The sequence below is a fragment of the Lagenorhynchus albirostris genome, chromosome 17 (assembly GCF_949774975.1).
Source record: "Lagenorhynchus albirostris chromosome 17, mLagAlb1.1, whole genome shotgun sequence".
Taxonomy (NCBI): Eukaryota; Metazoa; Chordata; class Mammalia; order Artiodactyla; family Delphinidae; genus Lagenorhynchus; species Lagenorhynchus albirostris.
The window spans coordinates 5863589-5935677 of NC_083111.1; the positions used below are offsets into that span (position 1 = coordinate 5863589).

A 72089-nucleotide genomic window follows, 5' to 3' on the forward strand; every position below is an offset into this window, starting at 1 on the left:
ATATACCCACAGAAAACCATAATTCAAAAAGAGACATGCACCCCAGTGTTCACTGCAGCACTATTTACAATAGCCAGGACATGGAAGCAACCTAAATGCCCATCGACAGATGAATGGATAAAGAAGATGTGGTACAGGGCTTCCCTGGTGGCGCAGTGGTTGAGAGTCCGCCTGCCGATGCAGGGGACACGGGTTCGTGCCCCGGTCCGGGAAGATCCCACATGCTGCGGAGCGTTTGGGCCCGTGAGCCATGGCCGCTGAGCCTGCGCGTCCAGAGCCTGTGCTCCGCAACGGGAGAGGCCACAACAGTGAGAGGCCCGCATACCGCAAAAAAAAAAAAAAAGACGACGTGGTACATATATACAATGGAATATTACTCAGCCATAAAAAGGAACGCTGTTGGGTCACTTGTAGAGACGTGGATGCATCTAGAGACTGTCATACAGAGTGAAGTAAGTCAGAAAGAGAAAAACAAATATCGTATATTAACGCATATATGTGGAACATAGAAAATGGTACAGATGAACCGGTTTGCAGGGCAGAAATTGAGATACAGATGTAGAGAACAAACATATGGACACCAAACGGTGAAGTGGCGGGGGTGGTAGTGGGATAAATTGGGAGATTGGGATTGACATGTATACACTGACGTGTATAAAATGGATGACTAATAAGAACCTGCTGTATAAAAAATAAATTTAAAAAAAGATAACTAAATTTTCTGTTTAAAGAAAAAGGGCCAGTTTTTGCATTATATGTGTACTATCATTCCACTTGTGTAAACATGTAGACTTTTATAAATGTTTACAATACAAAATATATTAACATATGGTTTTACATAAATATAATTTATAAATATATATGCTAAATGTATGTTATATATGTATACACATGAACAAATACATGCATTTGCTTATGCATAGAAAGTTCTCAAGCCGATGTGTTACATCTTTTTCAAGTTATGACTCACATAGCAAAAAAATTGTCCTATACTCTGAGACAAACTAGAGAGGATTTAGAAGCAGCTATGTGGAAGTTGGTAAAAAAAAAAATCATGATGTCTTCTTTATAGTACAAAATTATTATAAAATCTATACAGTATTTGGAATGACATTAAATGCTAAATTTAAGCTTCCAAAAGTATTTTCAAATATTTAATGTACTTCTAAGTTTTTTCCTGCTAATACAATTTTTTAATACAGGACTTCATACTTGAAATGTCTATATGCAATCCCTGATCAAGACCTTTAAAAATGGTTGAAGCTAATTCTTGATGACCACCATTGATAAAAAACATATTTGCACTAATATACAAAATTTGTATTGCTTTACAACTATGCACAGATTTTAACATAAATGAAAGTCTGTTTTCAATTTTAATGTCTTTTTCTTTTCTTTCATTGATAAGTGTAATGATAAAATTTCTTTGGTGACATGAATGGATTTCCAACTTAAACATTTCCATAACAAGTATTTCACAATCTAAATAATCTCAAATTTGCAAAAAAGTGCGGGCCTGTTAGAGCAATCATCCTCGAAGTGGTTTGGATGCCTCTAAGAGGGCATGTCAGCCCCAGGTAGGCAGAATTATATATGTGGTGTACTGGGTTGAATAATGTCCCCCCAAAATTCATGTCTACCCTGAACCTCAGAATGCGACTTTATTTGGAATAAGGTCTTTGCAGATGTAATTAATGTGAGGTTCAAGATAAGATCATCCTGGATTAGGTGGTCCCACAATCCAGTAAGAGTATCCTTAGAAGAGACAGAAAAGGAGAGGACACAGGGACACAGAGAAGAAGGTGATGTGAGTACAAAGGCAGGGACTGGAGTGATGCACCTACAAGGCAAGGGACAGAGAGGACGGAGGGCCACTGCCGGAGGCTGGGAGAGAGGCGGGGAGTGGATTCTCCCTCAGGGCCACCAGAAGGAACAACCCTGGGGACACCTTGATTTCTGGGCTCCAGAACCATGAGAATACATTTCTGTGATCGTAAGCCACTCAATTTGCAGTAATTTGTCATGGCAGCCCTGCGACACTGATGTACACGGGTGCCCACCGAGTGCCCCCCACTGGGATGGGACGGCGCCTGGCCAGGCTGCTCCCCAGCTCTCTGTGCTCCGGGGAAGATGGGATGCTGAGAAAAGCAGCCTGGATGACTTAGAGCTGGACTCCCCCTCCAGGAGCTGGGGCTGTGGAGAAGGAAGCTCCCTTCCCTCGAGGTGAACCAAGATTGCAGTTTCAAGATGGAAAGTCCATGGGACTCAGCACCGCCCAGGCCTTAGCCGATTGATCTACGCCCCCAGCAGCAGTTCAGAAAGTGCCCTGTCACAGCACTGTAAATCAGCTCTACTCCAATTTTTTAAATAAATAAATAAGAAAAAAAGGGGGAAAAAAGAAAGAAAGAAAACACCCTGCGAGTGAACCCTTGGAGGACCACCGAGGAAAACAAGGTCCTCCCTTCATACTCCTGTTACAGTGCAGTAAAACATCTTACACTCAAGAATGAAGAAAGCAATCAGACCTTTTCAGAGACACCAGCATCTTCAACAGAGAAAGGTGTGTGAATTTCAAGAAAATGTTAAACACACAGTGAATGTGAAGAAAGGATATATTTGAAAAATACCTTCAAGAGTATCAGTGCATGGCAATCTCAGTCACTTGAAACTGGTCAGACCGTGGGCTCCAAAATGATTTTGTGTGAGAATCTTCCCAAACAAGGAGTAATTAATGAAGAAGTAGAGCAGCTGGTACCTCAGGTGTTGCAGTCAGGTATTCTGAGGAAACAAGAGACTCAGCCTTACTCACTTGATAGACCCCTGTGGGTTAGATGATAAATGCTACATTATAACTGAAAGGAAGATGAAGTTATAGGTGTTTAATTCATAACTGTTTCTCCAGAAGATCTTTGAGAATGACAGTTTAATTAAAAGGTACTTACACATTTTAAAGGGAAGATATAAACCCAGGGCTTAGAGAAGGGTATCAATTTAGGGCACTCTGTAATATAAGTATAAACTAAGTTCTAAAATGAAATTTTGGTATCTGGGGTAAATTTGCCCTCTCCCCAAATTGACAGTTAAAGAAATGCGGGGGAAATTATGTGTTTAAAAAATAATTTGCACAATTCTGGAAGTCAGTTTTAATACACTGCTTTGTTCTTGTGGTAAAGTGTTTTATGTTAAATGTTAAAAAAATAGTCCAATCTGGTGAATGTCTAAACCTAAACTGGTCCACAAGTGTCTGCCTTGCTTCTAAGTTTACGACCCTTGTTTCCATTCCTTCACCGCGTTTTTCCATCTGGATGGTCTAGCAGGTAATTAAACTCCTCTGCCCAAAACTGTAGTAGTAGTAGTAGCAGTAATAATAATATACATGGAGACAAAATTGGGGCCACAGCATGAGCCAATAGCCTTCGCCTGCCCACGCACCCCTGCTCTGCACATCCTGCATCAGGCCCTTTGGAAACAACTGCTGCAAATTTCACATCAGCAATTCTCTCTCTTTCTTTTACTAAACTCAACTTTATGTTCTACATAAAAAATAACCACAGTAATGTATTTAACCTTCTCTTAATGTATACCTTATGTAACACTTGTATCCCTGAGAATTCCACCTTCTTTTGTCCGACAAAGATTGAGAGGAAGCTGGAGCCGGAATCTCAAGTTACAGCTCAAGTGTGTGGGCTGGTGCGCCCTCTGATGGACATTATTCACATTACACGTGCTTTTTTGTTTTGGGGTGTTTTTTGAGCTGTTGTGTTTTTTTAAGGCAGGAGCACTTCATTTGCAGGCCAAGAAACATCTCGTAAAGCCAAGAACAATCAGGAAGTCATCTCAAATGATCCCTGAATGATCCAAAACACACGAATCTTATTTAGCTGACTGGGTTCACCAGAGTTCTTGTCAGGGACCTTGTTTAACAGAGGTGGCTTGATAATAACTTGGAATGGCAGATAAACTGCAAGCGACTGATCAGCAAGAATTGTTTTTTAAAATGTTTGTTCTGATTGATAAAGGATGGGGAGTTTGCATTTGGGAATTGGAGAGGGAGAAATTGCACCCTCACCCTGGGGACAGGGGAGCACGGTAGAACAGAGGCCACAGAAAATACATGCGAAATAAGGAGAGTTCGCTTTGAGAGATCTAAGATGCTGAGCCCCGACCCGGACCCTCCAAATCTTCAGCAAAGAAGATTGGTCGGCCTCTTGCGGAAAACGGTAAAGAAGCTGAATTCTATGTCCTGGGTGATTAGGGGGGCTGAGGGGGGCAGGAGCCCGCGAGACACAGACCCAGAGTCTGAAGGCACAGCTGAATGTAGAAACCCAGTGTTCCAGGAGAAGCACCGCGGTCCTTCACTGGAGGGCTGCGTAAATTCATAAAACTCAAACGTCTCTGAGTCAACACTACAGCAGTGCTTGAAAAGAGACAAAAGCAGAGCTATAGGTCAGTGTTTCCCAGCAAGGTAAGCACAGCAAGTAGTGACATGTGCGTAGCTGGCTGACAGAGGTGCAGGGCCTCTGGCCACCCCAGAGCTTGTGCTGTTGCCCAAGAGTTCAGAGGTGTCAGTATCTCAACACCCGTGTGGCCTCCCGAGGGCCCACGGAGGAGGTTCTGCTGTAGGTAGGCTGCATATGGGCTGACGCAGTGCCCAAGACTGGTCAACAGGAGTGACGACCACCCCTAGACAAGGCCAAGGTCTCAGGCCTGCACCTTGTCCTCCTGGATGTGTCGTCAGGTCGTACTGGAATCTAGTCCTTTGCTGAACGCTCCCCGGCTAGCCTCCGCAGAGCTGCTAACTTCTGTGCATTTACTCCACTGCGCTATTTTTAGGCACAGGTGAACAGCACTTCACTGCTGCAATTTCGGTGGCTGTTACTCTCTAGTTTTATCCTTGCTCTACCTGGTGATGTTTCCCTGTCTAAATACTTCACTAACAAACAAAGACAGTAACGTATCGCAGAGCTGAGAACCAGGAAGGAAGCATGAAGGGGGAGATGCCTGTGAAGAGCAGAGCCCGTGCATGAGTGAGGCTGTTCACATAATTCTGAAGCCACTATCTGAGAACAGGTCTAAGTTCTCTCACTGCGATGACAGAGGGAAGACCTCGGTGGCTTTAGACATAAAAAGAACAGCTTTCGGGGAATCGTGTAGTGATTATTACACCACTGCATTTTCTTAGTTACACTTACTAGTCCACTGTACTGTATCTCTGTTACAATTTCAGAATGAGATGAAAGGGACTGTTTACTCCCAGGACCAGTGCTTTAGAACCAGTGCAGGAAAGCCTTGGGTGCTCCCCTGCTCTTAACTTGTGAATCACACTGAAATAGTCATTCGTGTGATCACAGCTCCAGCTCTCCTGCATCCCCCAAGTCCTGGACAGTCAGGCAGGGCCTCCGGATTCGCTTTGGCCAAGGACACAGGAATGGGAGCATCACGTGCCAGGTCCAGGCAAAAGCTTTAAGACCTGAGCATGATTTTCCAAATGTCCTTCCCCCTGTGTGACAGCAGAGACTGTCCCAGAGGGTGGAGGTGGCATCAGTCTGGGTCTCTGAGCGAAGCTATCATGAGACAGAGACCGTCCCCATTGACTCATTGTCACCCCGTGGTCTGTAAGCATCACTGAGACGTGTGGACACTTTGTCACCTGAGCAGTGCCTTTCCTGACTGATGCGTACACATATGCTAACTGTACGTATAGAAGAACCCCCATATCGATGGGTATTTTATCTTACATATAGTCATAAGAACTTAGATTATCTAATACTCAAGATTATAGTAAAATAAAAGGTTGTTACTTCTATAGGTAGATCTAATATTTGTCTTTAAAAGGAACAGCTGGGGGAAAAAAAGAAACAGTTGGTAGATAAAGAGAATACAGCTGACCGTTGAACAACACAGCTTGAACTGCCCAGGACTGAACTTGGACGTGCATTTTTTTCAGCAAATATGTACTACAGTACTACACAATCTACGGTTGGTGCTCAGATTCAGAACCACAGATACAGAGAGCTGACTGTAAACTTCTGGCAGGTTTTCGACTATGCGGAGGGTCGGCGCCCCTAGCCCCCATGTTGTTCAAGCATCAATTATACATATAAACATAAAAAGCAGAGGAGAAGCAATGATATGATCGGGAGTTATTATCAGCAGGCCACCAGCCCCATCTACCACAGTCGTCTCCAAGGTGATCAGTGATGTCATCACGCTGCTCCTGGACCATCTGAACCCAAAATCTCCCATCAGCAAAACCCGTAGAGGTGACTTTACTTCTGTATTCTCTTAGGTCAACCACAAACATTTAGATTCCAGAACATATAAATGTCCAGTCATGCTTTTTGGAGATACTTTTTAGAAGATGCTCAACTTTGGGAACAGAAAAGAGAAGCAAATCGAACGACAGAAAAATAGAGGCCTTTACAATAAACCAAAGGAAACACAACAGACATACACTTAGAGCTTCGATGTGCACCTTCCTGACATTCTTGAGGAGAGCGGAGGGTGAGGTTAAGTCAAAGAGGCTGGCAGCATCTGCTTTGCATAAAGTCATTGTGGCGTTTAGAAAAAATCTTTTTATGTTTCTACAGAGTTGAAGGCTTCCTGAATACATTTAGTTGAAAAGATTGGATCCTGGACTAAGAGTAAGTCCGGGAAGTGAATTCACAACTCTGTAGATGGTGAGAGATCCAGAGAGACAAGTCTGGAGGATCTCATGGTACCTGTCTACACGGGAAGGGAAACTGAGGCCCAGGACTGGGGAGACAGCTCTGTGATCCGTAATTTGAAAACTTTCCATAAAGAAAAGTCTAACCCCAAATGCCTTAACTAATAAGTTCTACTCAAATTTAGAGAAGAAAAAACCACCAACGTAAGAGAAACTCCTCCATGGAATTAAAAAAAGTGGGAATACTTCTCCATACACTCAGTGAGGTCAGAATAAATTTGATCCCCAAACTTAACAAGGACATTACAAGAAAGAAAAATTATAGGCTAATATCATTCATGAACATAAATGCAAACTTCCAAACAATATTAGCAAACTGAGGTTCCATTTCCAGCAGTGACAGAATAGGTTGTATCAGACTGATCTCCTCCTAATAATAGTTAGAATTTCTGGACACAAGCATGACCAAACACAGGCAGATGTCACAGGCGATCTCAGCCTTAAAAGAGGGGAAGCAGGCTGGGTTGATCTAAATTTACTGACTACTCATCTAACGGCTCCACTGACTGTGCTGCACACAGGAAATGGAGCTCAAGTAGAAAGGGACAGGTTCATCCGGCCAAGGATTCAGAGGTCAGAGTTCGGGGCTGGGAATTAAGAGGAGGAATCCTAGCAAAGAGGTAGCCAAAGGAAGGGGTCCCCAAATCTGTGCAAAACTCCTCTCAAATCCTTGACTAGCTCCTTAACTGTGCAGACCTCAGCTGAGAGTCCAAGAAACAGAGCAGAAAGCAACAGAAGGTAGAGCCTAAACGACCTGGGCAGAGATTTCAGCATCTTTCTCTTCTTGAGAGGCAGCGTTTGGAGTTCAAGTCATGCCAAATGAGAGGGAACTGGTAAATACTTTGGGTTTTCCATTGAGTACCAGAAGAGTCACCATACAATAAAGGGCCACATTTAAAACTAATGGCTATGTCTTAGGACTTACTGCCTACAACAAAAAAACAACACTTTTCAGAGAAAGATGAAAGAATTCAGAGCTCCTATAATGTATCCTTTACAATACTCAATATACAAATAAAAAATATTAGCTATGCAAAGAAGCAAGAAAATGTGACCCGCAATTTCTGAACAGTTAAAAAGCAGTTATTATGGGCTTCCCTGGTGGCGCAGTGGTTGAGAGTCCGCCTGCCGATGCAGGGGACACGGGTTCGTGCCCCGGTTCAGGAAGATCCCACATGCCGCGGAGCGGCTGGGCCCGTGAGCCATGGCCGCTGAGCCTGCGCGTCCGGAGCCTGTGCTCCACAACGGGAGAGGCCACAACAGTGAGAGGCCCGCGTACCGCAAAAAAAAAAAAAAAAAAAAAAAAGCAGTTATTATAAACAGGCCCTGCAATGACCAGATGTTAGAATCAGCAGTCAGGGATTCTTAAATAAATAAAAGAAATATGCTAAAGAATCTATAGGAAAAGAGGGATCTGATGGGTGAAGAGGTGAGGAATTTCAGAGAGAAAGGGAAATTCTACAAGTAAACCGACGGAGAGTTCCAGTCCAAGACGGCAACATAGGAGATTCCTGAATTCACCTCCTCCCATGGACACCTCAAATCTGCAGCTCCACACAGAACAATTCCCTCTGAAAGAAATGCAAAAACTAGCTGGACAACTCCTCCACATCAGGCAAATGAGAAAAAAATCCACATCAAAACGGGTAGGCAAGGTTGAAACTTTCATCAGAAACCCCACCTCCGGTGCAGTGACATACAGTCAGGAGGGAACTCACAACTCCCAGCTTCTCCCTGGGGAGCAAGGGGTTTCGACCCAACATCTAGTGCCCTAGCTTTTAAAACGTCCACCTAAGGGATGGGCCCCCAAAACACCTAGCTCTAAAAGCCAACAGGGCTTATGGTACAAAGCTAACGCAAAGAAAGAAGGAGTTGTTAATGGGCTTGTGAGGACACTTCATGGCTGCCCCCCAGTGCTAAGTGCGGAAGCAGCAGACAGAAATGCCCACCTCCTCGTTTTTACCTAAAAGAGGTCCCTTTGCATTCCTTAAAATCTGCAGCCTGAGGGTCAGGCCCCTAATTTAGCACATGCCTAGGGGCCACCTGCTGCCCCCCATGGAGACTGGGGAGTCTGGTAGGGGCATCTCCACCAACTCCCTAGGTCTGCCTCCAAGTCACAGTTTTCTACCCGGAAGGAGCCTGTACGCACATCTGACGCCTGGCTTTTGCAGATGCAACCCAGGAGATGCACCCCTGGATTGTCTGGCTCTGGGGACCAGTGGGGCTTGCATTTGTAGGACCTATCAGACCGTAGCAAACAAAGAAACAGCTCCTAACTGGCTGTCACCCCAGGGCTCAGTGCAGAGGGAGCATACAGAAATGCCCATCTCCCAGTCTTTTCCCGGAAAGAGGTCTACTTGCAGACTTTCAATTATAAGATAAGGTCTGAGGAGCTAATGTAAAATATGACGACTGTAGTTGACTGTGTTGCATAATTGAAATTTGAGACTTGAAGTTCTACTCTAAGAGAGTAGAAGTTAACTGTTCTCACCAGAATAAAAGGAAATATGTGAGGTGATGGGTATGTTAAGTAACCAGATGGGGGGAATCCTTTCACAAGATTTACATGTATCAAATCATCACACTGTACACTTTAAATCTATTACAATTTTATTTCAATTAAAAGAAAAAGAATTTGTACCATGTCAGTGCAATGAGGGTGAAGAAGAGATATTTTGGAGGAGAAATCAAAAGATTTGGTAAACAATAAACTGTGAGGTTAAAGGAAAGAGAGGAATTAAAAATGACTCTGGGGACTTCCCTGGCGGCACAGCGGTTAAGAATCCACCTGCCAATGCAGGGGACACGGGTTCGAGCCCTGGTCCGGGAAGATCCCACAAGCCACGGAGCAACTAAGCCCGTGCGCCACAACTACTGAGTCTGCGCTCTAGAGCCCGTGAGTCACAACTACTGAGCCCACGTGCCGCAACTACTGAAGCCTGTACTTCTAGAGCCCGTGCTCCACAGCAAGAGAAGCCACCGCAAAGAGAAGCCTACGCATCGCAACGAAGAGTAGCCCCCGCTCGCTGCAACTAGAGAAAGCCCGCGCGCGGCAACAAAGACCCAATGCAGCCAAAAATAAATAAATCAATAAATAAAAAAGACTGATTTGTAGCTTATGGTAAACGGTAAGAAACTTTAGAATGAATAAGATCCATGATTCTCGAACCCCCTCAATCACTTTGAGAATATAAAACAGTAAGAAATGGAGGGGAAGTGAGGTACTTGTGATCATTTCTTTGAAGAAGAATGGGAAGAGGTACTATAGCTTCCATCACAAGCTAAAAAGAGAGGGACTGTCTGTCATGAATGTCACCAATGTCGGTTGATACTTTCATTCAAGTTAAGATGTGAGTGAAACAACACAATATACATAGTAACTCAATGACATGACACAAGCAGCTACTTCCTTCCTGTATCAGTCAGTCATTTTCAAATACTGAAAGAATGCCCCTTTTTTACCCCTATTGCTATTCCCAGCATAGCAGCTACAGACACAGAACACTTTTAAGTCTTAACTGCCTTGTAAACATTTTCTCCACCACATTCTTAAATTCAGAGTAGACAATGAACAAAATAATAAATCAAGGTCTTAAGTGTGGCATTTGCCAATTTCTGAGTTGTGAATACTCCCACCATGGTGAATTCCAAGCTACCAACATGTTGTCACTGAATGTGGAGTTGGGAAGAGGTGTACCATAGCGTGCCATTACATGGTATTTCCACTATGTAGATACAATAGCTGTATAGATAATAATAAAATATATTTAGAATAGGTAATAGATAATAAAATGTATGGCATAGATAATTATAAAATGTATTTAAATAATTTGGAATTGATTTTTAGTATTTACTACATTGGTTTTTAATATGACTTCATTGTAAGTTTATGTAACTTAATTTTTTTCTTTACTTCTTTATTGAAGTATAGTGGATTTACAATATTGTGTTAGTTTCAGGTGTACAGCAAAGTGATTCGGTCATACATATACATATGTATATAGCTATATCCTTTTTTTTTAATTCTTTTCCATGGTAGGTTATTACAAGATAGTGAATATAGTTCCCTGTGCTATACAGTAAATTCCTGTTGTTTGTCTATGTATATGGTAGTGTGTATCTGTTAATCCCATACTCCTAATTTATCCTTCCCCCCTTCCCCTCCACTTTTAATAATGGCTGTGTTTAACATCTACCTGTAAAATGCCTGAAAATGTAACCACAGGCTCTCCCGAGCCAGGATGAGCCACGTCCTGCACACCTCTGACTTTAAGTACATCGAAAACACAGCTTTACTGTCCCAGCTGTCATTCTCAAACTGCTAAAATGTGGACTTTCCTCTCTATGAAATTCATAGTAAACTTGGTACAGCAGTCTCTGCTCTTAATCCAGTGGACGCATTCCAGTCCTAATTTTTTTTTTTTTTTTTTTTGCCATATGCGAGGCTTGTGGGATCTTAGTTCCCCAACCAGGGATTGAACCCAGGCCCACGGCAGTGAAAACGCTGAGTCCTAACCACTAGCCCACCAGAAAATCCTAATCTTGATTATCCATAGGAAACGACAGCATTGGTCTCCTGCTGGAAACCGCCATGTCGCTGGTTTGTCCAGTCTCTTGCCTTCACCCTCCCTCTCTGACTATTCCCTTAGGTCTAGTCTGAATGTTCTCCTTTCCCCACTGAGCCCTTCAGTGCTGGTTTTTCTAAGTATTCTTGGTGCTCACATCTTATCACATCTCACACTGTCCCAGGAAGCCTCATCTACCCTGCTATTGCTCATGGGCAGTCATCACCAAACCTATATCTCCAAACCAAGATTCTCTTACTTCCTAATATCTAGACCCACATTTGCAATTGCTCTGTGATGTATTTTCCCTCTAGTGTCCCACATAAATTTTGAATTCAAAATGTCATAACACTCTCTTCCCTTGTGATTTGATGACTATGTTTAGTGTTGTGTTTGGAGTCCTTTCTCTTTGTGTGTGTGTTTATCTATTGCAGAGTGTTGGTTCCCATGAGGTTTATATACAGCAACCTATAAATATACAGGATTATTTTAAGTTGATGATCTCCTAAATGATCTCTTTTATTATATTTTGTATCTATACCATTTGATGGATGTTCACTAAACCTACTGGGGTAAACATTTCATGATGTATGTAAGTCAAATCATTATGCTGTACCCCTTAAACTTATATAGTGCTGTATGTCAGTTATAGCTCAATAAAACTGGAAGGAAATAAGGCAAAACGAAACCACAAAATGTCCACAGCAAACTCGTTTCTGTCTTTTCAGGTCTGCTTCTCCCTTTCAACTCAATAATTTATAGGAGGCGCCATTTGCCAAACCACCTAACGAAAACCCTCAACGTCATCCTGGATTCCTCCTCCTTTCACATATTCCCCATGTAAGACTTCAGCGCCAGTTGGCTCTGGTCCTAATATCTCTACCAATTACTGCTTCTCTCTTTACCCACTGTCACTGGTAAAACTTTATTCCTGGGAATTCCCTGGCGGTCCACTGGTTAGGGCCTGGTGCTTTCACTGCCACGGGCCTAGGTTCAATCCCTGGCTGGGGAACTAAGATTCCGCAAGCTGCACAGCGAAGGCGGAAAAAAAAAAACCAAAAAAAACCTTAATCCTAATCACCCCACATTGTTGTAATAACCTTCTAATTTTGTAACTCTGATTCATCTTACACACTGATGCCTCTGTTATCTTTCTAAATCACAAATCACTTAATGGCTCCCGATTGCCTTAGACCAGCGGTTCTCAACCTTGGCTGCACAACAGAATTATCTGGGGAGGTTTTTTTCAACTAATTGTATAAATGTATGATTTACCTATAATAAAGTACACCCATTTTAAGTATATAGCTCAATGTGTTTTTAACACATACATACACACACACAAAGTGTGTAATTATCACCATCAATAACAATATAAAACATTTTCATCACTTCAAAAAGTTCCCGCATATCCTTTTTCAAATTCCCCAAGCTTATCCTTCCCCCAAAGAGTTGACCCTAGGCAACCCCTGTCAGGAAAGATAAGTTTTGCCTGCCCTAGAATCTCGTATAAACTGAATCGGACAATATTTACTCTTTGACATCCGGCTTCTTTTACCCAAGATAATGTCTTTGAGATTCAGCCATGGTGTGTGAATCAGTAATTTCTTCCTTTTTACTGTTGAGTAGTATTCTGTGGTATGAATTTCTCGAAATGTTATCCATTCATTTGTTGATGGACATTTGGATTGTTTCCAGTTTGGGGCTATCATGAATAAAGCTTCTATGAACATTCGGGTACAAATATTTTTGTAAACATATGTTTTCATTCCTCTTGGGTCAGTGTTTAGGAGTGTTATTGCTGGATCTTATGATAACTGAATATTTAACTTTAGAAGAAACTGTCTATTTTCCAAAGTAGCTATACCATTCTCCATTCCCACCAGCATTGTAGGAGAGTTCCAGGCAGAAAGCCAGGACAAACATAGCTCATTTTGCTTGTTTCCCTTCTCTGGCATAGCACAGATCTGTACTGCCTGTAGTTCAATGTCTGAAAATAATCGTTTCATATATTTCGTCTAGTTTTTTCATTGTTGGGAGTGGAAGGGCAAATCCAGTACCAGGTACACTGTCATAGCCAGAAGCAAAGTCCACTTGGGGAGCGGCTTATAAAAACATGATGCTTGAGTGCAGCCCCATACTAATTAAATCTGAGTTCCTGCAGTGAAAGGATGGCAGGGGAGTTCTAATGGGCATCAGCCTTAAGGATCACTGGCCTGGAGCGTAATATTCAATCTCTTCACTAAGGCAAGACCGTTCAGCATCTGCCCTAAGCCTACACCTCCAGTCTAGATCCAAACCCACACTCTCCAACCCCCAACCATCTTTTGTCATTTCTCCTAAGGTTGTGCCATGCAGTACTTTATCGGGATAAACATGGTATTTCAAACCCATGCCTCTCCCGGTGGTCCCTTTTGGTCCAAAGTTTACCAGGGGTACTTATCCTTCAAGATTCGACCAAATGCCTTTGGCTTTATGGGTTATAAAGAAAAGCCCGGGATTTCTAGGACAGAACGTTGTACTCAAAAGAGTATCTGGACAACCAACAAATGCGAGGCTTAGGATCTGGTACCACCATTTACAACAGGGTGAGTTTAGTCGTTATTTGTCATCTGCTTTCCTCAGGTATAACATGGTAATAACAATACTTACCTGGCAGAGGAACAGACGAGATTACACATACAATCGAACGCACCTAGCATGGTGCACATAGCAGGTGCCAACAGAATACTCCCCTTCACACCCCACATGCCACTCATAACGTTTCCTGCAAAGCTCTACTGCAAATGGCACTTCATTATCTGTTTATACCTCTCCCTCTCCCAACAGATTGTGAGTTTTATAACGACCAGGACTACTTCTTTTTACCTTTGCATCCGGGGTTATAAAAGTGCTTGGGATAAGACAGGAGTTTGAATAAATCTCAGATGAGTTTAGAAGTCTCTAGTTCTGATCGCAAAGAAAGTTTACAGGGTTCTTCCTCCTCAACGTCAATTCACGCTTTGGGGGCGACGTACCACCCAGTCCTTGGCAAGGAAATGAGAGAATGTGACCGAGACTGGAAAAGGACGGTGGCACTTTTCATCAGATGAAACATCCAGGGGACGTTTTCACTGTGGGGTTAAAAGAACACGAAAGTCCGTGCTGCCCTCCAGGGCAGCGCCCAGCAGCCTCCGCGTTTACGCAAAGGCTTCTTGGCGGGGAAATTCTGAGCCAACTTCCTTTAAGGAAAGAAGCGGGACCGCACAGGTGGGCGGACGCCGGAAGAAGGGCGCACGGGGGCCGGGGGAGGCGGGGACGCGCAAGGACCGCCCCGCCCCGCGGTTGCCAGGCAACCGGCCCCGGAAGTCGCGGGAGACGCTTCGGCGGCGGCGGCGGCGGCGGTGCCGGGAGCGAGTGAAAGATGGCGGAGGGCGGCGGCGGCGGCGAGGCGGGCGAGGAGGGGCCGAGGGCGGTGGGGCCGCGGCCCCCGAGCGCGCGGGACTTGCAGGTGCGGCGAACGGCAGGGCGGGGGCGCGGCGTCGGGGACGGCGCGGCCGGGGCGTGTGGAACCGCCCTGGCCGCGGCCGAGCTTCCCCAGACCGGCTCGGGGACCGAACTGCGATTCCGGCGCCGCGGGTCCGCCCCAGGCGGCGCGCCGGGCAGCGGCGTCGGTGAAAACAAGTGTCCGAGCCCGGCTGTCAGTGGTGCCCCTGCCTCGTTTCCCCTCCACCCCACTTGCAGTTTAAGAAGCAGCTGCTCATGGCGTTTGGGGGGTTAGGGGTCAGTTGAGTGCTTCACCGGTTGATGCTCCGGTCAGACTCACTGCAGAAGAAAGCTCTGCTGTGGCCGTGGGGAAATCGAGTCACAGCGTGGGCTGGTTTGATCTTGTTTGTCTTGGATGCTGTTTGTGGCTCGATTACTTACGTGTAAAAGGGTTCCTTTTTATCAGATAGCTTTTCCCTTTTAAAGGGGTGAACTAAAAAGTATTTCATCCTACGGCTGCGCAGCCTAGTTGTAACAGATTACAGTCTAGAAAACATTGCACATAAGAAACAGAGAAATAAAACTGCGTAATGTTACAGGACATTGACATTAGTTAGCTAAACACCAGCGCACCAAATCTTTCTCCACCAGATGCGTCACACTACTCATTTTAGAGGTTTTTTTTTTTAACTGTCTCTTTGTAAGATCATTGATAAAATTCAAAAAGTAAACATCTGTAGGGGGCTATAATTAAAAATAAATAACATTCAATCCACAAGCCTTGGTAGAAAAGTTCTATTACTTCATTGTTACACCTTCATTCTATTTCTTTGAACAAACATATCATGACCACCTGCCATGTAACATACTGCTAAGCTCGGGAATGCAGAGATAAATAGGACCTCAAATCCACAGTTGGTGCTGGGACACTGTTGAAGAGCATAGAAGTATAAAAGACATTTCTACCTATTTTTTGCAGAAATAAGATACACATATATTTAACAGAACATTTTGAGATGGAGTATGAATTAGTGCCAAAATAAGTAGGGCATAAAATGACAAATTTGGAGAATGGAGAGATTGGTGTCAGGTTAGGAGATGAACTCAATGTAGAGTTCCAGTGTTCGTAGTCAGTTCAGATGCAGTAAACAGAATCAAGGGGCAGGAAGGTCTCATCACCTCGTATTTTCTGCTGAAGACCGGTATCACTAAGAGGCAGCACGGACTGTCAGGGAAAAAGTGGAGTTTCTGGTCAGAACAACTTCGGTTTGCATCTCGACCCTGACACTTAATAGTTATGTGAATATCGGAAAAATGTCTTAACCTCTCTGATCCTCAGTGTCTTTATCTGTAAACTAGAGGTGATGGTGGTGTCAAGGATGAAATAAATGTCTATAAAGTGTCTGTTCAATCCCATGTTATCCTGGATCAGACTTGCTTAGTAAATATTTGGTTCTTTTTCCCTTAAAGGAGAAAAATACTATAACTTTCACTGGTTAGTCCATGCTAATGCTATTAAACTTAAAACTATGTGACTTAATATCCTTTCTCTAATTTAAATCTATTTTGTCTTTTTATGTGAAAAATGAGAACAGCTTGGTTAATGATCACCTGATACTTGACAAATTTATACTTCATCCACTGGATTAAGATATGATAAATTGTTGGAGATATTGTGGTAGATGTCACCAATTGTGAAAATTCCTTCCTTTCCACCATCAATTAGAAAATAGGATTTTTTGGGGTTTTTTTAATTCCATCCCCTGTCTACTTCCCGGTAGGTAGTTTCAAGCAGATAACTGATTTTTTATGAATGTGGTTTGGAATATCAAATACACTAAGTATTCATAGTGTTTCCCTTAGAATTTAATAAGAATGTGAAGAATTTGCAAAGAAACCTGAAAACAACCAGGTGATGGCATGTGAAGAAATAGAGTATCAAAGATTTAAAAGAATTGGATAATGTTGTCTCCCCAGCTGGTTTCTTGGATATTGATTATTTGGGGATTATTTTATTGTTTAATCTAGCCATGTTTATTTGAAGACTTACCCACTTGGTTCAGTTTTCAGTAGATGCTCCTTAACTTTCCTGACAACTCGCTCTGAGAGTCTTTCACAGTATAATTGGAAATAGCAAAAGTACCACTAAGTACCTGTTTCTTAGCTGCCATGCGGCGTAGGGTTTGTCGGCGTCTACATTAGGAGCGATTTCCTCATTCACCTCAAGAGGAAAGACGATCGTCATCTCCCAGAAAGCCTCCCAGCACCGTGAGCCTCTGACTCACAAATTCAGAAATCTCCCATGGATCTCAAACTGAGAGTAGATCTTAGGTCCTTTCCTCCTCCAAAATTGGGAACATTCAGTGGGAAAGTTTGGTATAGGATTGTTAGTGACAGTACTCACCCCCAAAACCTCAGTGTCCATTAGTGTTTGTGAACATTTTCAGAGCCCTTTGTCTCTTCTCATGCCCCTCAGTCCATCCACACAACGGGGTTAACAGTTAAGGTATTTGATCGTATGCTTCTGCCCCAGGTTTCCTCCAGAATGATATCACAAGAAAAAGATTTCTGTTTTCATTTCTTTGTTTCCATATAGGTTGGAGTTGAGGAGAATTGGGGCTAATAACTTCAGTACTTCCTAGGGTTCGGAGTGGGCTTTGGATGGGGCAAAGAGGGGAGTTCTATCAGTAAGAAAAGTGTACAGATGTCTGGCACTGTGTTGCACTTGTCACAAGTACCCTCGTCCTGTTGATGTCAGCGTCCCATATCGTTGGTTCTCAATTTTAACATACATCAGAGTCACCTGGAAGGCTTGTTTAAGCACGGACAGCAGACCCCACCCCTGATTTTCTAAATCACTTGGTCTAGGTTGGGGTTTGAGCATCTGCAGTTTTCAAGGGTCCCCAGGTGATGCTGATGTTGCTTTTCTAGATTGAAACATCTGTGTTATACCTTCTGGCAGTTGTCCCTCTAAGACTGGGAATTCCAGTACGTTTAATCTTTTGCTATATATTTGATGTTCTCACCCACAATTTCAGGTTCTTTTCTCACATTCTTCACATTTCAAATTCTAGAGAAAAGATTATCAGGGCTTACATACTTTATTCTCTCTGTGTAATTGAAATATCTTCATAATCTAGTTGTTTAGCTCATGGAAGTCTGTCCTGATAATTCACAGTGCACACATTTTTATCTCTTTATTTGACTGAGATTTTGTTGTTGTTTTCTACTGGTTTTAACCAGTGCATCAGTTAATTTCCTCTTCTGATGTGGTGTCATTTGCTATGTCAAATAATATAGATTAACTTTATTTAAAATATTTGCTTATGAACTTATGCCATATGATGCTTCAGGTACATCATGGATCCTGGCATTAATTCCCTCTAAATATCATTCATTTTCCTCTAAGTTAATGATGTACGGGTGATAACTTGGCCCTTTCAGCTAGGTGGACTCCCTGCTGTAATGTAATTTTCTCCATATTCCTATTTTGTTAATATATATTCCGCATTCCATGGAGTCAAAAGGCATTGTTTGCATTATTCATCTATTTTATAGAAGAAGATTATTTGATTTACAGGGTTTATTCAAATCATCTTAAAGCAAAAAACAAGGTCCAAAAGTATAGCAAATATAATCTCAGTTTTTAAATCTATAACATTATCTGTGTCTCTTTATGATTCATGTTGAGTTGTAGTCTACATAATTCAACAAGAATTTGTTGGGTGCCTGTCATGTGCTATGTTAAAAACAATTTGGGAAACCTAAATTATAGTAGGGGGGATGAAATAGTAAGAAAAGTACACAAGTGATGACAATGTAATGTTCAATGTAAATGTGCTATGAGGATTTGGAAAAGAAATACCACTTTAGTTAAGAAAATTAGAAAAGGCTTCTTGAAGGATGGCTGAAATGGCCCTTTGACATACAGATAACATTTTCATTGATGGGAATAGGAATAGCATAAAAGTAATTCATAGAGCAATATTATCAGCTTATGAGGAAATCCATAAAGGAATACGGTTTTGAAGAAATTTCAGGGAGGTAAAAATTTCTGAAAACTTTGGGCCGAGGTAGTCAGAGTGTCTGTCTGTCTCTGCCTCTGTCTCTTCTCATTTGTTTTGTGGTGGGTTTTTTATTTTGTTTTGTTTTCTCCTTTTGGAGAGGATAAGTAGGAAAAGACCATAGGAGATATATAGATAACACTGCAGGAAGAAAAGAAACCTTGGGGAAAATGAAACACTGACACAATCATTGCTGAGCATTTTTTAATAATATCTTCTCGGAGCACTTGCCTTGTGCTTCACATACATTACATAATACCTCTAAGGTATTGTTTTAATAGGCATTAAAAGATGAGGGAACTAAGGCTCAGAGAAGTTAAATAATTTGCCCAAGCTCACACAGTAAGAGCCTAAGTTAGGATTTTAATGAGTCCTTTTAGGCTACATAGCACTTTTATAATTAGGATTTCCTGCAAAATTGCCATGTTAGAAATATGAAAGTTGACATATGTGTATGGGGTGGAGGTAAAAAATTAGGTGGGAAAAATAAAGACTCATTTTTGTTTTCTTGTGTGCATATTTTTCTTTTCCTACTGAGGAAAGAATCCCTGGAGATAGTTTTTATATTTCTCATGTTTCAATAAGGAGCACTTCATCTGGGTTTTGGGGGGATTGGGGGATTTTTTTTGTCTTTTTTTTTTTTTTAATTTTCCAAAGATTATGGTCATGCCAATTATAATTAAATAGCCACAAGGGGCATAAAGGAAAGTTTTTGAGTTGTCCAAGAAAGTCAGAAGTGGGAACAAAATAACTTATATGATAATGAAATATTTTGATAATTTCTTAAAATTCCAGTTTCAAAAACCATGCTTTGTTTATTTCATTTTGAAGATATCCAGCCATATATCTATAAAGCATAATTTGGTAATATTGCTTTCTAAAAGTTATATAAACTGTATATATCATTCATTGAAATGAAGCTCATTTTCCTAAACTTGATGAAATTTATATGTCTGGTAAACTTTTAGGTAGAATAATTTTGGAATTGTTTCCTGTACTCAGATTTTGAAAACTTGAACAGCTAAGTGAAATATTTTTATGGGATCTGATGAGAGCAAACTGACATTAGTGTGAAACATCTTCAAGTATTTTTAAAAAAATTGTAGGTCCAACTTTGAAAATGATCTGTTACCAGATAGTTTTTGAAACTGTTGAATAGTTCATTGAAAGTAATTAAACAATTATTGTAACTTTAATTTATTCTATATGTGGCATTTTTGGTTCATTTTATAAATGAGAAATGCAGCAGTTTTATTTTGGAAGGGAGTCATCTTCTGAAATGGCAGCCTTCATTTTTAATTAGACATCTTTACTACTCAGTTACAAGTTAATTTTCTACTCATAACTTGTCATTGTGTAGAAGGGTTTATTTCTAGTGTTTTTATACTTTATGACAAATCTGTTATTCTATAGTTGGCCTTGGCAGAATTATATGAAGATGAAGTGAAATGCAAAGCTTCCAAATCTGATAGACCTCACGCTACAGCCTTTAAAAGCCCACGAACAACACCTCAAAGGTAAGTTTTGTTTTGGTTTTTAAACTTGTATCCCTTTTTAGTTCACTAATCCCACATTATTTTAAATGGTCCTGGGAATTTATTTTTAACTATAACTTCTTAAAATAAATGTTTTTTAGATACTATTTCTGAAACTTTAATAGTCAGAAAGCCAGAAGAAACTTATGGGAAAATTATCTTAAATACTTAATATTTTGATAGACATTACATAGCATAATATACTGAATAGTATTTTTCTTGGGCACCGTGGTTCTTTTTTGAGTCATTGGACTCATTGAGGATCTGATGAAAGTCATACCCCCTCTCCCCCAGAGCAAGACTTATGTACAATTTTGTCAGTCGTTTTTAAGGGTTTGTGTGTTTCTTAAAGCCCATCCATGGAGTCCTTCATTTAAGAATCTATAACTTCAGGAATCTGTCTTTCCTTCTGTTGGGTGATGACCCATCTAATAGTGATCTTCTAGATAGTATTTACTATTGTTAAAATCCCTGAACTATAAAAACAACCAACAGTGAAGTCTTAAGAGATGAGAACCAGGTATATTTTATTGTCATGAGTTTTCTTGTTTCCAGGAATGTTTTCCTCAATGTCCCTTTAGTACTGCAAATCTCATTACTGGGGAGAAACTTGAATTTTCCCATTATATCTCATTTTCAGAAAGTCTGTTCTTTTATCAAAAGTTGAAAAATTCACTGGAAGTTATTCTTTCTTTTTTGTTTGTCACTAGTCTACCTTCTTTCTTTCTGTAGGGGAGGTAAAATGACATCCCTTTCTGGACCTGGATGGAAAGAAAGAATAATATTTATAATTTTCACCCCACCTTTTTATTTTACAAATTTTAAAATCCATAGATAATCAAAGATAAAGACAATGAATATATGCCGTGTCTGCTCCGATATTCACCAGTTGTTAACATGTTGTATACAGCAGTACATTGGTGCACACGCTGTCTTTTGCTCAACCATCTGGAAGTAAATTACAGCCATCATAGCATTTCATCCCGAGAGGCTTCAGCCTGCACCCCCTAAGAAGAAGCCCACACTCCTTTATAACCTTGATAACATATCACACCTTAGAAAATGAGCACTAGTTGCGTAAGTCATTTAATCCGTAGTCTATAGTCAGGTACTCTTAGAGCCTTTTGGGTTTAGGATCCAGCCAAGGGCCATGCATTCCCCTCATGATGCCTGTTTGGTATCTGAATCCAGAGCACTTTTCCCAACCTTTCTGTTGTCTGCATTTAGCTCATCTATATAATCTAAAGCTTATTACGTGGACTTTGAAGAGCCGGGGCCAGATGTCTTTTAAAATGTGCCACATTCAGGGTCATTGTTTCCTCACGATTAGATTCTTGTTAAACGTATTTGTTAAGAACACTAGTTAGTGATGTTTTCTGCTATGTATTATATCACATCAGGAGCCATATGGTTTCAGGTTTTCCCACTATTGGTGCTATGTTCACTTGGTTAAGGTGCTGACCACCACCCCACTCCATCGGAAGATACAGTTTTTCCTTTATAATCTGCAGGTTGGTATCTTGGCACTGTTTGAATATCCTTCCCTTTCATTTAATTCTTATTTAATATGTATGTTTGTGTATGTGTGTATGCCTATACACACATACATAGACATATATGTATATAATATTTTGTATTTTAACTGCTTCCTTAATCTATACACTCTCTGAAATTTTGAAAGAGCTCAAAATATTAATGTACCAAAGTTTTACTCATTAACTATTTGGCCACTGTTCCCCAGTTTGAACAGATTTTGAATGACTTAATTTGTTGGTATAACAAATCAAAATATTTGACTTCTTAAAATAAGATTAGTGTATTAATATTTTCCTTGCTCTTCGAATATAATCCTTGAGATATTTCAATGAGTGGTTTTTTCTCTTTTATTTTATGCTATCTGAAACAGTGTTGCCATTAACAGTTATAATTTGATAATGCAATTTTTAAGGACTTTGTGCCTCAGATTTGACTTCTAGAATTATTTACATATCCAAAAAGAGGCGCTGCCTTAAATATATTGGTTGATGCTTATACTATGTTTAATCTGCTTAAAATACAATGTGAAGCAGATTATTGGCAATGTTTTCTTCTTGCGAAGCGTGATATTTTCGAATGCTAAGTATGCAGTTCCCTTGACTTCACATTCAGCATTGACATCTGCCGGGTTTCATTGCATGTCTACCGCTCTGTCTGGTACAGAAAACAGTCTTAATTAATGGTCCACCTTCTTGGACAACATTAGATATCAAAACATTCATCTGTTCATTGTCATTTTAAGTCACTGTGTACATAATGTGAAACTTAAGTACTCTAGACGTAGTGTGACCTATTTTTAATTTACAAGAGGAGGGGCAGGATCTACAGAAAAACTCACAGAAGTTAGCCTGACAGCTGCTTTTACATATTCATCCACAGAAGCTTCTCTGTCACAAATAGAACTTTAAAAATGTGAGTCTTCTTGTCCAAAAATGTAAGAACTTAAAAAAAAATGTCCCCTACAAGTCATGAGACACTAGTATGGTTTTGAGAATTCAGTAAGTCTATCAGATGTCTAGCACAGTGTCGGTACCTAGCTGGGGCTTAAAAGGTTATTAGGATGTGGGTAGGCACAGAAGACAAGGAACAAAATAGGCCCAGAAGAAAAAATAATAAAAATGCCAAGAGCGAGCCAGAAAGGAGCAGCAGAACTTGAGTAGCCTCGCGGCAGGTGAGGCTGGGTGGGCGGGGTGCCGCCGTGTGTGCTTCGTGCACGTGGAGCCCCAGCCTTCGCCCAGAGCCCCTCTCCGGGAAGGGCTGCGAGCTTGGTTTAAGGCTTTGTATTACTGTCTTGAAATTCTCAATGCACTTTGAGCAAGGAGACTCCTACCTTCATTTTGCCGCCGGCCCACACATTATGCATCCAGTCCTGCATGCAGCCACATCACGGCCAGCCTTGACAGCCAAGGAGAGCTGCTCTTGTGCGCAAGGCGGGGGAAAGCCAGTGTATGTTTTTCACTGTAGCTTTTACCATAAAAACTATAGTAGAGCGGTAGAGCTTTGATTCTAGACATAGACACACCTCAGTTTTCTATCTTTTTTTCTCTCTGTTCTGATAAGGTTTTGCCTGTGGACAAGTGTTTTTAATTCCCTAAGCTTCAGTTTTCTTATTTGGAAAGTGGGGATAATGCCATTGTTATGAGGATTAAATGAGCAGTTGATAAATGTTGGTTATTATTATTATACTTCTGGTAAAGTAGGTCTGGCAGTACCGTATAAGATAAATAGCAATGGGAAGAACAAACTAAGGAGACAAATCAAGAAGAAGACAGCTGCAGTAATCCAGAGAATGTGGGCATGAAATTTGAGGTTAGGATGGTGTCAGTGGAATGGAGCAGAAAGGGGTGAAACTGGTGTGGGATACTTTCAAGGAATTGATTGTAGAAACGTGATGACGTGGAATATAGAGAGTAAGTGAACGGGAAAGAGGGAAGACTGAAAGCTTCTTAATCTGGTATCCAGGGAAAATGTGATCATTAATGGGAAGAGATGAACTGGATTCAAGTAGGTGCTTTTCAGTTCAGCACCAGGCCGTAAGTAAGAAGGTCTAAAGACATACATTTGAGAGTCCTCTGTATAGAGAAGGTTGCTATCTATGGGAGTGGACAAACGTTGATGATCAGATGAATTTAAATAGAGAAGGAGAGTCAAGTATATAGGCATACTTATGAAAGAGGAGAAGGATGGATTGTGGAAAACAATAAAACTTCTAGAAGAAAATAGACCCTGAGGTAGGCAAAGATTTCTTATACCGGTAATAAAAAATCAGTGACCATAAAGAAGTTAGTAAATCTTTTCCTACGTCAGGTTTTGCCTGTAAGGTCTTTCTCACCAAGGCTGAGAAAAAGGAACTCTATCGTTGTACTTTGCCAGATCAGGGACAGGAGACAGGAGGGAAGGGGCTCCAACAGGAGGAGCTGCAGCAGGAAGCTTTGCTTCCCCTCCCCTCCCCTCCCCTTCCTTTCTCAGTGCTGCCATTTAAGGCATCTGCTATCAAGCGCCTTCTAACGCTGACCCCTGTCGTAAGAGCCAGCCATGGCAGTGTTCGGCCTTGCTTGTCCGTACTGGGCCCTCTGAGTATCCGCTGGGCAGGAAGGCTTCCAGACGCTCCTGCTCTGGGTGAACTTAGTCCTCAGTGTGCTTGACCAGAGCGCTAGCAGCTGGATCCATCCCACCCCACCCTCAGTAGTTGTGAGCTGGCCTGTTAGTGGGGTTCTGCTGGTGTCCATTGTTCTCCGTGTAGATCTTTCTTCCACTTACAGTGAATTGAGAGCTGAGCTGCCCTTCCCTTTCCTGTTTAGTTTTGCATATACTAATTTTGGGAAAGTCTTGAAGGTGACTTCTGTTCCTAGTCTCCAGTGCTGATATAATTTTCCCCCTTTGTTTTGTGAGTCAGTTCAGTGCAAATTAGGAACTGAATTGGAGGGTATCGGTAGTCAAGGATATGAGCTTTGATTGTCACCTTATTCTGGAAGTCTCCATGTTGATATTTCATTGGTTATATTTTCTGATATTCTTGATTGTAAAAAATCTTGAAAGATAAAATAGGTTACTAGTTTATGTGAAGGAAATGTTTATATTTCCTAGGACCATTATGAAATAGAAAAGAATAGAGAAATGATTCACTACATAGTTAACACTGAGAAAATTGTTTGTGGTCTAAGTTATTTACCTTTAACACAGGGAGGTTATAATTTTTCAATCAGAACTCTCTGAGGAGTAAACTCTATGTGTAGCCCTATGGTCTAGATTTAGATATTTACAGCATCTAAATATAGAAGTCTCTTCACTGACCAGGTCCTACTGAATGTGGATTCCTTGGGGGGAGAGGCTTAGCTTCTGGTTGTCAGCTGTCAAAGAGATCCATGTGATAGATGAGCAGTTACAGAGGGTAAGTGAGGAAGAAACAAACTAGTTAGTTCTCAGGTGGGATGCTGAATTTGCTACCAAATCTCTGCAAACTGTTGATACTACTTAATTCCTTAATCCCGTTTTTAAAATTAAATATTTCCACAAAGGCCTTAGAAATGGCTCTCTTTAAATAAAAGTCATTTCCTAAGACTGTATAGCTTTTTGCCTTAAAGTAGTTTATGTTTGTATTCTGTCTTTATTCATGAACTGTAATGTTTAAAGGTTCTATCCAAGTGAACATGAATGCAGTGGATTACATATAGTTCGACCTTCAACTGGGAAAATTGTGAATGAACTTTTCAAAGAGGCAAGGGAACATGGGGCTGTCCCTCTGAATGAAGCCACAAGAGCTTCGAGTGATGACAAATCTAAGGTAAGGGCTGAATTTTTTAAACTAAATATGCTATTGGGACTTCCCTGGTGGTCCAGTGGTTGACTCCAAGCTTCCACTGCAGGGGGCATGGTCAGGGAACTAAGTTCCCACATGCCGCCCAGCGTGGCCAAGGAATAAAATAAATAAATAAAATATAAAAGCAATATAACATTAACGTTTAAAAAAAAAACTAAATTTGCTGTTTATATATTTGATCTCCTAAAGATTTTTATATTAGTTGCAAACATTGTTTTTCTAACTGTATATTTGTTTCAAATATTTGTTTTATTTTTCTAAGTCTATATAATCTTTCTACTAATGGTTGAAAGTTGAGGCAGTTTCTCAACATTTCTATAAAACTTCTCTGTTTACCTTTTTATCTTGAAATAATTATAGAGTCACAGTAATTTGCCAAAGAATGAAGAGAGGTCTTATGCACCTTTCACCCAGTTTCCCCCAGTGGTTGTTACATAATTATAGTTCAGTCCCAAAGGTAGGAATTTAACCTCAGTGCAGGGTTTGTGTGTAGGTCTGTGTCATTTTATCACAGGTGTAGGTTTGTGTAGTGACCTCCTCGATCTGGATGCTCTCCATCATCACGACAGTCTCCTCTTGGTGGCCCCCTTTAGAGTCACTGCCACCGACCCCGCCCTCAATAGACCTCCGGCCACCACTAATCTGTTCTCCATCTCTGTAATTTTGTAATATCGAGAATGTTATACAAATAGATTCGTACAGTATGTGACCCTTTAGGAGTAGCTTTTTTTCCACTCTGCTTAAGCCCTTGAGATCCATCAGTTATTGAGTGTATCAGTAGATCCCTCTTTCTTATTCCTGAGTAGCGCTCATGGCGTGGATGTACCACCGTTTGTTAACTCTTCACTTATTGAGGGAAATTTTAGGTGTTTCTAGTTTTTGGCCATTAGAAATATAGCTACTGGGACTTCCCTGGTGGCGCATTGGTTAGGACTCCGTGCTCCCAATGCAGGGGGCCCGGGTTCAATCCCTGGCTAGGAACTAGATCCCACATGCATGCCACAACTAAGAGATCGCATGCCTCAACTAAGGAGCTGGCACGCCGCAACTAAGGAGCCCACCTGCCATAACTAAGACCCGGCACAACTAACTAACGAAATGGATAGAAAGAGAGAGAGAAAAGGAAGGAAGGAAGGAAGGAAGGAAGGCAGACATATAGCTGCTGTGAGCACTCGTGTTTTGTATTTAGTAAATTAGTTTTTATTTCTTTGGGATAAATGCCTAGAAGTGCAGCTGCCTGTATATGTTTATACATATACATACTGCCAAACCGTTTTCCACCGTGTGGGAGGGATCTGGTTTCTCCACATCCTTGCCAGCATTTGGTAATGTCACTGTTTATAATTTTAGCCATTTTGATAGGTGTGTAGTGATAACTCACTGTGGGTTTGATTTGCATTTTCTTAATGGCTAATCATGTTCATTTGCATTTTCCTAATGGCTAGTGATATTGAACATCTTTTCATGTGTTTATTTGCCATTATCTTTATTATCCTCTTCAGTAAATGGACTTTTGCCCATTTTCTAGTTGGATTGTTTGTTTTGTTACTGTTGACTTTTGAGAGTTCTGTATATATTTTAATAGGTATGAGTCCTTGGTCAGATATATGGTCTGCAGATAGTTTCTCCTGGACTGTAGCTTGTCTTTTCATCCTCTTACCAGGATTTGTTACGGAGCAAAAGTTTTCAATTTGATAAAGTCCAGTTTATCCTTTTTTTTTTCTTTTATGTATTTGGTATCTTGTCCAAGAACTCTTCATCTAACTATAGGTCCGGAAGATTTTCTTTCATGTTATCTAGAACATTTTTTATCGTTTTTCTTTTTACATTTAAACTTACGATTCATTTTGAGTTAACTTTCTATAAGGTTTACATCGAGGTTCATTATTCTCCTTATGGAGGTCCAGTTGCTTCACCATTGTGTGTTGAAAGGCTCTCCTTTCTCGATTGAGTTGTTCTTGTGCCTTGAATTCCTATAAAACTTTTATACAGCTTTTATAACTATGTCAGCTGGCAGAGTACTGGTATATCAAAGAAGACTTCAAGTATATTTTTGTGTATAATTGTCATATATTCTTATAATCATCGTTTCCCAACCTGAGTTCCCTCATCAAAATCATTTGGGAGGTTTTCTAAACCACCATGTGGCCCCAGGGATCATGGCTCAGTAGGTGTCCAGTGTGCCTAGGGGGCCTGTCTGGTAATTGTGAGGGTCATCCACTGCTCAGAACCACTTTTGTTAAATGAAACTTAAATTTTAGTTTTCATTTCGTTCTTTACCCACAGTTTGAAATTCTCTTTCAGTTAAGTCTCAGGTAATTTTGGTTCTTGCAAGTTCTCCAGTGCTGTAAGAAAAATATAGGATTGATATAATTTAGTCTATAGAAAGGAAAGCAATGTGATGATTAATAGCTCATTTATCATATGAATGGTGATTAAAAGAAACAGCAGTTTTACCTCATAAGCTATATTACCTGAAAAATAGAAGACGTTGTAATTAGTATAACAAAACAAAAAGTACAGTCTAGTTGATTTGTTACAGTTGAATCAAAGCAGCTTAGAAGTATGGAGCTTTTCTTCAGGGTAATTTATACTCATTTATAAAATTCTTCCTTTCTCTATGAAACTCTTATTTACTTTGTGAAATATGATTCAAGAATTATAAGACTTGTCATAAAATATTAAAGGTGGGTTTTTAAAGTCTGTTTCTACTTGAAAATATTATTTCAGAGTATAAATGCATTTCTTAGTTTAAGATTGGCCTAAGTTATTTCAGCTTCTGAGTCACTAATGTTTTTGTGGGAAGAAACATAGTTTCTTACTAGAGTATACCTCTCTGTAATATAAGACCTTTATTTTAATATAAAAATTTCCTGCAAAGTATAAACCAGTTTGGCTATTATAATTGATACAGTTTTAAAATATATTATCACACATTATCTTACCACTTTGCTTGATAAGCCTCAGTGGATTTTTAGCTCATTTGCTATGTGTGTGTTTTAGTCTTTTACAGGTGGAGGATACAGATTGGGTAATTCCTTTTGTAAGCGGTCTGAATACATCTATGGAGAAAATCAGTTGCAAGATGTACGTACAGAAAGAAAATGAAAAATTGTAGATTTTTGCCTCTAGTTACTACTGTTTGTTATAAAATTAAAAATTACTAATATAATCTCTTTTTGTTCTGTTATTTTTTGAAGCATGGATTAAAAGAACTTAAAATTATGTGTAAGTTTTCATACTTAAATTTTGTATTTTATATCTCAGTTGTGCCTTGCACTTAGAGATACGTAACTATTTGTTGAGAGAATGTATGACTCACTGTCAAAATGAGCTTACATATATGTTATAATAATTATTATAAATGACGTACCATCATGATGTAGAATTAGCTGAGTTATAAACATAGAAATGCCTAAAGTCATTCTTTGTTTTTGCCTTTTGAAATTTCGGAGTTGTGTTTCATTTTAAACATGTATAGTTTAGCCTTGGAGGGTCTCTGGAGGTTCTGTCTGGCCCCCTGGCATAAATAGTTAAGCTCTGCAGCAGGAAAGAAGACGGGTAGACCAGCAATCCCACTACTGGGCATATACCCTGAGAAAACCATAATTCAAAAAGAGTCGTGTACCACGATGTTCATTGCAGCTCTATTAACAATAGCCAGGACATGGAAGCAACCTAAGTGTCCATCGACAGATGAATGGATAAAGAAGGTGTGGCACATATATACAATGGAATATTACTCAGCCATAAAAAGAAACGAAATTGAGTTATTTGTAGTGAGGTGGATGGACCTAGAGTCTGTCATACAGAGTGAAGTAAGTCAGAAAGAGAAATACAAATACCATATGCTAACACATATATATGGAATCTAAAACAAAACCAAAAAAAAGGTTCTGAAGAACCTAGGGTCGTCAGGACAGGAATAAAGACGCAGATGTAGAGAATGGACTTGAGGACATGGGGAGGGGAAAGGGTAAGCTGGGACGAAGTGAGAGAGTGGCATGGACATATACACACTACCAAACGTAAGGTAGATAGCTAGTGGGAAGCAGCCGCATATGTATATATATAGCTGATTCACTTTGTTACAAAGCAGAAACTAATACACCATTGTAAAGCAATTATACTCCAATAAAGATGTTAAAAAAGAGAGAAGACAGAGATGATGGAGACAGGTGGGTGTGGCGTGGCAGCTGGATGCTCTCAGGACTTTGGTCTTCTCAGTGAACCGGAAATAACTGTACTTCAAGGCCAGGGTCCAGCGATGGGACCTTTGCTATTTCAGCCATTGTCAGTTCATTAAGCTAAATATAGGTCTCACACGTGGCTTCGTTTATACCTTTATTTCAGCTGAATAAAGAATGGTACAGGGCTTCCCTGGTGGCGCAGTGGTTGAGAGTCCACCTGCCGATGCAGGGGACACGGGTTCATGCCCCGGTCCGGGAAGATCCCACATGCCGCGGAGCGGCTGGGCCCGTGAGCCATGGCCGCTGAGCCTGCGTGTCCGAAGCCTGTGCTCCGCAACGGGAGAGGCCACAGCAGTGAGAGGCCCACGTACAGCAAAAAAAAAAAAATAGTACAAATAACTCTATATTTTAAATAAAATAAATCATAAATATCACATTTGAAAATTAAAATTGTTTAATGCAGACGCGTTCTTGTATTTCTTTTTTCCTACGCTCAAAAGGTTCAGATTTTGCTTAAACTGTGGAGCAATGGTTTCAGCTTAGACGATGGAGAATTGAGACCTTACAGTGACCCAACAAATGCTCAGTTTCTGGAGTCCGTTAAGAGAGGGTAAGATGTGTTACTTGGGTTCTATTTGTTACTGAGGGTGGAACTTCTTTTTCTTGTAAACAGAACGCTGTTCAGTAGTGCTCTACTGGTTTTTAAGAGTGAGATACTGGAATATATTCTGTAAGTGGTTGCTGGGGGGAAGGATATTTTTAAGTATATAAAGGACATGTTGCTATCTGTATGTCAGTGGTTCTTAACTTGCTGTGGGGGAGCAGTGGTCATTGGTCCCTTTTAAAATCCAGTGAAGCTATGGTCCCAATTCTGAGCAGAGGTATTGTAATGTAATAAATTAGTGAATTGATTAGCAGGTAGCTGCTCATCCACTAAGCCACTGTCCTGCTCACTACTGACAGGGGTGATTCATTGCATGTATGCCTGAATTTCAGCAACTTATGTTAGAAAGCTTTTAAAGTGGCATTACTGCTGGCAGAAGATTTCAAAAGGTTAGTTTAAAGTTATACTTTGTGAAAGTAAACCAGATTTACAGGACTCCGACCCATCTAAAGAACATCGTAACTCACCAGGCCTTCTGGCTAGAGGACGAGGAATCAAGTGATTTTGCTACGATTATAAAAGCTTTTCTGCATTGTGCTTTCACTAGCTGACAGTGTGATCATCCCTAAGTAGAAATACAACTGAAGAAAGGTGTCAGGCTGGCCATGAACTGGGAGATGTAAGTAGCAGTGAAGGGGCTGGAGCAGGAGGTTACACTCCATCCAGGAATTGAAGGTGGGGCTTTTCCAAGTGAGGAAATCTGTCCAAGGAGAGTGGCTGAAGTGGAGTGGAGATGGGAACTCATCGGAGTTGAGGTGGGCAAGGAACTCGAAAGGAAAGGCATTTTAGAACTAAGTAGCATGGATTTTGTATTTGAATTCTACAAAAGTAATGTCAGAATACCAAAGAAAAGCAAGAAATGCTGTAAGCGGGAGGGAGGTCATTGAGAAAGGTGGGAAGCTGACCCGGGAAGCAGTGTATGCTGGTGGCAAATAGAAGGGTAAGAGTTGAAGTCAGTGCTGTGGACTTGGAAACCTGCACAGTCACTGGGCAGAGCTTGGGAGCCACTGGGTGGGGGAAGTGCTCATCTGCTGAGTAAAGGTCAACATGACTGCTGAAATGACGCTTACTTCCAGATGGAAGAAGAAAAGAACATGATGATGAATGTGCTATAATATAGATCAAAACTAATTTATTATTAAATGAAAATACTCGACGGACGTTGTAGGCTAGTGATCAGTCATGGTATACTAAGAGAATTTTTTCATTTGAGCTACACCATATCCTCAGGTACAAATTATGATCAAGAACGATTTTAGAAACGACTCCTTGAAAAAAATGATCATCAGATAGTGGTTGTCAGCTGTATAATCATTGTTCCTTTTTTATAACAAATATTTTGTAACACTATCTTCACTATCCTCAAAGAAGAATTTATAGGTAACATAATCAATCTGTGCATATTATTTCTAAAAACATTCATATAATTTATCTTAAATATGGTGAAGAAGTAAAGGAAGGTAATTTATCATAAAACTAAACATATTTCAACGTCTAATGCCTAGGTATGATTACACCAGAAGACATAACAAAGCAGACAGATAGACTGACCTAGACTGCACCTATGTGCAGTCTAGCACTTTTCATGTAGATGCGACACACAAAAAACAGAATAATGAGGTGTGTTACTTTGGCAGCTTAATTACTATAAGTGGCATTGCAGTCAGGCACTTGGTACAGTTCCAAACAAGACAAAGTGCAATGTTCCTTCTGTTTATATGGCAGATGAGTTCCTGAAAAGTTCAAAGCATACTTATACAATACCAAAAAAAAAAAAATTTTTTTTTTTTTGCTTATATGTAAGATAGAGCCTAAGCCTTAGGTTTTAGGCTCAGGCATTATAAACAGCCTTGTCATCCACGTGACCCCCTGGTGGGACCCTCAGTGGTTCTGTGGAACCCCCGACAAGTCTTCATTGTGTAAGTTGAGACCCCGAGACAGAGCATCTCCTGCCCTGATCCTGACCCTAAGGGAGGGCAGCATGCATGAATCACATGGCAATCAAAATCACCCCTGTCAGATTTCCAAACTTCCTCCAGGGTGTTTAGAAATAAATATTCACATTAACTGTTATGTCCTCATCAGGATTTTCTAATGCCGACTTAGGTGTAAATTGCTTCCCTACAGTTTGGCCTTCTGTCAGAAGCACTCCAGCCTCCCTGTGACGACAGAATCCCTATGTTGAGAATCACTAAGGAATAATATGAGGCACCTTTAAGGAAGAAAGATCTACGAGAAGTAGTCAATCATCACGGAAATTTTTAAATTATAAATTAAGCAAAAATTGCTGTTTTCAAGTTCACAGCTTAACTATCACGATCTCAACAGTGTAGACTCATTTTTCAAAAAGTTTACTGAAACCTTTTTTTAAATTTTTATTTTATTTTTATATAATTTTTAGAGGTTACCTTCCATTCACAGTTACTCCAAAATATTGGCTATATTCCCTGGGTCGTACAATACATCCCTGTAGCCTGTCTTACATCTAATAGTTTGTACCTCCCACTCCCCTAGCTCAATATTCCCCCCAACCCCACTGGTAACTACTAGTTTGTTCTCTATATCTGTGAGTCTGCTTCTTTTTTGTTGTTATATTCACTAGATTGTTGTATTTTTTTAGATTACACATGTAAGTGACATCATACGGTATTTGTCTTTCTCTGACTTATTTGATTTAGCACAATGCCCTCTAAGTCTGTGCATATTGCTGCAAATGGCAAAATTTTATTCTTTTTTGTGGCTGAGTAGTATTCCATTGTATATATGTACCACATCTTCTTTATCCATTCTTCTGCTGATGGACACTTAGGTTGCTTCCATATCTTGGCAATTGTAAATAATGCTGCTATGAACCTTGGGGTGGATGCATCTTTTGGAATTAGTGCTTTTGTGGTTTTTTGGATATACACTCAAGAGCGGAATTGCTAGGTCATTTGGTAGTTCTATTTTTAGTTTTTTGAGAAACTTCCATACTGTTTTCCACAGTGGCGGCACCAATTTACATTCCCACCAACAGTGCACAAGGGTTCTCTTTTCTTCACATCCTCGCCGACATTGGTTAATTTGTGTTCCTTTTGATTAATGCCATTCTGACAGGTGTGAGGTGGTATCTCACTGTGGTTTTTCTTTTTTTAAGAGAGATTCCCCTGGAGCTTCAGCGGCTGGTTCACAGAGGCCACGTGAATCTGGATATGGAGGATCATCACGATGAAGAATACATAAAACCTAGACTGAGGTTCAAGGCTTTCAGTGGAGAAGGACAAAAACTTGGGAGGTAAAGCCCTAAAATGAGGAAAATGCTTGTCTTTGTTCAACATGAATTTGCTTTGAGATCAAGAAAAGCAAAGTAACCTGGGAAGTAAAAACTAAAATATAAACCATGAAGACCTTGCTGATGGAATTAGATGTGCCAATCTGATGATAATATTAATAGGTGATACTTAGATAGCAGTTACCACATTCCTGGCCCTCAGAGCACGTCTTTCCCCCTTTTTTTTTTTTTTTTTTGCGGTACGCGGGCCTCTCACCGTTGCGGCCTCTCCCGTTGCGGAGCACAGGCTCCGGACGCGCAGGCTCAGCGGCCATGGCTCACGGGCCCAGCCACGCCGCGGCATGTGGGATCTTCCCGGACCGGGGCAGGACCCCGTGTCCCCTGCATCAGCAGGCAGACTCTCAACCACTGCGCCACCAGGAAAGCCCCCCTCAGAGCACTTTTACAGTCATTACCTCATTTCATCTTTACAACAGCTCCTTGGCATAGACCCTGTTATCACTCCATTTGCAGATGCAGCAGTTTGCCCAGGGTGACTGAGTGAGGAAGTGGTTAGTGTGTGAGCTTCAAACTGGGCACTCTGGCCCCCAAGTCTGTGCTTTTTACCACTGTGCCATCCTGCCTCTTTCTGATTACGATTACGTGGGTTCACAGGGGGAATTGTTGATTAGATAAAACAGTAGGTATCTTAGATCACAGCTGTAAGCATCCCTGTCTGCCGTAGGTAATTGTTAAGCTCTTGAAGCCAAAGCAGTGGGCTTACGTTGGTTATTTTCGATACATCTTAAGGAGCCAAACTCTTTCTTCAAGTTATGGGAACACATAGAGAACTCCTCTTATTGCAGGAAGAGGGAATTGCCTCAGACATTTCCAAAGAACCCTAGGACTTTGCCGAGCACAACTTAGAAACCAGTGTGCGTGGTGTAATGTACGAGTGGACACCTTTATAATAGCCACAGCTTGCCTCTTCATAAAGCTTGTTACATGTGCTGGTAAACATGACCCTCCATTTGTCCACAGGTTACTGCAGGTGGCATGCTGAATTGCGGCCTGGGCCATGTTTCCAACATACCCTTTTGTGCACCCTTTGTTCCTTTTCATGTGATTCCTTCCCTTCCGAGTTCTTTTCTGTTGCCTTGTGCACACCGGTTCTCTCTTCCCCTCTCATTTCTCAACATAGGAAGGAATTCAGTATCAGCTCTCTGCACCTGTCTTTCATTTCTCAAGTCTCCCTTTCTGCATCCTTTTCTCCCATTAGAGGCTTATTTCTGAGACATGTGGAGAATACAGGAACATGTGTTGACCTTGCTCTTTTAGGGACAGGTCTACTTGGAAATTCTCCCTCATCTCTCTTTACTTTCAACACAGTCAGGCTTCTCCTGAATTGTCCTATTTCTTCCTGCCTTTTTTTTTATAACTACAACCCCCAGATAGTTTTTTAATATTTTCTAGCACTTCTCATTTTTTACTTAATATTTATTGAGATTATGATTTTTAATTAAAACACAGGTTAAATGCCCAGTCATCTCTTTGTTTCATATGCTTTCTTTTTTTATTATTTAAGTGTATGACCAAGAATTAAAGTTAGAATGCATATCTTTGTTAGTAGAAGTACAGTTGACCCTTGAACAACATGGGGGTTTGAGGTGCCGACCCTCCAAGCAGTCGAAACTCCTCTTATAATTGGCTCTCTGTATCCACGACTCCCCATCCTCGGATCGTGTAGTACTCTATATTATAGATCCTGTAATAGTGTTTGCTGTTGAAAATCCATGCGTAAGTGGACCTGCCCAGTTCAAACCCGTGTTTTTCAAGGGTCAGTTGTATAGTAAACCTAGAACTGAAATTGAAGAAGGTTCCCTAAAGGGAAGATAGCTAAGAAGACCCAGTGATTATAATTGGCAGTTTGAACTCATGAAAATAATGATTTATTATCTGAGTGATCATAGTATCTTACAAAGGCCAGCCTTTTTACTTATAAGGGAAATAACTAGAGGAAATGACAATAAAAAAAGGAGAAAATGATGAAGGAAGAATGGCAAAGATAAGTGGTGATAATGCTGTGTTAATCATTAGCCATATTGGTCAGGGTTTTTGATTATGGAAAACAGAATCCATTTGCTAGATTGAATAGTAAGGGTTTTCTTACAGAGCCTTGAATAATTTATAGAATTTCTGGAAGAGATAGCAAACCAAGCTTTCCTTAGACAGGAGAAGCAAACAGAACTTTCTAGAGAAAACACCTCCTGTGCCCCATCAGTTGCTCAGAGCCTGTGGAGCTGGGGCCCAGAGCTAGAACACCCCATCATGACTGCACTGGGAGAGTCAGATGCCTCCAGGACCTTGGGGACCAGAAGAGCTGCATCATCTCCACGCCATGATCTTAACTTTCACCGTACAAGTATGTATTTATTTGCTTGATGGAAGGGTGGAATCCTACAAAATCCTAGCTGCAAGGGAGTCTGAGAAATGTAGTCTTTAGAGTTTCCAGCTTCTGACGCACAGAAAATTTACACAGGAGATGAGCGTGGTGGTGTGAGCCTGTGTGATGTACATGGGTCCAGATGCGGAATAGTTGGCTGTTTATATTCTAAGAAGGTGAAGGATTGCACAGAGCATTTTAGAGGGCTTCACATTAAGAAACATATTAAAACATAAAAGTTCTAACAGTCAGCCTTCTTCTATTCAGAAAGTAACTTTCTAAAATGGCTTGTTTCCCAAGAGCTCCAGACAACTATTTACTGAACAGAGAAGTAATTAAAAAGAAGCAAACAAAACAGAATGAGAAATGATTCCATTGTCTTCCATAGTTGGCAGTCTAATTGCAAACAAAACTTTACATAGGTGGAAATTGACTTATTTGTAGACCACAATAAAACGGGGTAAACCTAAATGCGATAGAAATATTACCCAGTACCTTCACGTAATATTATAGGAGCAAGCAAACCGTAGGTGTAAAACTACAAATTTTTGATAGTAGAGCAGTACAGTTATTTACTGAAAGTGAGCTTGTGAGCCAGGTAGAGCTAGAAAACCTCAGCAGCGTTTCTGACGGCAGGGCCGGCACTGCTGCCACACGCTCACGGTAGGCTTCTGCGCTGGCGTGTGTGATGATACGGATCGTGAAATGAAGTAAATCCGTCTCTGCTTCGGCACAGTCACTGCCTGTCTGGCACGCTGTGCACCCACGAGCTGCCATTTGCCCCGAGTCCGGCCACTACGCCTGAGGTGTGCCTGTGCCTTGGTCCCTGGGCCCTGGAGGGCCCTCTTCTCTAACGTCTCACAGCCCCTTCCTTCCTGCCTCTGCTTCATTCTCTGACCAGCAGTTCTGCAGCCCCTTGCCTGACTGCACAGCCACTGGATCTGTCTGTCCTGTGCAGTCGGTGCTTCTGGGGACGCCCGCGCACCCGTGCTGGGCAGGCGGGCTGCCCCTCTCCTGCCCCCGGACGGCTGAGCCCGGACGTGCCCGGCTTTCCCACAGTGCCCGTTCTACCCCTGCCCCTCACTCGCAGCAGCTCTGCTGGCAAAACAGAGCCTGACAAGAATTAGCTTTCTTAATACATTCCTCTTAGCCTCTGAGTTTATTACAGCCATCCCCACCACCCTCTTTTAAGTCTGAAGAAGATGGGTCTGAGGGAATCACTCCCCTTACAAGCTACATCCTTTCCTCCAGTTTGCCTAGAAAGCTTGTTTTATCAATTAACTTTCTTCTTTTCCTTTTTAAAAAATTTTTCTTTTTAATATTAATTCTTGAAACATACATACAGTATATTAAAAATGTCACTATGGCTTGAATGATGAGGAGAAAGTTTGAAATAACACACAGCCATGACTTTGAGAGCTAAATGTTAAAGTTAATATGACTTCTTGTTTTCATTATTCCAAATTTTTTTTATTTCAAATTCATTGAAAGAAATAAAATTATATTTTAAAAAATGGAGTGATCTCACAAACTGAGGAGAGCCAGGGACAAAAAGAACAGGTTGAGTACTTTTTCCTGAGAGGCAGATCTAACAGCTATAGAATGGTCTTTCTTCCTTCCTAGCTTTTGTCAACACACTAACCAGCTTGTTCACTGCCTGTCTCTCTGACTCTGAGGGTATCTTTCAATCTCTGTGACTCAGTTTTCCTTTCCTATAAAATGATGTGGTTGGCCTTAATTATCTCGAAAGGCCATTCCAGCCCTTGAGCACAAAGAGGTTAAGTGACTTGCCCAGAGTCACACGTCTAATAAGTGGCAGAGTCAATCCCAGAGTCGGGCCCCTGCATCCGTGCTGTTGCCCACTAAGCAACAGTGCCTCCCTCACTCCAGGATCTAAATGAAATAGCAAATGCTGCAGAGGCTGTGCTGGTGGTGGTGATGACAGTGTGTAGACCTGGTTATAAAGATGCAAAGGGAGAGGGAAGAGGCCCTTTATGCTCACTGACTCCCGTCCCCTCTTTGGGTTTCGTCCCCCTCCCTGTGTAAGGGACACTGGACTGTTGCAGAGTAACCCACCTTGGCGGTGCAGCTGTTTCAGTCCTCAATTCCAAACTTGAAAGGAAATTCCTTAATACTACATTCTGAAATTAGTTCTAAAATACGTGTCAGGAAGTAGCTAAGGAAAGGCGAAGTGTTAGCAGTAAGTACCAGTTAATTTTACCACTTTGCCAGACATGCTGAGAAAGTTTTTGGGTGGGAGTTGGAGTCATGATGAGCTAGATTTACACTAGACTAAAGCACAGATGCTCATAGGACTTTTATACTGATAAATATATAGTTATTTTACTTTTTTCAAAAGACAGTCATTTATAGGGAGCCATCAAAGTCCCAGTATTTGAGAGAATCAACATCAAGGCCATCAAAGAATCCCGCAGGATGAGGATTAAGATTTGATGTCTATGAAGAATTTCTAAATTTCTTTTAATTTGTTGTAATTGCTTAGTCAAAAGAGCACTCTATTTTTGAGATTCGCTTTCGGCTTACAATGATGGGTCGTCCTGCTAGCGTTAGAAGGCACTATGGTCACTAGTAACCAAGGTCCAGTGGTAAGAGATTGTATCACAGAAGGTTCATTATAAATTCATCACCATATATTAAATTTCATTTCTCACTCACACTTAGGAACTACTCTCTTGTAAAGCAGTAACTACTTAAAGCAGATTTTTAAAGTAATATCAACTAAGTTTAAGTTGATAGCTTAGTGCTGATGATATGTACAAATATAGCTGATACCTCTTGAAACGCTGTTCCAAGCACTATATGAAGGACTTGCTATAACAGGCCTACATGACATATTATTATCCCCCCCCCCATTTTATAAATGATAGAACTGGGATTCAGAGAGATTAATTTAGGTACTGGAGTTCACACAATTGACAAAGCTGGGATCTGAAACCAAGTCTGTCTGTGCTCATGGTCAGTCTTGGACGTTAACTCCAAGTTGCTCCTCAGGTTTCTGACTGAAGACCATTGTGCTGAACAGTCTCATGAAATTTCAGAGGGATTGGGGAGGAAGGAATACAGAGTTAGGCTTTCAAAAGAGGCTGGATAAACTAAATCAGAATCATAGGACCCAAGGTAATTTTAATATCATGAAAGAAGGTAGAAGAATAGGAGACCCCAAGGAAGCCGTGTCCCCACTGGGGCAGAAGCCACGGCGGGATGACTGGAGGTCAGGTGCAAGTCTAAGTGGTGGTTCTGCTGTCTTCAGGTTGTTGTGCACCTTATGTGTTCAGATTTACATTCTGATTCTTCAGTTCTTCTTTCTTAGCCTCACACCTGAAATAGTCAGTACGCCTTCCTCCCCGGAAGAAGAGGAGAAGTCACTACTTAATGCAGTTGTTCTTATTGATGATTCCGTGCCAACGACCAAAATTCAGATCAGGTTAGCAGACGGGAGCCGTTTGATACAAAGATTCAATAGCACACACAGGTAAGCTTGGGGTGACTTATCTTTGTAAAACTGGATGCAGCTTGAGTAATGAAGAATACGAAGTTCTTTACATTTACTTTTGAAGTAAGTTTTTGACAGAAAACAAAAATTTTAAGAGAGTAATAGCTGTGTGTAAGAAGTGAAGCACTTAGTACTTAAACATCCTCTGTAAACTGTCCAAATACGGGTGCAAATGCAGATACCACTCAAAAGTAAAGAGAATTGTTAAAAGCTATAGTTCTGCACCATTGCTAAAACCATGAGAAGTTGAATCAGATTTGCTTTGCTTTAGTAAAACCTGATTTGGACTTTACTCCTTTAAAAATTTATGATAACCCTGATTAGGATTAACTTTCTACATAGCAAATTCTTTATAACATGAATTTATAGTGTAAATAAAGTTTAATTGTACTCTTACCAAGTACTTCAAATAAACAGTTTTAAATGCCATTTTAACATTCATTGTACATTTGTTGTGCTAATAACACATTTGTTCATTGTATCCCACTAAGAGATACATTTATGATCTTAGTTGAGCTACTGTATATATGTGAGAGTACTTACACTTTTCATAGTTATAGACTCACACTGACACAGGCTCATCTGAGGTACCTTTTTCTGGGTCATGTGCTGCTAAGATATTTTATACTCTGAAAAAATAGGCCCTGTAGTGTAATAACATTGTTGACATTTCTCTGATGCATAACTCACCTAAGGATTGTGTCTGTTTACAGTGAGAGTAAATGTCAGGTGCGCTCCAAAGTTAAGCCTCACATTTTACCGTAAAGCCAAGGTAAATCCATCCATTGAAATTAAATTAAAGAAGGTTACAACACATTTAAGTAAGGATAAGAATTGTGTGATTTTTTTTTATTATCTAGTTTTAGCTAAAAGCTTAACTGACAATAAAACTTTTGTATCACAAATTATTTTTATCTTATTTCTTCAGGATCCTGGATGTTCGGGACTTTATTGTACAGTCCCGTCCTGAATTTGCAGCTCTTGACTTTATTCTCGTGACTTCATTTCCAAACAAAGAGCTAACAGATGAAAGCCTGACACTACAAGAAGCAGATATTCTTAACACTGTGATACTCCAGCAACTAAAATGATGTTGCTCCTACCCATGCAGTAGCATGTAGGAACGGTAATGTGCCATGTTAGTGAGGAAAACACTTAGAGCGTAAAAAGTTATTTTTATTATTTATACAGATAAATTTTGGTTTTATTCTTATTCTGTCTTCCAGCTTTAGTCTAGATAAATTTGGAGTAGGAATAGATCTTGAGAAGTATGTTTGAGGTTTTAGCTGCAAGGGCTGGCTTCTGTTGATAGCTTTTAAATATTCAGGCAAACCAATTTGATACATGATCAGAGTTAATGCAACAACATTTGTTTGCAGAGAAAATGAACAAAACCCCATTTTGATAAATGCATTTGGTAAAATCTGCACTAAAGTTTCTCGATGCTGCATTGATCAACAGCCATTAAGAAATCTTCTGATCAAATACTTTGAAAATTTTTCTGTAATGTGTACCGAAAAGTATCTGTATCTGATTTTGAAATACTTTGATCATACGATAATTATTTCTCCTATTAAGATTTTACACATCCTTTTTCCTTGCTGATTTAGCTGTTTACTCATGTCAGAAAATACAGTTTAGCCTTGTATTTTACAGGACTCTGACCATCCTAAACTAGAAATAAAGACAAAGGTCAGCAGTTCCTGAGGAGATGTGTCCACCAGCACTTTAGAGTAACTCCAGTCCCTCGCAGAGCCTGTCGTGACCACATTCACTTATTCATTCAGCACGTTGTTCTAGAGGACCCATTACATATACTAAACACTGTTCTAAGTGTTCGACCCAGAGTGTAGTCTATTGCAAGACAAAATGAGTGTAGAAATACAGGAATGTAAATTCTGTCAGCCAGACTGGATCTGAAGAGTCACCAGCGTAAACGTCTGCGTTTCTGCTGACGCCACATATTTCCTGAGGGAGGGAGGCTACAGCAGGATGAGAGAAAAGCTTTTCCTTCTTCCCAGACACCATTTCATCTTTGGTCACCCCTCCTGGTTAGTCTTCTATTGTAGTCTTTTATTGCTGCTGTAACAAATTACTACAAATTTAGTGGCTTAAAGTAGCCTAGGTTTCTTCTATAGGTGATATGTCTCACGTGGGTCTCACTGGGCTAAAGTCGGGTGTCAACAGGGCAGCATTCCTCTGGGGAGGCTCTAGGGGAGAAATGTTTCCTTGCCTTTCCAGCTTGGAGAGGCCACCTGCATTCCTGGGCCTGTGGCCCTTTTCCATCTTCACGACCAGCAATACTGTATGTCTCTGGCTCCAGGGTCATCACATCTCTTTGAGGACAGCCGGGAAAGAGTCTCTGCTTCTGAGGACTCATGTGATTAGATGGGTCTGCCAGATACTCCAGGATGACCTCCCATCACAAGGTCCACAGAAACCTTAACCGAATCCTTGAAATCCCTTTTGTCGTGTAAGGTGACCTGTCACAGGTCCCTTCTGCAGGCACCAGGGGTGGTCTCTTCTTCGCCTCATCCAACTTGTAGAGGCGGGTGGCATCCCTTCCTTTGCGGCCGTATCCCTCCACGTCTCCGCTTCTGTCCTGACATCATTTACTTCCGACTTTGATTCTCCTGCTGTCTTCTTACAAGCACCCTAGTGCTTACATTAGGTTCACACAGATAATCCGGGATAATCTCCTCATCTGAAGTATGAGTGAGCATCTGGGTGTGCGTCCTGGGACACAGTTTCTCTCCATCTGTGAACCTAGAGACCCAGGTATCAGCTCCCAAATATAAGGGTTAGACAGGCATAGAATAATCGTTACAAACCTTCCTGTTCAAAAAAATAGAGACTGGAAGGGAAGAAGGAGGCAGCAGTGCCAAGCGATTTAGAAGTTCAGCCAGGCACAGTCCGTTAGGTTTCGGGGCCTGCGAATATCTTCTGTGGCTCCCAGCAGCATCCCACAGACGTGTGGCTTTCCCTCAGGGTCTTTCCTTATACATGAAAGGTAGCAGGTGTCTGCAGCTGAGTACTTCTGTCGGCTTGTTTCTTGCCTGTGGAATCGTGGGAGGTCCAGCCATCTCTTTTCGTTTTCGTTTCATCCTGTCTCTGTCCCTTTTCGTTTAAGACGCAGTGTCTGTGGGTCTTCTGTGCCTGTTACAGAAGTTGCTGCATTAGACGGGAGGATCCTCCCCAGAGCTTTCCTAGATAATCCAGCTCTCTTTCTGGCCTTTTCTGAGATGGCTGAGGGGCTCTGTGAGTCACACTCTTAATCTCTTTAAAGAGCCTTTGATGTGACCTTTTTGTTTTTTATCTTTCTCAGGTATTAGCAAAAAGTTATAGGCCACAATCTCATCTCTTTCCTTAGAGCCGTCTTTCCTGACAGTGAATCTCTTAATGTCTTTGCCGTTCGGGTAAACTAAGAATTTCCAAGTCGTCAAGTCCCGTTTCCTTCTTTTTTAACAGTCCTTCCCTCAATTGATCTGCTTCCTCTCACGTCTTACCATAATCAGTAGGGAGAAAGCAGGCTGCGCCTTCCCCGCCTTGCTTGGAAGTCTTTTCAGCTCGGTGTCCCGAGTCTCTCCCTCACGCCTCTGGCTGTCCCCGCGGCTGCACTGCGGCCAAGCCTCCTGCCGCTGTGTCGCTGTGTCGCCGGCATCTCTTTACCTTCCGCTTCCCGCAGCACGTTCCGCATTCCCCCCTGAGCCCTCGCTGGCCGCGCCTTTCAGGTCCTTGTCGCTAGTAGGCGTGTCCTCCCAGCAGCCACGAGCGCCCCTTGCCTTCTCGGAGCCCGGGCTGGCTGCCGTCCGCAGGGCTCAAGGCGGCCTCGGCTCTCTCCTCCCGCCGCACGGGCGCAAGGCCACCTCTGCATTGTAGGTCTTTGTTACAGCAGCGCTCGCTGCAGGGTGTCTGGCAAAGCCCACTGTGCCTCCTCGCTGCCGCCTGACTGGAATGTGCCAGGAGGAGCTTTGGACGTGACCTTTCTCCGGGGCTCCCCTCGCTTCCAGGAGCTGAACTTACCCGTGTGAGGGGCGGCTACCGCGGAAGTGTTGGTCTCAGCCCCGCAGAGAAAGCTTGTTCTCGGTGTCGTAATCCAGAGTAAGAATCGTAGTCCTGAGTCTTCTCAGAATGGGAAGCTCTGTTCCTTTCCGCTAATTGAAAATAACCTGGAGAATATAGAAATGACCGTTCAAAAAGTCAGCCTCTGTTCAGAAAGGTTACCAGGGATAAACTGCATTTTCAAGGGGCAAAGCCGTATTCCTGCAGAAAGAATCTATTGAAACAAGTTAATATCTTAAATAGAAGGGCATTGCCCTGTTTTGGATTAACAAAATGGAGAAAACAATTAACCAAACCCTGTAAAATTATTTGAAACGTTATTCTTGTAGTTCCTTTTTAGTCCGTTAGATGGCGTGCCTGTAGACGCACATACAAAAACGACTGCCATTTCTGTATATAGTGGTTCCAAGATAGATTCCCACCGGGAGGGAGGATCAAACATCCAGAGGGATGAACAGTACTCTCGTGTGTTCTACAAAGTGTTTTGCTTCGTTTAGAGTTTTCCTGAATTCTTTGTACTGTTGCAGTCGCTGTAACTTTTAAAATTTATAATCCTCTCAGAAGAGACTGTGTGACGTCAATTGTTTTGCATGATGTGTGTAAGGACGTTTTCACGCACCAATAAAGAATGTTTTCACTGAAAGTGATTGAAAATCCTTTTCAGAATTCCCTTTGATTTGCAGCTTTTTTTGAGTGGCCTAGTGGAGCATTGTAAGGGTAACATTTCCCGTGGTACGTCTTTTTGATGGGCAGAAGGATCTGAGCTGTAGCGATGTTATCTGTTTCCCATTACTGATTCTGTTTTTATTCCACCAAAATAAAGGTGCAGATTTTTCTTCACTTTGGCCACACTGGATCTCTTGAAAACCTTGTCACGACATGTGTTGTTGATACGGTGCCTCATGTTCTCCACTTAAGAGTTTTTGTCCCTCATCAGCGATGCACACAAATACATATGTGTCCAGTGTTGTCATAAAGGCTAAGAAACACTTTCTATAATCCTCTATCTAATTTTAAAGTATCTTTTAATTCCGAGTAAATGTTTTGTAAAAGGAGCCCCATTGCATATGTATAACAGTGTGCGTGGTGTTTGTACGGCACATATAAATCACTCATGTGGCCCAGAACTAACACCTAGCTGTAGTCTACTTAGCTTAATACTTAACAATTTGGCCTCTTTAGAATTTGGAGCTATGACCTAAGTCTCTGAAAAAATAGGAGGACGGGGAGCTTTTTTTAGAAAGTTTGAACTTGATGATTTATTTTCTTTTAGATAAATGTTTCTATATTGTTAAAAACAAGACTGTAGCCCAAAACGGGGCCCCTAAATGCCAAGGCCCACGTCACCAAACCCTGACTTAGACTTAATTACAGCGTGGGCTCTCCCGGAAGTGGACTCTTAAGCCAGTCAATCGACAATCTGATCAGCACTAATTAGGTCATCTGTCTGATAAACCCTTGCCACTCCCTAAAGGAAAGTGACCTTTGCCATAACCACCCTGCTTTTCTGCCAGTGTATCTTCCTGTTCCCACCCTCTTCTGCCTAAAAAAGTCTCAGCTTGACCAGCTACTGGGAGCTCGTTTCTATTTGCTAGATTGGCTGCTGCCCATTCGTGAATTGTTCAATAAATTCAGCAAGACGTTTAAAATTTATTCATTTGAATTTTTTTTTTTTCACACTATGAAGCAAGAGACTTTCAGAATCATTCTGGGGAGCTGCAACCTTACAACTTCCTGAGTCCTGACTAGGTGATCTCAGATGGCTTCTTGGGCTGCTCAGAGGAAATCTACAGTAGGAAAGGTGGAAATAATTCCATTCTATTGAGTATATCACAACATTTCTTGCTTTCTTTGGAAATAATTACCAACTTATTAGCATGGACTTAGAGACGTCATACAATCAGCAATACAATAGTTTTTCAATTGGCTCCTGTCCACTGAAAAAAAAAAAAAGCACAACATGGGAGTTATGAGTTAAGTTTTATTTGGGGCAAAATGAGAACTGTAGCCCTGGAGACAGCGTCTCGGATAGCTCTGAGGACCTGCTCCAAGGAGATGGGGGAAGGTCAGTGCTCTATAGGATCTTAGTGAAGGGCGGACGTGCAGTCAGGCACACACGTGGAGCAGATGTCACCGTTTGTGATTTTAGTGCTCTTCTAGATACGAGGAGATGCAAGAATTTGAGCTCATAGAATCTTCTCTTGAAAATATCTAACTATCTGAAGGCCTGTTCTGCCAGTTTTTCCCAGAGCACAGATGCCTCGCTCCTGATCTCCACCCCGCGCTCCTTTCAGGGGACGTTGAAGGTCAGCGGCTGCGCTGGCTACCGACTTCATCCTTGTCGAGCCAGGTGGCGAGCGACAGGTTTAGTTGGCACTCCTATTGAATGAAGTTATGGCACCAATAAAAGAGGTCCATGAGATTAAAGGCAACTGCCTTCTTTCCTCCGAAAATTCTCTCCTGCCCTTCACTCTCTTGAATGTAAACTCTCTTAGCGCTGCTGTTTATTCGTGTAGGTGTCAACACAGACGTATGTACAACAGTGACTTTCCTTGTCTAACCCTGGGGATAGAAGAGTACTTAAAAGGAGTGGATGTCCTTTGATTTTATGCCTCTGTGCTTTTTGGTTTGTATTTTCCTTGTCTGCATGGGGCACCTTTCAGTGTCCTTCTTAGAACATTGTTAATTATAAAAGGTCCGACATGGTAGTTTCTGTAGTTAACATTTTTCCCGCTTTGTTTTTCATTTTTGTCCCTGTGGGAAAGGCTTGTTTCTTCTGTTGTCAACAGATTTTATCATTTTTAATCGTAGGATCAAGAATGGTAGAAAGTATAAGTTTTAGTTTTCTGTCAGAATCTATGTTGACTAGGAAGTAGCAACAATAAATACTACAAATACTCAGAACATCAGTAGGCTTGGCAGTGAAAGCACGAGCATAGCTGATACAAGTGGGCGGTCCTGCCCCCAGCCTGGGATTTTTAACTGGGTCTGGGCTTTTGAGCACAGGAGGGCATAGGACGAAGTAACATCTTCGAGAAAGAAATGTTCATCCTTCCTACAAATCAATGTCAGATTTAACGTTCCCTGAGCTGAAGAGGTCACTCTTATTAATGTAGTGAACTTATATGCAAATGAAAGTTTCATATATGCATGTTATAAATACATGATAATAACACCAAGGCTGAGAGGTGGGGTGTTTTTTTCCCTTGAAAACCTATTATAAATGTTTGTAATGGGAGTAAATGTTACTGTTTTTGGGGGGGGGTTATTTATTTATTTATTTTTGGCTGTGTTGGGTCTTTGCCGCATGCGGGCTTTCTCTAGTTGCAGCGAGCGGGGGCTACTCTTCGTTGCAGCACGTCGGCTTCTCATTGCAGTGGCTTCTCTTGTTGCGGAGCACGGGCTCTAGGCGCGCGGGCTTCAGTAGTTGTGACACGTGGGCTCAGTAGCTGTGGCTCATGGGCTCTAGAGCGCAGGCTCACTAGTTGTGGCGCACGGGCTTAGTTGCTCCGCGGCATGTAGGATCTTCCCGGACCAGAGCTCGAACCCGTGTCCCCTGCATTGGCAGGCGGAGTCTTAACCACTGTGCCACCAGGGAGGTCCCAAATGTTACTGTTTGAAGCAGTGTGTACAAAGGTGTTCGACGGCTATTCAAACTAATCTGACTTTCCGTTCTTTAACACGAAGCATGTGTGTGATTCATTTGTGATAAACATGCATATGTTGGAGATCGGTGCTGGGGTTCAGCGTTTATTGAGGGCTCACTCAGAGCAGACTCCTGTATTTGGCGGGCAGCATGTCACTTGCGGTCAGTGTCACCCTGACCCCAGCCTGGATGTGATTTCTCCGGAGAGCCCCCCACTCCCCAGCCCCACTCATGGTTTGGTCTAAAATCCTCCCTTGTCCACAACTCTCAGTCCCACTACCCTGTTTACTATAGCATTCGCAATACCAACATTTCCTTGTCCATTTATTTGATTTTATCCCTACTTCCTAACATTCGGGCGCTCTTTCCTGTTCCCCCTGACAATTATAAAACTAAAACGATTTGGTGCTGAGTTTGATGTCCTTTGTCCAAGAGAAAACAATCCATGGATTGGGGAGTACAGAGCCCCACAAGCAGTGAGGGAGGTTTGGGGTCAAGAGTGAGTTCACAGAGCTCAGAAGAGGCAACCTGGAAACAGGGCCTGACTCACTAGGAGGCGGGGGGTTTCCTCATGAGGCTGGCAGGGCCCATTTTCTAGGGTGTGGTGAGCTCACTAAAGCTGAATTGGAGGATTGTGATTGGTGGGTGTTAAGATTCCTTGTCAGGTGTTTCCCAGAAATCAGGCTGGTTGAGGTTTAGATCTGTGGCATGGGCAAGCCCCAAGGACGGCCTCCATTATTACATGGGTCTCCCTAAACGAATTAACTTTATCACCCCAGATTCTCAGAATGTGAGTCTGTGAGAGCAGGGGTTGTTTTTAACCGACTGCTGTGTCCTTAGAGCCTAAAACAATAACCTGGACATAGTCACTCAGTAAGTGGTCCATAAGTAACAAATCAGTGAATTAAGATTGGGACCCTCTGAACGTTGGAAGAATATATGCATTCATGTTTTAAAAAGGAGATTCCGAATAGCGCCAATAGAGTCGATACTGGTGACAGAAAACATCTGTATATTTTGTTTGAGTTTAAAGGAAGGAGGAGGAGAAAAGTGATCTAGAAGTGGTGGCCTCGACTCATCCCAAGGGTGGGAGCATCTGTATCTGTGAGCGGGTGGTCCGGCCGTTTCCCCAGGTAGAATTGGGGCGGAGAGGGCTGAAGAATGTGCTCCTGAGAAGCCTGCCGGAGGTGAGATGCCTGGGATTGTCTGAAAGCCAGTAGCAGGGGCTGGGATTCTAGTTTAGAGATAAGGAAGAACAATGCTCTATAAAGACCTGGTAGAAACCCCTCGGAGGGCTCAGTTCTTTTTTTTTTTTTTTTTGATGGTTACTTCTTTAATACGATAAAATGTGTTTCAACCCAAAAGCCAGCATTTTTTAATGACATATACTAGAAAGATGTCCACTATCACCATGATATTTTTAATCAATTCATATTTATATTTTAATAATTAGCAATGAAAGGACTTACACTTTGGCATTCCGAGTTACAAAGGAATGGAGAAAATAACCCCCCTTAAAATGAAATTGACTAAGGTTAAAGATGTTTTGCAACTTTTTCAGGAAGGAGAATATAAATATAAACAATCCTCTTAAATGTTCTTGAAGGTGAGTTTTTCCTAGAAAAAAATAACATGGGACCATGGAAGGCCACTGCTGGCTGTTACTCGGGGCAAGTCAAAGGAGCAAAGATGGCCTTGTGGCCACACCACCAATTTTTTTTTTTTGAATTTTATTCTATTTATTTTTTTATACAGCAGGTTCTTATTAGTTATCCATTTCATATATATTTGTGTATATATGTCAATCCCAATCTCAGTGGGCTCTGTTCTATTTGCTTACTCTAAGTACAGCTGTTCTTATAGATTCGATCTTCATGTCAGAGTTAAAATATTGCTAGTCTTATAATAGCTATTTAATTTATGAATATCACATAATTTATTTAAAATGTTTAGCCCTTGATATTTTATTTTTGAATGTAATACCCCATCCTCATTTGTTAGTTTAATACTGATACCCCAAAATGTGAAAGTTGATTTAATGAAATTTAATCACAATAGGTTGGGAGTGTGCTAAAATATATGGCAACTCTCTTGTTAACTGAAAAGCTGCAGAAACTCAGATGACGCTAAAGGCCGTAACCACACATCGTGCCTTTGAAATCAAACTAGTTTGTGGAGCTGTTGACTTTGGCTACGCTCTCACTTTGGCTGAACTTATAAAGAAAACTCACGAGTCATTATATATTGTTCTTGTTCTCCAAATTAACCCCATTACCCAATCTTCCACGCAAGCAAAGAAGGCAGAAATGACCTGGAGTTACACATTTCCAAATAACCTTTATAAACAGAAAAGGATGATCTCTGCAAACACGTATGAGTTTCAATGTTCTTCTTGAAATTATTTCTCAGGAAGAATGATGTTATAAAATTCTCTTAATTTTGATATTCCTGAACAGCACACTTTTATGTAGGTTAAAATACTCAACCAGTACTTATTTAATTTGCATGTTTCTCTTTTTTAACATAAGTACAAAATCTTAAGTATTTATATTTGACATGAGAAACGGCACTAAAGCTTATAATGATAAGTGAAGTAGGTTCTCTATGTGCAGTCCTGGAAATAAGAAATGACTTTTAAGAAGGAATGGTATCCATAGGCATCTTAAACCTTTGGTTTTAGATGTAATGAAAAGAAGGCTAGATTTGATTCCAAGTCACACCTGTGCCTCGGTGAGTGCGTGGCACACAGTTCGTCTGCTCTCATCTCCCCAGGTGCAAAGGACCACGGGGCGATTCACAAACTGTATTTTTTCTTCCTCTAAATTATTTTTTAAGATAAGAGGATCTCCCTTAATCTATTAATGAAAATAAAATTGTAAGAGATGTTTGCCTTTCTAGAGGCTTTTATATTTTACGACAAGTTTTTGTTTTATACCTACAAGTAGGTCCCCTAACTCCACTTTTAAATGGATGGTTGTCCAATTGAGGCTAAGATTTTACCTAAATAATCGCATTTAAGTGTATGCAAAAGTGTGAGTATTCAGCACTGTAAGTAATTTTCAGCATATGAAGTAATATTCTAAAGGATATTCAGCTAATATGGTAACTCTTAGTTTCACCACCAGAGACATCCTCAGGTGAGATGTTAATTTATGATGATTTGGTAATTTTGGTTGCATTTAACTCTTGCGTGGAGTACTCTAATGCACTTCAATGTTTTGTTATATTTTTCCTCAGTGTTTGCCGTCTTCCTAGCAATTTTATTACATCAAGACTGATGTAACAGAAAAAGCAAACTATTTGAAAGGGTCTGACACTTTCTAAAAGAATACTATGTCTTTATTTTAAAGTGGAGATATAAATATCAGATTCTTTTTTGCATTGATCTAGTACAAGAATCTAGTATTCTTATACAACTATAAGCCAGAATATCTTGAAAGAAAGCCAAAAAGATTAATAAACTTAGAACTCTGAAAAGTTCTTAATGCATCCCTTCAAAAATTTAATGTATTATAAAACATGGGGGAGCGGGGGCAGAGAGACAACGTTTGCTACAGCAGGTATCATTGCCTGGCAGCATTTAACGATATCAAAAATGCTGTTGTTGATTACAATTTAACTTCTTTCACGAGGTGACTCCAATCTTAAAATTAACAGCCCAGGATGTCAGAGGAGAAAGAACTGCATTTCTTCCCACCAATACATATGTATGGAGAGGACCCACATGGGGTCGAGTGAAGAAAAAAAATTTTTCATATGTCATCATCTGGCAATAAATGTCTAAGGCCAAAGGCCCTGTTAACCTTTACAAAGATCAAGGTGTTGCTGATAGTAAAACAAAACCCTTTAGTTGCCTTTGAGAAGGTAACATTAGGACATCCGTGTGCGAGATGTTGGCTACTTATTCCTCCAGCAGACGGCGTGCGGGCCCTGTAAAAGAATCTCATCATTATCTTTCCCTCAGCTGGTTGGGCTGTTGGTTTATTTGCTGACGTATAGTTGCCTTAAAATATTATATTAGTTTCAGGTGTACAACATAGTGATTTGATATTTTAATAAAATAAAGAGAGGATGAAAGTTCGTTGTTAAAAACTAGGAATTACGCCAACGTCAATATCATTTAGCACTGCTTTTTTCTGACCTTTTGCAGTATAGATAAGGAATACTTGGCTAAATATAATTAGCATCTTTAGAAATGTAACAAGGTTTAATCGTAAAAATATTGCTAGTGTCAATGTATTGGGCCTTGGGTTTTTCAGTGCAATATTGCCCGTTACACATGGCCCAGATGTCCATCACTGGTGTCTCACCCACTGACCGTTCTCCCTGGAAAGCATTTAAAATGCCCCACTAAGGTCTCAACTCTTGATAAGACATTCTCTGTGTGTAATGCACCGCCATAAACTGACTTCTTAACTCTTTTCCTGTGTTGGTTTTTCTTTTTGGTTTTTGGGGGGGTTTTTTTTGTTTTGTTTTTTTTACCCACACCATATCCCCTCCTGTTTTCTATAGCTAAATTCTGATTACTCTGATTTCAATTCTTCATTCTTTTTTATCTGCAGTCACCAGCTCTCACCACGGTAAATTCTATTTTGATCTTTGCCTTTCCCTCTTACAAAACTGTGCGTGCACGTTCACAGTCCGCAGGGCCACTAGCAGAGACACGAGTAGCAGAATTGTAAATGAAAATGGAGAGAATTGGCATAGAGGTGGACGTCCTAACTTCCTCATCACGCCTCCACCACCAACTCTGTGAGTCCCAATTTTCTCATCTCCAGAACCAGGAGATCAGAACACCGTCCTTCAGTTCTTAATTCTGATTCTTTTCCACAAAATTAAGCACTGACCAACATAACATGCCTACAGATGTTACCACGGAAGTAAAGATGGACAAATGATGCCCAAAACGGAAACCAACAAGTAAATCCAGAGAAAATATAACGTGGTGTTTATTCTCTTCCTTTTGGATTGCTTTTCTGGGACTGTCTACTGGTAAGAGAATTTGAGAATTCTTATTAAAAACATTTTAGTCTAATAATATCTGTGGAATAGCTTGGTAAAGGATAGCATTAAGCAACAGGTTAAAGACAGTGAACATTTTGCAGGCCAATACAATTTTCCTGGGCCTAATGCTTAATAGCCTTTAAAAAAAAATTATGTTAGAATCTAACGGCACAGACCTATTCAACAAAAATTATGCTTCCTTCATAGGACACTATTCAGTCTTTTGAAAAAATGTCTAGTAAAATAATGATGTGAAAAAATTTACGATAAGTATAAAGCTGTTAGAAAAGATTTGCCATGGGATTCCAGTGTAGCTGAGGGGGGCACTACTTACCATTTCTAGCCCAAATTTTGGTCTCTCATATCATTCCCGACTGAAAATAGCCAGAGCCCTTTGAAGAAACAGTTGACTCCAGGTTAGGGAAAGGGAAACACAAGGTGAGCCCAGGTTATCTGGGGACTAAAAGTAAAGAAGCTTTCAAAGACCAATGGGGTCATGTCAAAAGGGCACAAAAGCCAGGTTGATGTAGTTCTCACTGGCCTAATTTGACACCATTTGAGCCCAATTACCAAGATCGTAGTTAACTGAAATTCACTGGGTCCATGAAAATCCATAAGTCATTCGTGATTATCAAATGAGTCACTAAAACCACTTTGTCACCAGTGGAGGTAGCCATTAAACCAACCCCTTACTTTGAAAACTTTATGCCTTTATTCTGCCTTTCCAGGAAGACCTTTATTTCTCGAAACCAGTAGCCCTCGTTGATAAGGGAAAGCTGACTTAAAGAAGAATACCAGCTAGTAGAGGTAGATGGTGACAAACAGAAATGTAAAATCATCATTTTGCAGTCCCCAGTGAAATCACTGACTCAGACAAGGATTATCAGTTGGTATTAAAATTATTAGATGAGGGATGGATGGGGAAGTGAATTTTGTACGTGCTTTGCCCAAATAACATCAAAAAAGATCACACTCATGACAAGGACGAGATCTTAACTGTACGACGGAGGAGGAGGGAGGCCAGAATTGTACAATATGAAGAATAACGCCATCTTCACACTAATTCAGCGACCAAACTTGGCAGCTCTAATGGTGGAACAACCAGGTACTGTGCGTCCCCAAGTGGACTGCCTATGTGTCTACACATCACCAGGGATGTATTCTCAACTAAAGCATTTAAGTTGAATCTGTCAAGCCTTCACGTGTAACTTTCAGTTTACAAGAAAGTACGTAGAAGAATAAAAGCTGCCACAGAGAAATAATCAGACAAACCCAGACGATGAAACATTTTACAGGACAGATCAGTGTCATGAAAGAAAAGACACTTCTAGATTAAAGGAGAGGTAAGGAATACAACTAGGCTGCTGTAACTGGGGCTGGATCCTGATTTGGACAGACCAGACCATCATATTTTGAGGACAACTTGTGAAATGTGCACTACGTATACTGAAAATTGTAATTAATTTTGTGAAATGGGATAACGTTTTTAGCCATGTAGAAGGAAATATTTAATGTGTGCTAAAGTAAAATCTTCCAAAACTGTTCATGCTCGTTAACACAAAAAAAAAAATCAATCGTGGTGAAGTGTTGGCTTGGAGACAGGCCTGGCTTTGACACCTGACTTCATTTACCAGCTGGTCAAGGCATTTAAACTGTGTGCCTTAGTTACGTCTTATGCTATACCTACCTTTGATAGGTAACGGGAACTATATGAGATATGCACAGTTTAACAACTAACTACTGTACTTTTCCCATTAACCTCCTGCTGCTTGACCTGTTTGTCTTCTCTTCTACATTTTTAAAATTCTCTTCTTTGTTCCTCGCTGTTTTAAGCTTTCGTTTGATTTCATTATTTCCACTGATGATTCTTTCGATCTCTCTGTGTACTAGGAGCATTCAGTGTGAAATTATCCCTTGTTATCTCTGTGCTGTTGAGTACTTTGATTACATAATTATCCACTTCTCTTAGGTCTTTTGTCACTAAAAAATTCAACAGTCTGTGCCACGTTGTCACTTTGTGAATCAGTCTTCACTTAGGACAGTATGTTTTTCTTATTGACTCTTCATAATCTGCTTCCGTGTTTATTTCCTAAAAAATAACACTCCCTCCCTCTCTCTTTCCTTCCTTCCTCCCTCCCTCCCTTCCTTCCTTCCCTCCTACTCTCTCCAGCTTATCTCTCCCTCCCTCTCTCTCTCATTCGAGATAAAAGGGAGATCACCTTTTCTCCCTGCATGTTCCCACACTTTGCATGTCTCCACGTCTCCTGTATCTCGCTCTTCGGTGGAGTCCGAGCCAAGTTTGCCCCTGACGTGCTCTGCTGACCCCTGAGCTGCTTCCGTGTCCACCCTCCAATTCTCCAATTCCCGCTCTGACCTCTGCCACCCTCACTTGTCAGAAACAGCTGTGCTGAGGTCCTCCTTAACCTCCTCTTTCTAAACTGAATCCAAAATCCTCATTGTGATTGTTAACACTCACATTTTTCAGCTGCTTGTGATTAGCATCTGATCTCGCCTGTAACCATTTACATTTAACTGGCTTTCTTACTTTTCCAGTAATTTATTGAACTCTCACATTTAATTGCAGCCTACTTGTCCCTTATTTGCACATAATGAATTCTTCCCCACGTTTTCATCATATGTACTTTCCAATTCCTACAATTTCTGTAAAAAACAACAGAAGCATTCTATTTTCTGGAGCAAATTCACCCAAGAAGACTGACTCTGTTGAAGAACCAATGTTGAAAGATAAAATGAAAATGACAATAGGGCAAAGGTCATTTGTCCCTTTTAAATCTCTTACCTATCTCCTTAGGGATCTGAATATACAGATAAATAAAGAGAGTCACTAATATACAGACAAGAGCTTTTCAGAGCAGAAGTCAGCAGAGGTCCTCCCCCCTCACAGGGTAAGTATGCTTCCCAGCAGTTCCAGGGGTCCTTGTCACCTTCGTGTAGCCTGGTGGAATCAGCATGGCCCTGGAGCCAGATCTCAGTTTAATCCCTGAGTGGCCCTGGAAAAGTGACTCAGAGCTCTCATGTCTTCATCTATAAAATTAAATGCACGGTTTCACCTTAACATCTCCCAAAGGTGAGAAAATTAAAAGTTGTGTCAAGATATGTATTTGTTAACTACCCGCTTCCCAAAGAGAGAAATACAGGCAAAAAAGTACTTCTCCCAGTAGCAGCTATGGTTTCCCTTCCTTCTGGGTTCTGGAGGAAATTGGCTCTGACTTCCATTCCACGTCCATGAAGTCAGAATCCCTTGCCCCAAGCTCCTTGCTTCCATTTAACTAGTTGGATTTATGAACAGTCACCCCACTGCCCCTCACGTGAGGTTCCTGTCCTGTACTACGTTGACACCGATGTCAAATTAGACGGTGGTTTCCTCACCCACCCAAACCTCCCAAAAAGCAAAGCTCAGCAAAAACCAGACTCCCCACACAAGGCCTGCTTTCTTCGGCAGCTGACGCTGATAAAAGGAGATTGCAGGGAAAGGAGAATGAACTGTTACAGCAACACAAACAACTTCAGTCAAACGCTCAAAAATTCTGTCTTCGAAACTCCTTTCCCCGTCATCCCTAGGGGTTTTTTCTTTGGCCACCTTGTTCCATGCTGCACCCCCAGGCTTAGGCCATCAGGCCAGCTACATGCTCCCTGTTTGGAGGTCAGTGCTCCCTGGAACTCTAAATTCTCTTTCTAGTTAGTGGAGCCAGTTACCTCTTCTCTGTCTCTCATCCTAAGCTTAGCCCCTCAACTGAACCTGCGGAGGTCCTCTGCAGAAGACGGTGGGCAGGTCATTCAGTGGGATTTGACTTCCTTAGAAGTTGTGAAGAGCATGCTCCCTATCATTACATAATGGTTTGGGTTCTCATGAAAGTGCGGCTATAGTTTCTCAGTCTATTTATTTGTTTTTTAATGCCATTTACCTAGAGTTCATAGAGCTAAGAACAGAGAGCTACTTCAGCGTAAACGTAAGAAGTAGAGTGCACAAATGGTCAAGGCTACGTGCAAGTGCAGTTTGGGTTCGGTGTTCTCAGAGAGCTGTAGTGCTTTAAAAAAAGGCCTTAGTTAATACTGTTCAAGGTCTCCTGTTATCAGTAAATGGCCTTGATCGTGGCTGTTGGGTTCAGAGTTGAGCAGTCTCCATCTATAACCTCCCGACTCCTGTTGATTTTGGAGGTTTTACAGTTCAGGGCCAATGCTTGCCCTCTCTGAGCTTTCTAACCTACACACAGATGCACGCTCGAGCTCTACTGTGATTTCTCTGTCCTTCACAGATACAGGTGTGAGTTTACCTCTTTGTGTCAACCTATTATTTATAAGCTTTGAAAAGTGTGCCATGTCAAGGTGAACCAAAACAAAGAGAAGAAAATAATCCTAAATTAATGAACACATCTCAATAGAACCAACTTTGCATCCTCCTGCTTTATTTGAGATAGGTATTTTTAAACACTTGTCGCACCTAGCGTGTGGCCCATATAAGATGAACCCGATGTGAACCGGAGGCTGGCGCATGGAGAAAGTTCTTTCTTTCTTTGCGCTTCGGTTAAGCAGCCAACAAAAACAGCATCTCCCCTGATTTCATTCAGCTGCTTGAACCAGCTTTCCAATTAAGCTTTCATAGATTAACATCATGGCAATGGACTCACCGGATTACGTGTTTGAATTTGTGTATTTCTCAAATGCCTGTGTCTCCTACGTGTTTCCACAGGAGCTGGGTGGTGTACAGAGGCAGCATGGCTCAGAGGAGAGAAAGTGACTATAACCTGAACCCTAGCCTTTATTCCCCACTTACCATCAGTGAGACCTTGGACGAATCACTTCCCTCCTGCAAAATGTTATACAACATAATAAATTTATGTTGCATCTACCATCTTTTGATTTAAGGCTTCCTTGCTTTGCTCATTACTACCTGTAAAGTAGGGATTATACCTTTTAGTTGTTCTAACATTTGTTTATGTCATAAGGGCTCTGTGCTTTTTAAATAATCTGGAATTTGATGAAAAATAAAGTCACTCTCTTGGTAGCTGTTATGATCTTATTGTCATCCCCCAAAGTCCTCTCAACATATGATCATAATAACCACAAGATGACTCAGAAGCCTGCATATTTCTCCCAAAACAGGAAATCAGTGTTGATCAGTTCTTGGAAGATTCTTTCAACTTTCAAACGCTTTCAAGATTTCTTGAGGATTGTGGCCATAATGGAAAGAGATAAAATATAGATGTAACGTATTAGTCATTTATGCCCTTAGTTAAGTATTATTTGAACTTTCTTTGGATGAATTAACTTACATTTATCTTAGGTTAACTCCATCCATGCTTTTCTCCCCATTTTGCTAGCTTTGTCAGAAAAGTCTGAATGTTTTTTTTCCTGTTTTAGTTTTGAACTCTAGACAAAATTCTCCAGAAGTCAGTTTGGTTTATGCATATCTAAGCTCACAGATGGACTTAACCGGTTGTATGCAGAAAGCAGGATTTCTATGAGAGCAAAACTTCTTCTAACCCAGCATTTTTTAATGAGCATCGCTTCTAATCAGACAAATCCCAGAACCCACCCCAAGCAAACGGAGGGAAAATCAACCCTACTTCGCAAAGACTGTAATATCACTTTTAGTCTGCCATATTTCATTTTCCAGAAACATCCATCTCAAATATTTTTACCTAAAGTGTCATTTCAAAAGGCCAAGATGGATTCTAAGAGTGACAGAGGCAATATCTGACCTAAGATACAGAGAACTTTTTCTTTGTTTGTTTTGGACATAAGTACACCCACATGTAATGTAATATGTAATGATATAGCACAATTCCAATGACCTATTTCGGGGATTTATTGATATTCTCCTTGTTATATGGCTTCAGAAAATACCCACTCCAGGCTAGGATAAGTTATTTCAATAGAATTTGTGGCTGGTTGGATAGGGAGAAGATATCATTCTTCCAAAAGCAGTTAATATTCATATTCGTATTCAAAAGTAATACTGAACCCTGAAAATAATGTCTCAGGGTCTGGCAGTTGTGCTTTATCTACCTTAATAAACAAGTAACACTTGTTCTTATTTTCAATCCAGTATCTCAATTAACATCTGAGGACCAGCTAATAGCAGCTAATAGCTACCAGTTAGTACACATGGCCTGTGGTATTCAAGGCTTTGCAGATAAAATCAGCTACAAAACAACCACCTGAGCAAAACTGCTCCATCTTTTCAGACTATAGGTTACGCCACTTGCTTTGTCAGCTTTGGAATCAAGCCACTGACTGAGGTCACGATATCACATGAACAGACCCAGTGGATGGGAGCTTCCCAGCAGGTGTGCGTGAACAGATGCCAGGAGGGCAGAGAGGGCCAACGCCTGGTGAGTTGGTTGGGTCCTGGGACCCTTGGAATCCCTAGACCAATGACCCCCAGCTTCAAGCAGGCCCTCCAGTTACCCCATGTGCCAAAATAGAATGATTTTCCATGTGTCCATGATGGGAGAAAAATAATGGATAATAAATACAAATTTTTAAGTATTTGCGGTGGAAGGTCATCTAGTCTAACATCTAGACTAATTTATCTGACAACAGCAAGGTTTCACAGCATTGATTTTACCAGCTGATTTTTTTCTTGTGGTGGTAAGTACACATAAAATTACCATCCTAACCATTTTGAAGTGCACAGTTCAGTAGTGTTAAGGACATTCACACTGCTGTGCAGCCGATCTCCGGAACTCTTTTCATGTGACAAAACTGAAATTCTGTACCCCTTAAACAACAGCAATCTCCCGATCCCCCTGGCAACCACCGTTCTCCTTTCCACCTCTACAAATTAGACTACTCTAAGTACCTCATGTAAGTGGAATCATACAGCATTTGTCTTTTTGTGACTGGTTTATTCACTTAGCTTAAAGTCCTCAAGGTGCATGTGTGTTGTAGCAGGTGTCAGAGTTTCCTTCCTTTTCAAGACTGAATAAGATCCCACTGGGTGCGGCCACCACATTTTGTTTAACCCACTGATGGTTCTGGATGTTCTTATCATCTACACAAACTTACTTGACCTTCTGGAAAAAAATCATGGTATCTAGAAGGCATTCATTATGATCCACTTTCATTTACTATCCCTACTAATTAAATGCATCTGCTCATAAATCAGCCACAACATTTGATCTATTTGCCTTGAATGTTATATAAGCAAAATGGGGCAAAAATGATTAGAACTCTAGTCTGGGCCAAAGCACTTGTGTGTGACACTGAATGGAATACCTTTGATGCTTGGATTCATCACACGACTGTATGAGTGAGGGCTCTTGGTTGCCAGGACTCAGCCGGAATCTAAAGAGAATCTAAGGCGTAGGAAGGTCTGAAGCTGCTGCTCTTCGGGTTCTGAGAATCTTGTCTTCCAGGACTTTTCACGGTGAGATGTTGGCTTTTCCGTCCAGTCCAGCACTGCCTTTCATCTGAGGCCCTTCCCATGAGAGGCGGAGTCTGTGCTCTGCCATTCTTGATGTTGAACCATCTTATTTTTCCTTCAGTACCATCTCTCTGTGGATAATGCACTTAAATATATTGCCTACTATGTAAACTAGTACAGAAAGTTCTCATTTTTATCCCCAGAACACTCTGAAACCAAGGGCATTAAGCAAACCCTTGTAATAATAACTAAAACTTCTGGAAGGCTTCCTTTGTGCTATGCAGTGTTTTAGACACTCATTTGCTCCTCATAGCAGCTCTATAAGGTTGGCGCTTTATTATCACCTTTTTAAAGATAAGGAAATTGAGGCACAGAGAGATCAAGATTATAAGGCAAGTAAGTAGAAGAGCGGAGAAGTGAATGCGGCATCCCGGTTCCAGAATCCAGGCTCCTGGCAGCTGTGGTAGGCAGCCTCTAAGATGGGCCCAATGAGCCCTGCCTTCTGGTATTCATGTCCTTGTGTGTGGGCTGAAATTTTTTTTTAATTCAGATATAGGTGATGTACAACATTATATAAGTTACGTGTGTACAACATAGTGATTCCCAATTTTTAAAGGTTATACCCGATTTATAGTTACTCTAAAATATTGGCTATATTCCCTGTGCTGCAAAACACATCCTTGTAGCGTATTTATTTTACGCATAATAGTTTGTATCTCTTAATTCTCTACCCCTATCTTGCCCCTCCCCCTTTCCCTCTCCCCACTGGTAGCCACTAGTTTGTTCTCTGTATCTGTGAGTCTGTTTCCTTTTTGTTATATTCACTAGTTTGTTGTATTATTTAGATTCCACATATAAGTGATTTCATAGAGCTCTTTCTATCTGACTTATTTCACTTAGCATAATACCCTCCAAGTCTATCTATGTTGCTGCAAATGGCAAAGTTTTCATTCTTTTTTAATGGCTGAGTAGTACTCCATTGTGTGTGTGTGTGTGTATATATATATATATATATGCTACATCTTCTTTATCCATTCATCTGTTGACAGACACTTAGGTTGCTTCCATACCTTGGCAATTGTAAACAATGCTGCTATGAACATTGGGTTGCATGTATCATTTTGAATTAGTGTTTTGGGGGGTTTTATGGATATATACTCAGGAGTGGAATTGCTGGGTCATATGGTAGTTTTATTTTTACTTTTTTGAGAAACCTCCACAGTGTTTTCCACAGTGGCTGCATCAATTTACATTCCCACCAACAGTGCAAGAGGGTTCCCTTTTCTCCACACCCTCTCCAGCATTTGTTATCTGTGGTCTTTCTGATAATGGCCATTATGACAGGTGTGAGATGATATCTCATTGTGGTTTTAATTTGCATTTCTCTGATGATTAACGATGTTGAGCATCTTTTCATGCGCCTGTTGGCCATCTGTATGTCTTCTTTGGAAAAATGCCTATTGAAGTCTTCTGCCCATCTTTTAATTGGGTTGTTTGGTTGTTGATGTTGAGTTGTATGGGCTGTTTATATATTTTGGGTATTAACCTCTTATCAGTCATATCATTAGTAAATGTTTTCTCCCATTCGGTAGGTTGTCTTTTCGCTTTGTTGATGGTTTCCTTTGCTATGCAAGAGCTTTAAGTCTAATTAGGTCTCATTTGTTTATTTTTGCCTTTATTTCCTTTGCTTTAGGAGAAAGATCCAAAAAATATTGCTGCAATTCATGTCAAATAGTGTTCTGCCTATGTTTTCTTCTAGGAGTTTTATGGTTTCTGGTCTTACCTTTAGGTATTTAACCCATTTTGAGTTTACTTTTGTATATGGTATGAGAAAATGTTCTAATTTCATTGTTTTACATGTAGCTTTCCAGTTTTCCCAGCACCACTTATTGAAGAGACTCTTTTCCATTTTATATTCTTGCCTCCTTTGTCATAGAGTCTCCCTTCCTCCCTTCCTCCCTTCCTTTCTTCTTCATCTGTGTGAGTGTGTCTGTGTGTGCCCGCATATAGAAAACCCACTTGCAGTCTTCTCATCTGGTACAAATACACACTCTGACCAGAAACTTTTTTCTTAGATTCCCACAAAATTATAAAATTATTTTCATCCGGGTTCAGTATTTTTTTTCCAATATTTTTCAGTTTAGCTTAGAAATACTGAGGAACTACACCCATCTTGTATATTTTATGAATAAATTTGAGCATAAGAACCTCTTTAACAAATTGGTCAATAAAAATAGAGGCCAAGCATGTATTTGATCTGTGAGTCAGCACCCTTTCTTCCTCAGGCCTTTGCCCTGTCATCAGGAGAGGGTTCCTTAGACTCCTCCTTTGAGGAGCCATCACGGTTTGGGACATTCAGGAAGGTCCAGATCATTTACTAATTTGTGGGTTTTGACATCTGATATCTGTGCACAGGATTGAGACACTCACCTCGCGAGCAGACACCTGATCATCATCCCAACATCAGCATCTTAACTCCATTCTTCGTGGCAGGCATATTTTGTGGAGGAGTTATATGTTACGGTGGTATTTGTAAATTTAGATGGTCTTAAAAATACATCTCTAGGGGCTGAGGGGCCGCTTAATCTGTTTGTTTTTATTTTGTTTCTTCTCAGAGCTCCTTGGCTTGCATCATTTTTAGTTTGCCATCTGGTTTCGAGTTACTTCATGATTTCAAAATACTTTTTCCCTGCCCTTATTTTATATAAATGCAAAGTATTACTTAACTCTGTGTGTGTGTGTGTGTGTGTGTGTGTGTGTATGCACACGCGCATTTTAACCAGGCCATATTTGGGCAAGAGTTCAGTTTTCTACGCTTACCAATCAGCTTTGCCACTGCCCTTAAACGACTTTAGATTCAAAGGCTACCTGACTTACCAAAAATACAGCGATGTTTACATCATTTCACCAGAGGTAACCAAGGTGAATACTTTGCAAACAGCTATTGACCATAGGTCCCCTGCCAAAGTTTCAAAGACCATGAGACAGCATTGGAAGAAACCCAATGAGAGTTTTTAGTTTGGAGCACTGAGCCCCAAGGTTGTTTTGCAGGATTTATAATGGCACACAAGGGTTGATAAGGGCAAAAGAACTTCGATGAATAAAGCAAACAGCTTCCCAGAAACCAAGCTCTTAGTGTTTTGTAAGTGAACAGTCAGATAGAAGAGGCAACCATATTGTCCCTGAAACAGGGCCAGTGCCAAAGAGCGTTGTCTCCAGGCCTGACAGCATGATTTGGGGAAGACATCTTCACCCTTCTGGGACAGTGGCCACCCATCTGCCACTTCATCCTCTAACATAGGCTGGAGTCTGTTCCTTCTGCAGGTAGAGGTGACACTTTAAATACCTCCACCCCTCCCAAAAAAAGTACCATGTTATTTTAAATCCACCCTTAGGTGTGTGTGGTGTTCGAATTAGATCCATCAGGGCTTCTGACATGATTGGACTAGACTCCGAACTCCTTGCGGGCAGGAACTGAGTCTTTTCATCTCTGTAAATCACCATTCCTGATGCCGTGGGGGGTGCAGCCGGAGCCCAGCAGCCCTTAACTCTTTCATGCATATGAAAGATGGATACTGTGAGATGAGGAAGGGGCCACCAAAGATACACCTCACTTCCTAATTTTGCTTTGCCTTGTTTTCAAGTGCTGCACTCGCATAATGTTGGGTTAGTCCAGCAGTTAAAGAGGGGTCATTCTGGTTGCATGAACGCTACAGGCTCTGGGTAGTTACAATATTTGTTATCTGTTAGCACCTAAGGGACCCACCGCCTGCATGTAAATACAAGGTACCAGGGGAGGCTGAGGCTTGGTCTGTGGTCCCTTTAGTCCTGAAATCACGTGCTTACCCAGTGGAAACGGGAGTGGGGAGGGGCCTACGTGTATATAGAGGCTTATGCTCTGTTTCTAAGTCTTGGGTTGGAGTGAATGAAGGGGTAAGTTGACCACACAGCAACAAGGATGAGGTTGAGACCGAACCCACGTTCTCACAGGAGAGCTAAGCTCCAAGGGCGAGAAAGGACTGTTAGCAGTGGTTCTCAGCCTCTTCATTCTCATCCCAAGCAGATCAGCTGGGTCTCAGGGCTGTAAGCTTCTTTCCTTAGAAAGCAGTTCAGCCGTTTCTGGAATGTGCCCCTCCTCATACCTGCATCACGAACAGCTCGTCACAGCATTCCTGAGAGAAGTTTTGGTAAATACAACTTTCTTCCCTCAATTGCATTGCAACCCCCAAGGGTTGGCTCCCGGGGCAGAGCTCAGCCAAGCCACCCCTGGTCTGACTTTGATTCTGACGCAGCTGCACACAACACAGGAGAGCAGGCTGAGGTCTAGGAAGCAAAACCTCGGATCGGCTGCTTGAGAAGTTGTCCAGGCTCTTGAAGAGCAAGCTGTGCAGGGGGCTGTGAGGGGTGAGTTAGCACGCGGGACAGGCTGGAATTTCAAATGCAGAATCTTTATGAAAGTAAGTATCAAGGAAGATCTGAAGAGAAGTAAACAAGGAGAGAAAAATAAAAATAGTGAGGCAATGTCCGCGTTAGAAAGGCTGGGATGCGCCAGTGTTTCAGTGACTTAGCATGATGCCAATTTCTTTCTCATGGATGCAACCTCTAGGTGGCTTTTCTCCGTCATGTGCTTATCTCTGACACACCACCTGAGGTCACCATGGCAAGAGGAAAGAGCACCGCGGATTCTGAAGAAGGTTTTTAAAGGCCAGGCTGGGAGTGTCCTACAGCACTGTGGCCTTGTCCTGTTGGCCAGAACCCAGACGTGCGACCCCAACCTAACTGCAAGAGAAGCAGGACTGATAGGAAGAGGATGATGAGATGGAATTGGATGAACCCATATCATTGTCTCTGCAACAATCCGCCCTTCTGATCACCTCAGAACAATTCCCTTCTTCTCCTCCATAGAACATATTCAGCCCCTTCCTGAAGGATTCCCCCCCACTCGACAGAGCCATCAGTCTGGGGTCTTTGGCAGAGACCCCATCAAGTCAGAGGTGCTTCCTCTTGATCTAGAGACCCATGAACTGAAGAGCCATGCACTTGGCTGAGGGACCGGGGCGGGGAAGGGGCAGGGCAAGTGCAAGGAAAACGCTCCCATTCGGCATGGGGAAGGGTGGTGGGACACAGCGGTCACTGCTCTGGGGACATTGGGAAACTCCCCCGTGAGACGCAGTGAAGACCTTCCAGCACAGGGTGAGGGGGTCCTTGGCTCGTCCTGGGTCGTGCCGTTCAAGGGGGATCCCTCGGCCATGGGTCTCCGCTCACCGTGCCTGAAATGGGCGCAGAGAGGGGAGTCCTCCTGGGGGGCTGCACAGCCATCTCAGCCAGCGTCCTGTTCAAGACCTTGAAGATGGGATGAAAGTGCCCTTGATGGAACCTGTGTGTGATGGCGTTGGCATTTAGCGCCCCGAAGGCAATAGTAAAATTCATGGGGATGAGAATCGAGGCCCCTAAGTCACCCCCTAATCCACACACACACACACACACGCACACACACACACACACAAGGAAGGGTGGTTGAGGCTGACCCAGGAGCCCTGCCCCCCTCCCCCCCCCGGGTGAAAGCCCCCAGCTCCGTCCATCGCAGCCAGGGATCCGTGGGCCCCCCCGGTCCATCTGGCCACGGGCAGCACTACGGCCTCCCTAACTTTCTTCTTGCTTCTTCTCCTTTCTCTGCTTGTCTGAGCTGAACCGCATCCTCCCAAAATTCACACATGGAAGCCCTAACCCCCAGTACCTCAGATTGTGACTGCATTTGGAAATGGAGATTTTAAAGAGGTGATTAGGGTTAAATGAGGTCATGGGGGGGTAACCTAATCCAGTATGACTGGCTCCTTATAGGCACAGGATGTGACCGCACAGAGGAAAGGCCACATGAGGACACAGAGAAGACGGCCATCTGCAGGCCAAGGAGAGGCCTGAGGGGAAACCAGAGCTGCCCATGCCTGGACCTTGGACATCCAGCCTCCAAGACGTTAAGCCACCCAATCCATATTATTTTGTTGCGGCAGCTCTAGAAAATGAATACCCTGGTCTGTCCCATTTCTCAAATTCTTCTTTACGTCCCGTCAGCCTTCTCCCCTCCCCTCCCCACAATTAGTGACACAGCTAAACGGAAAGAAAAGAAAATGGACAAGCTTTGAGGTAAAATTAGAAATACCCTCCTGCCTCTTGTTTTCCTCAGCTACAAGCTGAGTGAATATGCATAACTCGGAGACGCCGTGATTCTGCACCACCTCCTGTAAAACACCTCCTTCAAAAGCACTGAGATGACCCCCTCTGAATCATCGTGTTCCATCTCCTATCCTCTTTTGAGACATCTGTTTTCAAGGTAAATTAATACCATTGCTTAGCTGATTTGAAATATTCATCTTTCAACAGCATTTCCCCCTCTTTTCTCTCGCATTGAAAAATTATGCAGAACAGAATGGTCATGTGATGTGATGGATTAAATTAGCTTTTGTGCATTTCTCTGGGAATTTAAGTCCCACTTCTAACATATTTTCTTCAATAAAATATGTTCAGAGTTCCAAACATTCTATTCGCAAGTGAATATTTGGAACATACTCCTTATAAACTGGGACTGTCTAAACATAGTTGAATGAAAGCAGTCATAAATCTTGACAGGTTTTTTTGGCAATAAGCTTTTATCATTATGAGACAAGCAGCTTGACCTAATTATGATAAGAGTAGAAATCTAAGAGGTGTCTGGCATGACAGCTTCACCCTCCCGCCTAGAAAAGTGTACAATGTGTGGGTTACCTCACCAGGCCACGGGCAAAGGTCTGATTATAACCCAAAACAGGCCTAGCCCCTCAGCAGGCTGAACACCTCTGAAACTTCACTGAATAAAAAAATAGAGTATTAATATGGCGCATTCAGTAAATTAACGACTGAATCGGAGGACGAAAAGTTCTGTCCGATTCCCACCTGGCCTCTGCTCCACTTCTGTCTCTGATGCTGCTGGCTGGGCCCCCCTGCCCCTCTGAGACCCTCCACTGGATTTTAGCAAAAAGCAAACTGCCTTATCACACAGCGTGGGCCTGAGCACAGGCCAGCTGTGTTCTCAGTTCTGTGTGTAACTCTTGCCCAATATTTTAATAGACGGGAGATCAATAGAGAGAAGCAGAAAGGTCTGCTCTCAAAGCAGCAAAACAAAGCATTTGCAACTTGTTGGTGCCTGGGCTCAGAAAAACAGAGACACTGGAGTACACACCACCTCCACACAAATCATTCCTTCCCTTCGTCACCATCTTCAAACGTGTGTGCTCCTACTATGCGTGAGACGCTGGCTAGGAGCTTCTGTGAGCTGTACAGTTCAGCAGAATAGAACTACTCTCCATGTTGGGCTGGCATTCCCTGGAATCACTCCCAAAAAGTGATGAAGCAAAGGTACTTATGGCCAAATTTCTGAGAAACTGACTGCTGACTCTGCTTGATGGTCAGGTTTCCATGGCCAAAGCACTCCCAGGAGCACCTGCCCTCTCTCGTCAGCAACATACCCAGGTCCCTCACTCCCAGGGACAGTCCTTGATGACAGGCTGTGTTACCTAGAACACTGGATACTCGAGGGGATGCTGTCACCAAGCTCTCTGGACCTCCTCCCTAATCACATTTTCAGTGACGCTCTAAGACAAACTGAAGAAAAATAGTTTCCCGTACCTATTTCCCTACATGTATATATATTTTTTAAACTATGGAAACCATTTATTAGAAAACAATGGTAAAGTGATAATTGAGTGTTATGTGAGTTTATTTTCCAGGTTCACGTTTTGAGCTAATGAGAGTCATCTTGAATTTGCCCAGTTTGGGGAAAGGAGAGACCAGATCTAGTCATGGCTCTGCCATCACTTAACAATCGATGTCAATGACCTTGGGAGTGTCAGAGCCTCTAGAACTGCTGTTGGTCTGTAAGGCAAAAGGATGAAGTTAAGTTATTGCCATGGGCCTTCCTAATTTTATTACTAATTATGGAGAGAATGAGCTAAAGAAGCAGTCAGAAATAATGGTGAGATTGCCAATATGGACATCAATTAGGTCACTTTGGAGCACTGGGCTCTGTGTGAAGCTGGGACAAGAATTTGACAAGCTGGCTGTACATTCAATGAGATTAGATATTAGAGACCTGCTTAGTACAGAGTAAGGACTTAAGTATGAAATGCATCGGCTGAACTGACCCGCAGAAGTCACTGACTCCACTGTCTCTGGTTTGGATGGCGGGTTCCTTAATAGTAAATGTAAATGGGTTAATTTAGTGGATGCAGTATTTGCTGGGCCAACAGGAGGTTTCAGACCCAAGCCTGCCCTGTAACTTGCTGTGCAGCCTTCTTCACAAAATCACTTCTCCTTCACCAGATGTCAATTTCTAACTAAAATGAGAGCTTAAACTGGTGACTTTGAATCATCTACGGTGCTCTATGAAGCATCAGTGCCGCTGTTTTGATGTCACTTTCTAGGTTTGAGCCTCTGACTTGGTATCAGCTAAGGTGGATGGAGAAGGGGCTGGTGAGTATGGTGTTGGCATTTCATCCTCTATTAATGAGACTAAGGCCTTAATCGCAACTGCCTTGAAAATGTCTCACACTGATCCTGAGAGGAACAACGTGAGATTCCACAGTTAACAAGTCCAAGATGTTGGTGAGTGGGAAGAAGGCCTTCCTGTACAAAGGGGAGCAGAGTTGAACACTGCGATACTGTACTGGATCGTGGTTAGAGTCTGTTGCAAGGTGTGTGTGTAGGGCGGTGGCATTCAGCATCCTGGCAACCCTGGACAAATTGAGCATGGCAGCAGCAGTGTCCTCACGCTCTGGCCAGATGATACTCCAACCCGTGGAGATTTTAGGACAGAAATGACATCGTTGTTCACATGACCTATCTTCAATGACCTGAGACAAGACAGTCTGCCACTGGGACTTGGGCAGCGTGGAGAACACCAGCTCGAGTGGGGACCAAACAGCCTTGTATTAGAAGAAGATGCCATCTAGGATTTTCAAGATGCCATAGGACTTTCAAATCCCAATACTCTGCTACTCTGACACTTGCCAGCCCTGTCACCCTGGGTCAGAACTTACCCTGCCTGGAGTTCCCTTTCTCCCCTGTAATATAGGAGCAAGAGTACCAAACACCTCACAGGACTCTTATGAGGATCAAGTGACACTTCATGTGTGAACTGTGTGAGGCTGGACCCAGAACACAGTGACCCTGAATAAATTTAGCCATTAATATCTCTTTTAGGCTTATTTGATCTTTTTATTTATTTATTTTTAACATCTTTATTGGAGTATAATTGCTTTACAATGGTGTGTTACTTCCTGCTTTATAACAAAGTGAATCAGCTATACATACACATATATCCCCATATCTCCTCCCTTTTGCGTCTCCCTCCCACCCTCCCTAGCCCAACCCTCTAGGTGGTCACAAAGTACCAAGCTGATCTCCCTTGCTATGCGGCTGCTTCCCACTAGCTATCTATTTTACGTTTGGTAGTGTATATATGTCCATGCCACTCTCTCACTTTGTCCCAATTTACCCTTCCCCCTCCCTGTGTCCTCAAGTCCATTCTCTATGTCTGTGTCTTTATTCCTGTCCAGCCCCTTGGTTCTTCAGAACCTTTTTTTTTTTTTTTTTTTTAGATTCCATATATATGTGTTAGCATATGGTATATATTTTTCACTTTCTCACTTGCTTCACTCTGTATGACAGACTCTAGGTCCATCTACCACACTACAAATAACTCAATTTCGTTTCTTCTTATGGCTGAGTAATAATCCATTGTTGTGCCACATCTTCTTTAACCATTCATCTGTCAATGGACATTTACATTGCTTCCATGTTCTGGCTATTGTAAATAGAGCTGCAATGAACATTGTGGTACGTGACTCTTTTTGAATTATGATTTTCTCAGGGTATATGCCCAATAGTGGGATTGCTGGGTCGTATAGTTCTATTTTTTGTTTTTTAAGGAACCTCCATACTGTTCTCCATAGTGATTGTATCAGTTTACCTTCCTACCAACAGTGCAAGAGGGTTCCCTTTTCTCCACACCCTCTCCAGCATTTATTGTTTGTAGAATTTTTCATGATGGCCATTCTGACTGGTGTGAGGTGATACCACATTGTGGTTTTGATTTGCATTTCTCTAATGATTAGTGACGTTGAGCAACCTTTCATGTGTTTGTTGGCAATCTGTATATCTTATCTGGAGAAATGTCTATTTAGGTCTTCTGTCCATTCTTGGATTGGGTTTTTTTTGTTGTTGTTATTTTTTTGATATTGAGCTGCATGAGCTGCTTGCAAATTTTGGAGATTAATCCTTTGTCAGTTGCTTCATTTGCAAATATTTTCTCCCATTCTGAGGGTTGTCTTTTCATCTTGTTTATAGTTTTCTTGGCTGTGCAAAAGTTTTTAGGATTCATTAGGTCTCATTGGTTTATTTTTGTTTTTATTTCCATTTCTCTAGGAGGTAGGTCAAAAAGGATCTTTCTGTGATTTATGTCATAGAGTGTTCTGCCTATGTTTTCCTCTAAGAGTTTGATAGTGTCTGGCCTTATATTTAGGTCTTTAATCCATTTTGAGTTTATTTTTGTGTATGGTGTTAGGGAGTATTCTAATTTCATTCTTTTACATGTAGCTGTCCAGTTTTCCCAGCAGCACTTATTGAAAAAGCTGTCTTTTCTCCATTGTGTATTCTTGCCTCCTTTATCAAAGATAAGGTGACCATATGTGTGTGGGTTTATCTCTGGCCTTTCTATCCTGTTCCATTGATCTATATTTCTATTTTTGTGCCATTACCATACTGTCTTGATACTGTAGCTTTGTAGTATAGTCTGAAGTCCAGGAGCCTGATTCCTCCAGCCCCATTTTTCTTTCTCAAGATTCCTTTGGCTATTCAGTGTCTTTTGTGTTTCCATACAAATTGTGAATTTTTTTGTTCTACTTCTGTGAAAAATGCCATTGGTAGTTTGATAGGGATTGCATTGAATCTGTAGATTGCTTTTGGTATTATAGTCATTTTTCACAGTGTTGATTCTTCCAATCCAGGAACATGGTATATCTCTCCATCTGTTTGTATCATCTTTAATTATTATCATCAGTGTCTTATAGTTTTCTGCATACAGGTCTTTTGTCTCCTTAGGTAGGTTTATTCCTAGGTATTTTATTCTTTTTGTTGTAGTGGTAAATGGGAGCGTTTCCTTAATTTCTCTTTCAGATTTTTCATCATTAGTGTATAGGAATGCAAGAGATTTCTGTGCATTAATTTTGTATCCTGCTACTTTACCAAATTCATTGATAAGCTCCAGTAGTTTTCTGGTAGCATCTTTCGGATTCTCTATGTATAGTATCATGTCGTCTGCAAACAGTGACAATTTTACTTCTTCTTTTCCAATTTGGATTCCTTTTATTTCTTTTTCTTCTCTTATTTCTATGGCTAAAACTTGCAAAACTATGTTGAATAATAGTGGTGAGAGTGGGCAACCTTGTCCTGTTCCTGATCTTAGAGGAAATAGTTTCAGTTTTTCACCACTGAGAATGATGTTGGCTGTGGGTTTGTCATATATGGCCTTTATCATGTTGAGGTAAGTTCTCTCTATGCCTACTTTCTGGAGAGTTTTTATCATGGGTGGGTGTTGAATTTTGTCAAAAGCTTTTTCTGCATCTATTGAGATGATATGGTTTTTATCCTTCAATTTGTTAATATGGTTTATCACATTGATTGATTTGTGTATATTGATGAATCCTTGCATTCCTGGGATAAACCCCACTTGACCATGGTGTCTGATTCTTTTAATGTGCTCTTGGATTGTGTTTTCTAGTATTTTGTTGAAGATTTTTGCATCTGTGTTCATCAGTGATATTGGCCTGTAGTTTTCTCTGTTTGTGACGTCTTTGTCTGGTTTTGGTATCAGGGTGATAGTGGCCTCATAGAATGAGTTTGGGAGTGTTCCTCCCTCTGCTATATTTTGGAAGAGTTTGAGAAGGATAGTGTTAGCTTTTGTCTAAATGTTTGATAGAATTTGCCTGTGAAGCCATCTGGTCCTGGTCTTTTGTTTGTTGGAAGATTTTTAATCACAGTTTCAATTTCAGTGCTTGTGATTTGTCTGTTTATATTTTCTATTTCTTCCTGGTTCAGTCTCGGAAGGTTGTGCTTTTCTAAGAATTTGTCCATTTCATCCAGGTTGTCTATTTTATTGGCATATAGTTGCTTGTAGTAATCT

The 72089-nt window shown here is 41.4% G+C and overlaps 1 protein-coding gene and 1 long non-coding RNA gene across 3 annotated transcripts; both read left to right on the forward strand.

Annotated features, from left to right (window-relative positions):
* The first annotated feature begins 14655 nt into the window (after positions 1-14655).
* Positions 14656-44478, forward strand: UBXN2B (UBX domain protein 2B). Its single transcript, XM_060128014.1, has 8 exons — positions 14656-14782; positions 20235-20338; positions 25526-25676; positions 28716-28799; positions 30403-30512; positions 33703-33840; positions 39591-39752; positions 40702-44478. Exons 1-8 carry the CDS (start codon positions 14696-14698, stop codon positions 40862-40864), a joined length of 999 nt encoding a protein of 332 aa, XP_059983997.1. The 5' UTR covers positions 14656-14695; the 3' UTR covers positions 40865-44478.
* Positions 44479-50941: 6463 nt separating this feature from the next.
* On the forward strand, positions 50942-57425 carry LOC132508008 (uncharacterized). Of its 2 annotated transcripts, XR_009536378.1 has the most exons (4): positions 50942-52233; positions 52348-52473; positions 55298-55391; positions 57197-57425. It is a non-coding gene; the product is annotated as an uncharacterized LOC132508008 (long non-coding RNA). The 2 variants fall into 2 exon arrangements; XR_009536379.1 differs by lacking the exons at positions 55298-55391; positions 57197-57425 and adding an exon at positions 53214-53823.
* The last annotated feature ends 14664 nt before the right edge of the window (positions 57426-72089 follow it).

Bases quoted from the DNA above. Each gene is read 5' to 3' on its own strand.
- UBXN2B (XM_060128014.1), top strand. From the start codon at position 14,696: ATGGCGGAGGGCGGCGGCGGCGGCGAGGCGGGCGAGGAGGGGCCGAGG. The intron at 33,841-39,590 runs GTAAAGCCCTAA...CTTCTTTCTTAG, and splicing joins GAAGGACAAAAACTTGGGAG to CCTCACACCTGAAATAGTCA. The intron at 39,753-40,701 runs GTAAGCTTGGGG...TTATTTCTTCAG, and splicing joins AGATTCAATAGCACACACAG to GATCCTGGATGTTCGGGACT.